Genomic DNA, 72089 nt, shown 5'->3' on the forward strand with positions numbered 1-72089 from the left:
GTGGTCCTTATGTGAATGTCTTTGTCTATAATATCATGAAATAAGAGAAGACTTATGAGAACAAATAAGGCCTGTCACTTACATAATTAGCCTGGAAGCTAAATGGAGTTAAGTTTGAATAGATACGTAAAATCTACTCTCCTTCATATTTTAACAAGAAAGGGAGATTTTGTATTGATGTAGAGTATATTGATTTTATATTGTGAGTGCGGGCACGCATTTGTGTGTAATTGTCCTTCATTTTTGAAGATGACACTAATACTGGTGAAATTGTATTCTTGTTTGCAAGTTGCGCTTGTGAGTGACCAGTTCACGGTACTGGGCTGTATCCTTGCATGGTCACTCACTGTGATATAACCACAGCGTGTCCTAAAACATAGTGATTTAAGGAAAGAAGTGCAGTTAACCATGGAATAATGTTGCTTTGGTTAGCCCCAAGTGGGATTAGTATTTTAGTTACTGCAGAATCAAGAAATACATGCTCACCCACCCAGCTATACTGGATATTTTCAAAAACCTAGATTTCAATGGCTTGGCACAGGTGCTCTATCCTTTATCTGTTGTATGTCACACACACATACAGCAAAATGAGTAGTAAAAGCCAAAAGCAAAAGTCCTCTTCTGAGAACATTGCCTGGTCATGAAATACACCATATTGGAAAAAATACCATAATATTTATTATTATTATTATTATTGCATTTATTAAGCGCTTACTATGTGCAAAGCACTGTTCTAAGCACTGGGGAGGTTACACCCATTTTACAGATGAGGGAACTGAGACACAGAGAAGTTAAGTGACTTGCCCAAAGCCACACAGCTGACAAGTTGTGAAGCCGGGATTTGAACCCATGACTTATGACTCCAGAGCCCTTGCTCTTCAGCAGAAAGTGATGTTGTTTGGGTGAAAGATATGGATAATTAAAGCCAGTGTGTGGTTTCAGTCCTGGATTTTTTGGATAAATTAATTGTGCAGATACCACCTACAGGGGGTCAGATTTGAATGACCTCATTGATTTACTACATTTAATGTGCTGCTGTAGATCACACTACAGATTCTTACATTAGGTGTGTTACAACATCACTGACCTGCTTCAGGATGGTAGGGGACAATCAGTCAATCAATGTATGTCTCGAGTGAGTGCTTCCTGTGTGCAGAGCCCTGAACGAAGAAAAACATTTATGTTTAGCTGTGAAAGGTGCAGTCCTTACACATGTCAGGTCCAGTAGCAAACCTTCCATCCTGCATCACCTTCTATCGCAGAAGTACAGAAAGAACCCAAATTTGATGAAAGAATAATAAATCTTTTACAAGGTCTATACTATGGCAAGAAATACAAAGCCAAACAAAGCTGTAAAGAAATGTGAAAGAAACCTTACTGGATACACTATTTATCAAAATGATGGTTTATAATTTTATTACATGCTCTCAAAGGTCAACAAGGCAGAGATACTGTATGCCCAAATATTTCCGTTATGGACTTTTCCCCAAGAACTCAAATAGAAGCCAGCCAACCCAAGTTCCATTGTCCCTGATTCATGTCTGATACTAATGATGGTAGAGACTGGTTACTAGATTTATTGTTATAGCCGTACCTAAACAATATTTTTCTGGATAAGCACAAGGTAGAAGGTGGAACTGGACATTCTTATGTGTAAATCTTTATCAGCTTCTAATTTTAGTTGACAGTGAAGGAAGCTCTTCATCATACTCTTGATCACAGGCACAGGAATATCTTGAGGAATAAATTTCCATTGTTTTTGCATGCTATCTTTCCTCTCTGGGGAGGGATGAACTATGATTTTTCATGCTTCTGGTAAGTAAGAGGCAAAATCACAGCAGCGATTGTACTTGAAGGAAGTATCTATAATCCAGCAAAGGCATTTGTGGTGTGCAGACTGTGTGCAGAGCATTTTACTAAGTCCTTGGGAGAGTACAATACAGCAAAGTTGGTAGGCACATTCCCTGCCCTCAAGGAGCTTACAGTTGGGGAGAGGAACTGACGGTTTTCCTATGTTCTCAGAATGGAAGCTGCTGTTACTCTCATTTTTACTGTAAGCTCCTCCTCTAGACTGTAACTTTGTCCTCTAGACTGTAAGCTCATTATGGACACAGAATGTGTCTGCCAGTGGTGTTATATTGTTATAGTGCATTCTCCCAAGCACTTAGTACAATGCTCTGTACACAGTAAGTGCTCAATAAATATTATTTACTGATTCGATGGATTATATTTTCCCTCATATACTATTACAAGGAGCAGGCAAGTTCCACTATATATTATAAACTCCTCTGGAATGAATTTATCCTCTGGTCCAATTTAATATATTTCACTAGAGTCATGGTATTCTCGCCACTTCCAAATGAATATTCATATGTATAAATAGCTACTAGCTACTTGCTTATCTTTTGGGGGTTTATTGGTGAGATCCGGTGTGTGCCTCCCAAAGCATGAAGGCAGAGCATTCCAAAAGACTCTTGGGATAATGAATATCTAAGGGCATCAAAGAGCACTAATCATATCATATGATCAGGGATATTCCAACCAAAAAGTTATTATGTCTGTGAGCAAAAGTATATATGAAACCTGATTTTTCTCCCAGAAGAATATCATGTACTCCTTCAGTGTACCTCAGGGTGTGGAAGACTTTTTTTTGTTGTTATAATTTTTAAAGCATCGTGGTATCCTTTGGAGAGCATTGATTACATTCCTTGATACAAGAACAATGGGGTGAAAATACTCGATAGAGGATTGAATAGGATAGACTTAAGCGATAGAGTTGGCAACAGCCTTAGGTGAAACACAAAGATTACTCCAGTGGATTTCAATAGATTTCCTTTACTTTCCTCCATATCTTTCTTCACTAACACCAGGGGAGGCAAGCTCCTGAATATAAGAGTGAATCTGAACTTTTGTTTGTTTCATGAATGTAATAACAAGGAAGACACCTCAGTGGCCCCAGTGATCTGTTGTGAAATAGTTTCTCAACAGCTTATCAGCCGAGGGTTCCTTTTTTCTTCCAGAGAACTGCCCAATTCAGATTCTGTATGAAACCTAGTCCAGTTTTTCTCTTTAGCTTCGGTCGATGAGATTTTAAAATACAACCGTGTAAAATAGACCACCTTTATTTGGGGATCGACATGGATTCTTACAATGGAACAGAAAACTGAACTCTCTTAAATGTGTCAGGGGAACAAAAGCTGTTCTAACCTGAAAGACCCTTCACTTGTCTTGAAAGGATTTTTCAGGCTGTTCTACTTAAGCTGCTTTCTACTTATTTGCAACTTCCCAATCCCATTCACAAACTGTTGCCATGGTAAATAATTATATCACAGAATGAATTGTGTATGCTTCCTCTTCATAGCTGGAAGAGAAATTGTAAAGGAAAGGGAAAAAAAATCAAAATCCTTTAAAATTACAGGGGAGATAGTTGAGGAATGATTGCCTCCTCGTTAACATAATTAGCTCCATGAATTATAAATTGGTATTAGAACTTGCTCTTCATGACAAAAGGAGTAATTATATTTACTCATGTAAAATTAAACAATACCAAAAAAATTAATGGGTCTCACCAGAAGCTCTCTTGACATTATCATAAAATTCAGAGAGCCAAATACCCCACATTCTGAAGTGATTTAAACAGTGTAAACTTTAATGCTGCTCAATCTTGCTGTGTGGATGAATATCTCCAGGTAGTTAATAAAATAACTATGTTAAAAAAAAAAAAAGCCTTGTTCCCTGGGCAGCTAAAAAGAGGCCGAAGTTTCAATACCTGGTAACCTCCACACTAGGCAGTTTTATTTCTTGCTCTAAAGTTGAAGAGGACAGAACAAGGTCCAGTCAGGGGGAGAGTTTACTGTCCAGAGTATTTGGTGAGATAAAGTCCAGGAAGTTGGAATAATTGTGTTTTAATAAGTTGGCCTCTCAAATACCTCTCAGCATCTGCTCAAAAATTCCACTGACCGATTTGCCTCAGAGAAAAAAATCTATTTTGTGACCCAGTTTCCCCTTTCACAAACCAGGAATAATATCAGCTTTGTCCTCTTCTAGAACACAACCAGCTAGATGAGAATTGCATACAGATCAAGGTTATGTTTGGTTAAAGCTCTCAAAGTCACTGGTCTTACAGAATGGATGGTGTATCCAGAGGATGTCTATCCCTGTCCCATTCTTTCATTCCCTGTAGAGATGAGAGGTAAAATATGGAGGGTTTAGAGCTATGCTCAGGGAAGAGGGAGTGGGAATTGAAGGTAATAGCAAGAGCAGAGACACTGTGGCAACAGCAAGGTAACCTCCTGAATACTTGGCACTCTACAAGACACCCAAATTGTGACTTTCAGGATGCGACTAATGGTTGTGGACATAGAAGCATCTCCTTCCAAACTCCTCAAATGAGTTGTCTACACCTGTTGCCTCCACTCCCTTTTCTCCAATTCTCTCTCTGACCTCCTCCAAACTGGTTTCCGCCCACTTCAAGCCCCTGAAACTGCCCTCTCAAAGGTCACAATGATCATATTCTTGCCAAGTCCAATTGCCTCTCCTCCAGTCTTACCCTTATTGACCGCTCAGCTCCCTTCAACAATGTGGACCAACCCCTTCTCCTGGAAACATTATCCCACCTTGGCGTCCTGTCACTGACACTGTCCTCTCCTGGTTCTCCTCCTATCCCTTTGGCCTCTCTTTCTCAGTCTCTTTTACAGGCTCCTCCTCTGCCTCCTATCTCCTTGTTTGGGGAGTCCCTTAAGACTCAGTTCTGGGTCCCTTTCCATTCTGTCTACACCCACTCCCTTAGAGGACTCGTTTACTCCCATAACTTTGTCTCCCATCTATATGCAGATGATTCCCAAATCTGCATCTCCTTTCTCCTTCTCTGCAGTTTTGCATCTCCTCCTGCCTTCAAGATATCTCTACTTCCATGTCCCATTAAAAGCTCTAACGACACACCCAAAACAGGTCTCCTCATCTTCCCACCCAAAAGTCTGACCTCCCACTGACATTACCATCTATGTAGACAGCACCACTATCCACCCTACCTCACAAGACCATAACCTTGGCATTTTTATCAACTCATCTTTCTCTTCAATGCACATATTCAATTTGTCACTAATTCCCGTCAATTCTACCTTCACAGTATCAGTAAAATCCATCCTTTCCTCTCCAAACTGCTACCTCTTGAAAACAATCACTTATCCTACTCTGCCTTGATTACTGCATCAGCCTCCTTCCTGACTTCCTTGCCTCCTGCCTCTACCCAATTAATTCCATACTTCACTCTGCTCCATGAATCACTGTCCTAAAGAAATGTTCAGTCCATGTTTCCCCACTTCTCAAGAACCTCCAGTGGTTGTCCATTCACTTCCACATCACACAGAAACTCCACTAGTTTAAAGGACTGAATTATCTTTCCCTGTCCTACCTTTGTTCTGATTTCCTCTGCAACATAGGCTGCACACTTAATTCCTCTAATGCCAACTTATTCACTGTACCTCAACATCATCTATCTTGCTGACAATCCCTCCCCAACATCCTGTCTCTGACCTGGACCTTCCTCCCTCTTATTTCAAACAGGTGATAACTCTCCTTACCTTCAAAGCCTTATTTAAAGCACACCTCTTCCAAGAGGTCTTCCCTCTCTGAGCCCTGATTTCTTCTTCTCCCACTCCCTTCAGCATCACCTTTAGTACAGTGCTCTGCACACAGTAAGTGCTCAATAAATTCAATTGAATGAATGAATACCCTTTATTCACCCCACCCTCAACTCCAGAGCACTTATGAACGTATTCATAATTTATTTATATTAATGTCCTTTTCCCCCTCTAGACTGTAAGCTCATTGTGTGCAGAGTACTGTTCTGTGCATACAGTAAGCATTCAATCAATCAATCACATTTATTGAGCACTTACTGTATGCAGAGCACTATACCAGGCACTTGGGAGAGTACAATATTACAGAGCTGATCCCTGCTCACAACAAATAGCACGGAAAAGCAGCATGGCCTAGTGGAAAGAGGATGGGCTTGGGATTCAGAGGACATAAGTTCTAATCCTGTGCTTTACCAATTGCCTGCTGTGTGATCTTGGGCAAGTCACTTCACTTCTCAGTTTCTTCAACTATAAGTGGGGATTAAATACCTTTTTCCCCTCCTACTAAGATGCCTCATGTGGGACAGGGACTGTAACCAACCTATTTAACTTGTAACCTAGAACAGGGCTCGACACATAATAAGCACTTGACATGCCATTATAATAACAAGCTTACAGTCTAGAGGATGAACTTACAGTCAAAAGACAATCTTACAATGCAGAGGACTCAACAAATACAATTGATTGATTGATTATTCTGCCCCTGCAGTGGCAAAGAAGGGTGGTGTTAACTTTTGAATACAAAGCTATGTGGACTCTATTCACAGTCAGAAGGGAAACCTGAATAGAAAGAAGCTAATGATTTTACCAGAAGGCTACTGGTGTGATTACTGTATCTATGAGTTTACTTCACCCATTATTCTGAAAGCTTGTGATGTTAGGCTCATAAGGTTGTGAAAAGCAAAATTTCCATTACCTGGCCTGTGGAGATGAACTGGGTGGAAATACCATAGTTTTGGCACATGAAATTACTTGGGTTTAACCCTATCAGTCCTTCAGAGGGAGAATCAATCATAAATCAATCAACTGTCTTTATTGAGTACTCACTGTGTGCAGAGCACTGTACTAAGTACTTGAGAGAGTACAACAGGGTTGGTAAACTTGTTTCCTGTCCACAATGAGCTTACAGTCTGGGGTATCCCCCCAGCGCTTAGAGCAGTGCTTGCCACATAGTAAATGCTTAACAAATACCAACATCATTATTATTATTATTATTATTATTATTATTATCATTATTATTTGTAGAATTAGCTCATGCCAAAGGATAAGCAGTGTAGCTTTTTGGAGAAAGCACAGGCCTGGAAATCAGAAGGACTACAGAGGGGTGGCAACTGAAGCTACCCTTCCACATAGTCTGGGGGAATTGCTCATGCACTGACTTGCATTCCGCCACTTGCCTGCTGTGTGACCTTGGGTAAGTCATTTAACTTCTTTAAGCCCCAGTTACCTCATCTGTAAAAAGGGGATTAAGACTATAAACCCCAGGTGGAACAGGGCCTGTGTCCAATCCAATCTGCTTGTATCCACACCGGCGTTTAGAACGAGTGCCTGGCACATGGTAAGTGCTTAACAAATACCGTTGCTATTATTACTGTTTTTTTATTATTAAATGAAGAGCCAGCAATAAGCAAACCATGATAATAGCATTTATTAATCAATCGTATTTATTGAGTGCTTACTGTGTGCAGAGCACTGTACTGTATTAAGAAATTACTATTTGTCAAGCACTGTCCTAAGCACTGGGGAGAGAACGGGTATTTAATCCCCATTTAACAGATGAGAAAACTGAGGCAGAGGGAAGTTAAGTGACTTGCCTGAGGTCACATAGGAAGCAATTAGCAGGGTTGCAGTTAGAACTCAGTTCCTCTTACTCCCAGGCCCATACTCTTTCCACTAGGCCACACTGCCTCTCAGCGAGAAGATAGAAGGAAAATGTTAGCTGAGTGAAGTGGGGCCTCCACCCGTCGAGACTGCAGAAGTAGTAGATTAAGAAAGTTCAACTGGTGTTCCCCTATGTTCCTAGGGCTCCTTTTTTACAGAAGAGATAGCATATGGTTAATTATCCCTAAATACATCTGCTTGCGACGTTCATTCCTTGTGTCTGAGTCCCTATCCCACTCAGATCCTTGAACCAGCTCAAAATAGTGATGTCCTTGAAATTCTGTGGCAATTTCTCCATGTTCCATATGTTGAGGAAGAGCCTCCTTGCGTGTACCCCATCAGATCCAGGAAATTTGCCATGTCCATGGCTCTCACTGCAGTGATGCAGAGAAGCAGCGTGGCTCAGAGGAAAGAGCATGGGCTTGGGAGCCAGAGGTCATGAGTTCGGATCCCGGCTCAGCCACTTGTTAGCTGTGTGACTATGGGCAAATCACTTAACTTCTCTGTGCCTTTTACCTCATCTGTAAAATGGGGATTAAGACTGTGAGCCCCACGTGGGACAACCCGATCACCTTGTATCTCCCCCAATGCATAGAACAGTGCTTTGCACATACTAAGCACTTAACAAATGCCATTATTATTATTATTATCAAGTATCAGAATAAAATAGTAATAATAGTATTTGTGGCATTTGTTAAGCACATACCATATTCCAAGTACTGGAGTTTAGGCATTCTGTGTCCCACGTGAGTCCTCACCATCTAAGTGGGAGGGAGAACAGGTATCTTAACCCCATTTTACAGAAGTGGAAACTGAGGCACAGGGAAGTTAAGTGATTTGCTCCAGGTCATACATAGGGGCAGAGTGAGAATTAGAACCCAGATCTTCTGACTCCAAGAAACATGCACTTTCCATTTGACCACCCAGCTTCACTTGTAAAATCCTGGTCTTCACTTTTTGATAGAACAGCTATTCTCTGTAAAGTATAGCAGTTATTATTATGCCAACTTATGTGCTCTATTTCCTTTTTCTTTAGTCTTTTCATCCTCTAGTTACTCTAGTTATTAACTATATCATTGTTCTCCCTCCTTCTCCCACTATTACTAAATAATTTGTCTCTTCCTGCCTCCTTTATTAGATTATTAACACCTTTAGGGCAGAGATTGTGACCCTATTCTTAACATAATACTCTCTACAGATAAGGTGCTCAATATGTGACCTTGGAAAGGAGTGTCTTTGGGAGTCCTTTGCAGCTGTGGACACAGCTGTGCCTTGACCAGGGTGCTGGGTGAGAGTGCAGAGCATGGCTTAGTGGCAAAAAGCACGGGCTTGGGAGTCAAAGGTCATGGATTCTAATCCCGACTCAGCCACTTGTCAGCTGTGTGACTTTGAACAAGTCACTTCACTTCTCTGTGCTTCAGCTACCTCATTTGTAAAATGGGGATTAATAATAATGATGGCATTTATTAAGCACTTACTTTGTGCAAAGCACTGTTCTAAGCACTGAAGACTGTGAGCCCCAGGTGGGACAACCTGATTACCTTGTATCTACCCCAGTGCTTAGAACAGTGCTTGACATATAGTAAGCGCTCAACAAATGCCATCATTATTATTATTCCACAGGGATCATTACCACTACTGTAAATCAACTCCAACAAATATTCTGTCTGTGGTAGGATACCCCTGTCCCCTACCTTTAAAGAAAAATCTTATTGATCATCTGATTCCTGCTGAGGCAAATGAGTCGCTGAATGCAGTCTTACTAGTTAGGGGTGGACTGTTCACCCTGAATGGAGGAGGGCCTAAACAGGTGTGTTAAACATAGCCACCCTTTTTAAACTCCACTGGCTCCTCAGAGGACTCCAACTGGATAAATTTAATCTAGAATGAAAGCTCCTTGTGGGAAGGGGTGGTGTCTATCTATGCTATAGTATAGTAAACTCCCAAGCACTTCATTCAGTGCCCAATGCAAAATAAGTGCTCAATAAATACCATGGATTGTGGTGTGATGAAACCCAATTCATGAACAATATGGAAAGTTGTAACTTTCTCACATCAAACTTTTCAGCCACAACTGCATGGATCTCTAGACCCTCACCATCAGAGGAATCACATTTGGATACAAAGCATGGGTAAGTGCTCAATAGATGCTATCGAGTGCTAAGGGGTCATTGAAGTACAGTTGTTATTTCTTTAATCAATCAATCACGAGCATTTATTGAGAGTTTACTATGTGCAGAGCACTGTACTAAGTGCTTAGGAGAGTGTAATAGAGTGAGTAGACGTGAACAACACCCTCAAGGCATTCACAATCTAGCTTTAAAATTCCCTATTTGTTTTTGAAACGTCTGCACTTCAGTGGTGCTTGGGGTTGTATTTGGGCCCATAATCACCTTTCTAGCAGGTCTAGGAGTCATTGGTTGAGTTTTGATCAACATAGCCTTGTATCTCTTTGGTTTCCTAACATTTGTTACACATGCTTCTCTACTTGTTCTGTAATCTACAGTACGGGCTTGGATAAACATCTCTTTTGTTCAGGGTATTGCTTGCTTTTTGGCAAATTTCATTTTGTGATCTTGGAGTCATTCTCATCACCCTAGTCCTTGTGTTTTCTTCTCAAAACATCCACTGACCTGAAGGCTGGATGAAGGTGAGATTTCCATAGGAAAGCCAATTTTTGGAAACACTGGTAGCAGAAGATAGGGCATTTTTGTTCTAAAAGTTTTGCTTCAGTGCCAAAAATGTTCTTTGGATCAGTAGATGTGGACTTTTCCAACTACCAAAAACCATAAGCTGTCTGAAATTTAACAAAATCTTAATATTTCCCCACGATATGGCTGACTGTCAGATTTGGAAAAGTTTCCTCAGAACTTTTCTCCATTACCAATGAAGTACAGCTAGGTGATGTACTAAGGCCAATTATCTTTACTACTATTCATTCAGTTGCATTTATTGAGCACTTACTATGTGCAGAGCACCATACTACTACTACTATAAAGAATTTGTTTAAGTGCTTGTTATAAACCAATTAGATCAGACACAGACCTTGTTCCACATAGGACTCACAGTCTAAGGGGGAGAGAGAGCAAGGACTTAGTCCCCATTTTATGGATGAGCAAACTGAGATACAGAGAAGTTAAGGGACTTGTGCACAGGTGATACAGCAGGCAACTGGCAGAGCTAGGATTAGAACTCAGTTCTCCAGAATTCCTGACATGTCCTCTTATCCCAAGGCCATGCTGCTTCCAAGCAGCAATTCTTGTGCAATGTGCAGACATTGGCAATAGTGGCATGTAGAGTATAGAAAAAGGAGAATTAATTTTATCTGGTTTTCTAAGTAAAGCAGGTGAAATGTGAGTCAGTGTTTGAGCCACACGCTCAGACTGACGTGGACAGATAGCTTCAGTCACTGGCTAGCTCACGAAATTGTGAGTTATTTGAGGGGCAAAGACTATATCCTCTCAGGTGCTCAGGACAGTGTTCTGATTGCAGTAAGCACTCAGTAAGTACATAGATTGGCTGATAATTTCCAGTCTTTCTTGGTCAACACTCTGAGCTCTTAGAAGAGGAGATGTGTTATAACACCAAACAGTACATTGTTCCCACTAATTCTAAGAGTGTGAGAAAAGGGGTGTTACAAAATGAGGGCAGCAGAACAACTAATCAAACATATATGGAGAAAAGAGGGCAGCAGAACAACTACTCAAACGTATATGGAGTAAAGAGCTTAAAATGAGGACAGACCGAAAAAAAAAAACCTGCCCAAAGAATCACTGTATTCAATTCTCTTTTTCAAATTCAGGGGAAGACTTGGATAATGTAATAGGAAGGGAAGAGCAGAGAATAGAAAGAGCACTCAGAGTTAAAGAAACAGGCACTATGACATGTGACATGTCCTATTTCAAAAAGCTTTTTCCACTGTACAGTCACAGTCCATCTGTCATTTAGGAGGGAAAAAAAATACTCAAAGTATCAATTTTCCCTTCCGTAAATGTCAATGACATGTACGTTTAATGAGTTATTTACAAATGACAACACAGTGGTCGTAAATGAAATAACAGTCACACCATGTTATTATGGAGCATCTTTTTGCCCAGTTGTCCACACACAAATGTAACGTGAATATCATAATATGTTATTTCCAGAGAAAACAATACAGCTTTCATGTGACAAGATTTGTAGCTAGTGTAGGTGGTAATTTGAGGCTTGAAGACTAGTGAATGTATGATTCTAACAACCAGAGCAAATAAAAAAATGCCATTAACTCCTCTTTGTAGAAACTTTATTCAAAATATTGAGTTCAATTCTCTCCATCCTCAGCCCTAAATTAATTCTGTTTATATCCATAATTTATTTTAATACCTGTCTACCCCTCTAGACTGTAAGCTCATTGTGGACAGGAAACAAGTTTACCAACCCTGTTGTACTCTCTCAAGTACAACAGTACAGTGCTAATACTACTACTACTACTACTATAACTAGCCCTACTATTAATCTTTCCCAACACTTAGTCCAATGCTCTGCACACAGTAAGCACAAAATAATAATAATTATGGTATTTATTGAGCAATGACTATGTGCCAGGCACTGTACTAAGCTCTGGGGTAGATACAAGGAAATTAGGGTGGACACAGTCCCTGTCCCACGTAGGGCTCACACTCTCAATCCCCATTTTACAGATGAGGTTACTGAGGCACAGAGAAGTAAAATGACTGGCCCAAGGTCACAGAGCAGACAAGTGGCAGAGCCGGGACTAGAACCCATGATGTTCCGACTCCCAAGCCTGTGCTCTACTACGCCATGCTGCTTCTCATAATTCTATTATTACTACTACTACTAATAATAATAATGGCATTTATTAAGCACTTACTACATGCAAAGCACTGTTCTAAGCGCTGGGTAGGTTACAACGTGATCAGGTTGTCCCACGGGGACTCACAGTCTTAATCCCCATTTTACAGATGAGGTAACTGAGGCACAGAGAAGTTAAGTGACTGGCCCAAAGTCACACAGCTGACAGTTGGCGGAGCCAGGATTTGAACCCACGACCTCTGACTCCAAAGCCCGTGCTCTTTCCACTGAGCCATGCTGCTTCTACTACTACTACACACTTTTACTACTACTACTAGAGTTACTATTATATCACAATTATTACTACCATCTAAAGGAAAGGGGAGAATGCTGATTGTAGAAACCATCATTGGATTTCACAGCTGTCCATCAGTGACAAGATCTAAGCAAGAGTCCCCTCGGTCCAACCACTGAAGGATGTTAGTAACTGTAGACACCCACAAGGGCTTCAGAATATGATGAAACATGCAAGAGTGGGTCTACAGTAGGAGAAAGAAATAGGAGAAATTTGGGGAATGAGATCAAGATTTCTATCCGGTACCCATGGACCTTCTGGACCCTGTAGATAAAGGACGTATGGACAAACACTGAAAGATTCTATTAGCTCTTAGTATAGTGCTCTTCACAGAGCAATCTTTCAATAAATAGCATTGATTGATTGACTGATTGCATTAAGGACTGCGTAGATAACCTCAGTCGTTGGAGATTTTTAGGTCCATGTCTGGTTAATTCAGATATTACCGTGAAGTACGAGACACAGTGAAACTATTTTTTAAAATGTTTTAATGAGACCATGGGAAGGAGGTGTCTAAGAATTCCACTTAGAATTAGAGAAGCGGCGTGGCTCAGTGGAAAGAGTTCGGGCTTTGGAGTCGGAGGTCGTGGGTTCAGATCCTGACTCCGCCACTTGCCAGCTGTGTGACTTCGGGCAAGTCACTTAACTTCTCTGGCCCTCAGTTACCTTATCTGTAAAATGGAGATGAAGTCTGTGAGCCCCCCGTGGGACAACCTGATCACCTTGTAACCTCCCCAGAGCTTAGAACAGTGCTTTGCACATAGCAAACGCTTAATAAATGTCATCATTGTTATTATTATTATAAACTGTAGAGATCAGGGATGATCTAACATGGACCCATATTCTGGACAGCTCTGACTACAAATATGATTGTAAGACTAATTAAATGCAGTCTTTAATGCTTTATCCTGCTTTTATTTTATAAACTATCACCTTATTTACAGGTTATAGATCTGTGTAACCACACTTCAATAATAAGAGAAAAACTCACTTATCCAGAATACTCACCTAACCAGAGTTAATGGATATCCAGGAATTCTGTTTAATTTGGATTTTTCCACAATTCATTTCTTCGATGAGCAAATGTGTATTTATTCGATAATTAAATGACTAGATATAGTCTGCACAAACATGGGAGAGGTAGAGTAGTGAATGAAAAGGAAGGGAAGGGAAGCAGCATAGCATAATGGATAGAGCACAGGCCTGGGAGTGACAAGGTCATGAGTTCTAATGCAGACTCTGCCACTTGTGTGCTGTGTGACCTTGGGAAAGTCACTTCACTTCTCTGGGCCTCAATGACCTCATCTAGAAAATGAGGATTGAGACTGTGAGGCCCACGTGGGACAGGAACTGTGTCCAATTTGATTTCCTTGTATCCACCCCAGTGCTTAGTACAGTGCCTGGTGCATACTAAGTGCTTAACAAATACCATAATAAAAAAAATAATACATGTTGAGTGTTTTCTGTGTAAACAAAATGAGGTTGGCTGGTGGGGAAGAATTGATGATCCTATTTTTCCAGTTAATCATGGAAGTTTTTCTAGAAGAGGTAGAGTTTCAAGAGATGCTTGACTACCAGGGAGGGAAAGGACCTAGATCAATCCAGCTCTCTCCAAAAATGTCAAATTCACAACATTCTGACTGAAGAAAGATGATGAGCATCATTTGAAAAGAGAACTCAACAATTAACCAAACTTCTCACCTTGAAGTACACTGAATAAAAAGCACTCTGAGGTGAATGAAACAGCGAACAAAATTTTATTTGGAATGAATCCTCACATCCCAACTGAAATCCTCATCAAGACCAACCACAAAAATGAAGTTATTTTCCCCAAGACCTGTCTACATCTATTAGATCACCCTAGGCATTAATTTCAATTTTCATGTGGCTGCACATTTTTTTTTTTCATTTTGGATGTGGGGAGGATAGCTTCAGGAGGGGCCTTTATATGTTTCAGAGCTTAGCTGCCAACTGTTGAAAAAAAAAATTGATTTCTATTGAATACTGCACTTTGAAATGAAAGAAAACATTGTAGAAATGAAGCCAGGGCTCTCATTCACCTATGCCTATATTACTGTGAAATCAATTATGTGGGCTCTTTCAAAAGTTACTGATTGTAGCAAATTGAATGGCCTCCATTTCAGCATAATTTGGAGAGGTTGATGTAATCAGAGACCTTACACCATGGTGAGATACAAGATTTGTGATATTCAGATGGGGAAAAGGCTACAGTGCTTAAGCTTGGTCTGTGCCTTCCGCTTACCGGCTGTAATGCTTTCATAAGTACAAATGAAATTGTTTTGATGGAGGCGGAGATGGGTTCTGAAGGGATGTGCGGGGGGGTGGGGATGGAGGGGGGAGGATAGGGGAGTGGAAATAAGGTTGCCAGACATCAAAGCATTGTACTTGTATGCAAGAAAGCTACAGAATCTAATCCTGAGCATAATTGGTTGCAAATGAAACACTTTCATATCAAATCTTGAGTTATGCCCCAGAGCTGAGGTTCAGGTCGGTCCGCGCGATGTGAGAGCGGAGGTGAAATATTTCCTCCTACTTTGGGGAAGTACGCTGTCCTGCTTCAGTTCTTTCAAAAGCTGGAGGCCTGAATAATTGCTCTCCAAGGTTATAGGCGGAGCCTTCTATGCCCCAAGACAATCTGTGACTTTATTTAAAAAAAAAAATGTTGGTTTGGTACTTTTGGTTTCATTACATGAGCCTGAAACGTGTTCTGTACTACGCACAAATACTCACAGAATGAGAGTTTTAGTAAGTTTTGGTGTGTAATAGATGCTTAATTAAGGAAAAAGATGTGTAGCCACATCCCCTAGATTAGAAAGAAATGACACTGGTCCTGAAATAAACAAGCAAGAAACGAAAGACATTATGCCATTGAGAAGTAATAATTTTAATCAACTCTCCATCCTCCTAAGCACATCAGTCGAGACATTTCATTGGGTAACCTGCAAGGAGTGCCAGAACGCTGAAACATGAAAAGCTTAAGCTTGACACAAGAAGAAGGGCAAGACACGAAAGCTAACAGGGGATGGACTTTTTTTTGTCTATAAATCCTGTGCGAACAATAGAAACGCTATTAAGTAGTGGATGGCTTTACATGTGGGCCATGTTTTACCAGGTGATCTTTTTTCCATCAGTTTTCTCCTTTCCTTCCACCCACCACTCCCTGTCCTATCTTTCCTCCCATCCCTCAGTTGAAGATGGAAAGAGCAGTCGTCTGCCTAATGTGAAGAGGAAGGGAATTTCAGGCAGTAGGGAGGGCATTATCAAGGGGTCAATGGTGAGAGAGCCAAGATCAAGGCAAGTAAATAGAGTGGCTTGAGGGGAGCAAACAGTTCAGAGTGGGGTGTAATGGAAGAAGAACAAGGATAAATAGGAGGGAGAGAGCTGATTTTGAGTGCTTTGAAGTCAATGGACAGGAGTTTATGCTTGATGTGGAGAGAAACAGATCAGTTAGGAGTGGAGAAATAGGCACAAAATGATGTTTTAGAAAAATGAATGAGGTACCAGGATGGAGTATGGACTGGAGAAGGGAGAGAGACAGGGGGCTGGGAAGTTCGTGAGAAGGCTGACGCAGTGGTTCGGCTGGGTCATGACAAGTTAATGATGTGCATCTAACTTTATTTCTATTTATTTTGATGACTTGACACCTGTCCACATGTTTTGTTGTGATATCTGTCTCCCCCTTCTAGACTGTGAGCCCGTTGTTGGGTAGGGACCATCTCTATATGTTGCCAACTTGTACTTCCCAAGCACTTAGTACAGTGCTCTGCACACAGTAAGCGCTCAATAAATACAATTGAATGAATGAATGAATATAGTATTTGTTTAAGAGCTTACTGTGATTCAGGCACTGTACTAAGTTCTGGGGTAGATGCAAGGTATTTGGTTTGGACGCGGTACCTGTCCCACATAGGGCTCACAGTCTTAATCCATTTTACAGATGAGGTAACAGACACAGAGAAGTTAAGTGACTTGCCTAAGTTCATGCAGTAGACAAGTTGTGGAACCAGTATTACAACCCAGGTACTTCTGATTCCCAGTTCCAAGCTTTATCATCATCATCATCATCAATAGTATTTATTGAGTGCTTACCATGTGCAGAGCACTCTATTAAGTGCTTGGGCAGTACAAATTGGCAACATATAGAGACAGTCCCTACCCAACAGTGGGCTCACAGTCTAAAAGGGGGAGACAGAGAACAAAACCAAACATACTAACAAAATAAAATAAATAGAATAGATATGTACAAGTAAAATAAATAAATAAATAGAATGTACAAACATATATACATATATACAGGTGCTGTGGGGAAGGGAAGGAGGGCCACTGGGCCATGCTGTTCCTCTAAATTGTTTTATGTTGGTTTTTCCCATTAGAGGGTAAGTGCAATGTGGGTAGGAAACATGTCACTTCTCCATTCTTTATTTCCCAAGGACACCACATGGGTCTCGATAAATACTATTGCTACCCGGCATGGTGCAATGAATAGAGCACGGGTTAGGAGTCAGAAGCACCTGGGTTCTAAACTCAGCTCAGCCACTTCTCTGCTATGTGACCTTGGGCAAATCACTTCACTTCTCTGTATCTCATCAGTCAAATGAGGATTAAGACTGTGAGCCCCATGTTGGCAGGGACTGTATCAGCCTGTTGTTGGGTAGGGACCGTCTCTATATGTTGCCGATTTGCACTTCAAGTGCCTAGAACAGTGCTCTGCACACTCAGTAAGCACTCAATAAATACGATTGAATGAACCTGATTACCTTTTATAATAATAATAGTTGTGGTACTTGTTAAGTGCTTACTATGTGCCAGGCACTGTAATTAAGCGCTGGGATGTTTACAAGCTAATTGAGTCGGACACAAACCCTGTCCCAAGTGGGGCTCACAGTCCCAATTCCCATTTAATGGATGAGGTAACTGTGGCACAGAGAAATGAAGTGACTTTCCCACAGCAGACAAGTGGAAGAGTCAGGATTAGAACTCATGACCTTCTGACTCCCAAGTCCATGCTCTATCCACTACCCTATGCTGGTTCCTCCCCAGTTCTTAGAACGGCACACAATAAGTGCTTAACGATTACTGCAATTATTATTACCTCTGCTCCTGTTGTTGTCAGGGTCAAGAGAGAATGTGAGCTCATTTGGGGCAGGGATTGTATCTCTTTATTGCTGCATTGTACTTTCCCAAGCACTTAGTACAGTGCTCTGCACACAGTAAGAGCTCAATAAATATGATTTAATGAATGAGGGATGGACAGCAACTTGAACTGGGGTGGAGCTTCTACCACTGGAGATGGCAGCAGCAGACCCGGCAGCAGCACTGTTGGAGGTATATGGCCACTGCAAAGATCAGTGATCCTCTCATCTGGCAGGAAATTACTGAGCCCATACATACCTAAGACAGATCAAAGACCAGGGCTACCTACAAGTAGATTTTCTTCCAATACAGAGACTGGCAAGCGTCCCATTGAGGATAATCGGCTTATGGGTGATGGTTCTTCCGGACAACCTCCTTGTGTGTGGTGGTCCTTTAGCCTGGGCAGAAACATGGGCATATCTAAGGAAAAATATTCTCTCTTCTGAATGACTAATCCTTCAGTGTTTTCTGGGGTGCTGCCTTGGGATTTGATGAGTTCTTACTGGATGCCCTAGCAAACCCATGAATACACATAAAACTCCCTACATCAGTCAATAAATGAGGGGTATTTATTGAACTCTTACTGTGCGCCAAGAGCTTTCTAAGAATTTGGGAGGGTACAATAGGGCAAGTAGACACGATCCATATATCTCCATAATCCCTTGAGAATTTAGAGAATTGATCAGTGCCCCAGGGTTCTAGTTGGGATTTGAGATGACGATGACAATAATAATAATAATAATAATAATAATGGTATTTGTTAAGTGTTTACTATGTGCCAAGCACTGTTCTAAGCACTGGGGGAGATACAAGGTTATCAGGCTGTACCAAGTGGGGCTTACGGTCTCAATCCCCATTTTACACATGAAGCAACTGAGGCCCAGAGAAATTAAGTGACTTTTCCAAAGTCACACAGCTGACAAATGGCAGAGCTGGGATTAGAACTCATGACCTCTGACTCCCAAGCCCATGCTCTTTCCATTAAGCCACGCTGCTTTTCCGTATTTATATATCTGTATTTATAGGAAATCCCACAGCAAATAGAGCACGCTGGCATGCAGTAATCAGACATGGGGTTGCAATCCCTGAGAAGAGACTGAAAAAACGACAACCCAGAAGGCCGAGACAGAATAAAAAACAGCAAGAGACACAGTGAGGCAAATACATCAGCATGGCAGAGGACAATCTCAATGTACACAGAGTGGGAAATGGATGTCAGTCGTGCACAGATTTTTCCAGGACAGCCTCCACCCCCAACAAAGATTGGATTTCACCATCAGTGGTGTCATCTCCAAATATGAAAGATGCATCAGTATTCTTGAAATTTGAACCTGCCCAAATTCTTCTTCCCAGAATGATGATGATACAAAGATTGCTTCTCTTTTGGTTACTGGAAATTACCTAAACAATTATTTTATTCCACTTAGAAAAAAAAATCCTAGAGGAAGAGAGAGGTCATCAAGAGGAAGGAAGCGGAAGTCTGCTTTGGTGAGTTGATTCATTTTTTGGAAAAGAATTCCAAGGATAAAGAGTGAAATATTGACAAATTGCAGAGGATGCTGATCAGAGGAATGAAAAAGACAAAGGTGCTGGAGCTAATGATGGTTATGGATAGCCTCCTGGGTATTTGGCCTTTCTCCTCATAGCTGATGATAAACTAGTGGCAGGATTTTCGGAGCACTGGATGGGCATTAATCCCAACTTGGTCCCTTCGACTTTAATAGGAGCTGTATGGATAAATTCCTGAGGACCACTTATCCCAAGGTGTGAATTAAACACAATGCAGTTCCTGCCCTGCTGTGTCTTATTGCTTAATTAATGTGATCATAATGACAGCCTGGAATTGTAAATTTTCTATGTCACTTCATATCCTATAAAATTCCACCGTGCTAATGAGCTCCATAACAGGGTAAGCAGTTTGCATGGGAGAGTTTAAGTGCATGGCTTAAAGGCAGAGTCCATCATAAAACAAAGGTTATGTAAAGATGTCACCTCAAGAAGAAATATGACATGAACCAAAATCTGAACTGGTGAACAATGATCTCTAGGGTTACAACTGGTTCTCCTATGATAAGTTGAGGGTGGGGGGAGTGCTTTTGCAGAACATGAACTCACATGGCAATTCTCACCCTCTCTGATAAAGCAAGTAATCAATCAAATGTGTTTATTGATGATAATCATAATAATGATTGTGTTATCTGTTAAGCACTTACTAGGCATTGAAATCAGTTCTGAGTGCTAGAGTAGATCAAACAATCAATCAGTTGTATTTATTGAATGCTTGCTGTGTGTGGAGCATTGTGCAAGTGTTCGGGAGAGTACAATATAACAGACATTCCCGACCCACAACGAGTTTACAGTCTAGAGGGGGAGACAACATTAATATTATTAATAATAATAATAATGGCATTTATTAAGTGTTTGCAATGTGCAAAGCACTGTTCTACGCACTGGGGAGGTTACAAGGTGATCAGATTGTCCCACGGGGGGTTCACAGTCGTAATCCCTATTTTACAGATGAGGCAACTGAGGCACAGAGAAGTTAAGTGACTTGCCCAAAGTCACAGCTGACAATTGACGGAGCCAGGATTTGAACCCATGCTTCCATACACAAATAATGGATAAGTATATAAGTGCTGTGGGGCTGCAAGGATAGGTAAGTAAAGCAAGGAAGTAAAGCAAGCAAATCAGAGATATGCAGAAGGGAGTGGGAGAAAAGAAAATGAGGGCTTAGTCAGGGAAGGCCTCTTGGAGGAGATGTGCCATTGATAAGGCTTTGAAAGTGGGGAGAGTAATTGTCTGTCGATATGAAGAGGGAGGGCGTTCCAGGCCAGAAACAATATGCAGATGAAAAATCAGCAGTGAAATAGCTGAGATTGAGGTTCAGTGAGTAGATTGGCATTAGAGGAGTGAGGTTTGTTGGCTGAGTTGTAGAAGGAGAGCAGTTAGGTGAGGTAGGAAGGGGCAAGGTAATTGAATACAAGAAAGAAAGAAAAGAAAGGTGTTTGTTAAGCACTTACTATGTGCCAAGCACTGTTCTAAGCACTGGGGTAGATACAACTTCATCAGATTGTCCCACTTGGGGCTCACAGTCTTAATCCCCATTTTGCAGATGAGGTAACTGAGGCACAGAGAAGTGAAGCAGCTTGCCCAAGGTCACACAGCAGCCAAATGGCGGAGCAGGGATTAGAACCCACACCCTCTGACTCACAAAACCGTGCTCTTTCCACTAAGCCATACTGCTTCCTGTTTGATGTGGAGGTGGATGGGCAGCCACTGGAGATTCTGGACAGGTGGGGAAACATATTCTGAAAGTTTTTGCAGAAAAGTGATCCAGTCAGCAGAGTGAAGTATAGACTGGAGTGGAGAGAGACTGGCTGGGAGGTCAGCAAGGAGGCTGATACAGTAATCAAAGCAGAACAGGAAAAGTGATTGGATTAATGTGATAGCACTTTAGATGAAGAGGAAAGGGCAGATTTTAGTGATGCAGTTAAGGATGAACCAACAGCATTTAGTGATAGATTGAATATGTTTGTTGAATGAGAGAGAGGACACAGGCATGTGAGACACAAAGGACAGTAGGTCTGTCTACAGTGATGGGAAAGTCAAGGGGAAGGACAGGGTTTGGGTGGAAAGATGATAATAATTATGATATTCATTAAGTGTTTACTATATGCCAAGCACTGTTCTAAGTGCTGGGGTAGATACAAGGCAATCAGGTCGGACACAGTCCCTGTCCCACATGGGGCTCGCAGTCTCAATCCCCATTTTACAGGTGAGGTAACTGAGGCAAGGAGAAGTTAAGTGACTTGCCCAAGATCACACAACAGACAAGAGGGGGAGCTGGGATTAGAACCCATGACCTCTAACTCCCAAGCCCATGCTCTTGCTGCTTGGCTAGATACAGAGTTCTGTTTTGGACACGTTAATTTTGAAGTGATGGTAGGACATCCAAGTAGAGATGTACAGACCATGCTATTTCCCCTTAATACCTTCACTCTCTCAGGTACCTAATACATTTCTATCATTTCTAGGCAGATAATTTCCAAATTTTTATCTCTCCATTAACCTCTCATCTGTTTCCCCATGCTAATGTATTCCCTGCCTCTGGGCTAACTCCAACTCAATGTTCCACTGCCACCTCAAAGTCAATATGGCTAGCACTGAATTCTTCATCTTTTCTTTAAAACCTTTCCCTCTATCTTACTTTCCTAACACTACACCAAAACCATGATCTTCTCTGTTCTTTGCATTAAAATCCTTCCCTCATTCACCTTTTTCCTACAGTCTGTTATCAAGACCAGTTGACTGTCTTGACTGTTCTTCTGCAATATGGGATTAACACTTTTTCATTCTGTCTCCAAAAATATATGTCACAATTTGATCAAGTTATATTCCTGGAAAATGTGGTTGTGGTGGTATTGTGAATGGTTATATTTTGGAGTATGTTTTCCCATAGACTCATGTTATAACTTGGGATTTGGTTTACAATTCTAGAAAAGTAATATGAATTTATGTGCTGTGTATTGTAATTCTAAATATGACTAAGCAACCAATTCAAAGAATGACATCATAATATTAAATATATGATTATTTATAATCAACCACAATAAAGCAGTGACATTCACTGAGTGCGTAATATGTGCAAAGCACTGTACTAAGCACTTAGGGGTGAACAATACAGCAATACAACCCTGCTAATGGGATTCTGTGCAGGAGGTTGCAGAATTGAAAGCTGATGACTGTGATAATATTTTTTTAACTCTGTAAAGAAATTTGTCCAATTTAGATTGAACATCTTCTTAGATTGAACATCTTCTTCTTGTTATTTTAAGTACCTTGTAGAAGGCATACACCTCTTGAACACCTTTGACCTTTTGTCTCCATTAGGATGTTCAATCATATCCATAAATTTACCCACTTCTTTGAAAATTGATATAATTAAATCCAAATACTTCAGCTAGTAGGGAAGCAACCATAACTTCTCTTTTTGTCATCTGACATTGGATTGTCAAAGTTCAATGATATTGGACAATAATTCCACTGAATGAGATACATTTAACTCATAAATAGCTCTTTAAGGGCAGGGATAGTGTCTGCCAACTTTGTTGTACTGTACATTCTCAAGCGTTTAGTACAGTGATCCGCAAACCTTAAGTGCTCAATAAATATGATTCAATGAATGAATGTTTATTGAGAGCTTACTGCGGGGGAGCACAGCTTAAAAAAGTACAATATAACAATAAACAGTGACATTCCCTGCCCACAACGAGCTCACAGTCTAGAGGGGGACAGACAGCCATCAGTACAAATAAAGTTACAGATATGTACATAAGTGATTAAGACTGTGAGCCCCACGTGGGACAATCTGATTACCTTGTATCCCCCCAGCGCTTAGAACAGTGCTTTGCACATAGTAAGCACTTAACAAATGCCATCATTATTATTGTGAAGCAGCGTGGCTCAATGGAAAGAGACCGGGCTTTGGAGTCAGAGGTCATGGGTTTGGGCCTCAGTTCCCTCATCTGTAAAATGGGAATTAAGACTGTGAGCCCCACGAGGGACAATCTGATCACCTTGTATCCCCCCCCCAGCACTTAGAACAGTGCATTGCACATAGTAAGCGCTTAATAAATGCCATCATTTTTATTATTTCTAGACTGTGAGCCCGTTATTGGGTAGGGACCATCTCTATATGCTGCCAGCTTGTACTTCCTAAGGGCTTAATACAGTGCTCTGCGCACGGTAAGCACTCAATAAATACGATTGAATGAATTGAATACTGTGGGGCAGGGAGTGGGGAAGAGCAAAGGGAGCAAGTCAGGGTGGTGCAGAAGGGAGTGGGAGATGAGGAAAAGCTGGGCTTAGTCTGGGAAGGCCTCTTGGAGGAAATGCACCTTCAATAAGGCTTGACTGGAGGGAGAGTCGGAGAGTCTGCCGGATTTGAGGAGGTGATTGATCATTTCAAAACTAAGTTACTTCCCCTATCCAACAACCTCTTGGGTTATCTGCTCAGAGGCCTTATCAACACCTTGAAGATCTTACAAAGACTGGATAAAACATCTTCCAAAATCTATATAATAAGGTCTTTTCACCAACCCCCACCTATCTCCTTCCTGACTCTGAACCTTCCCTCACATCTTACTTGTACTCTGCCTTACATGCCCTCTCCACTCTGTCTTTTTTTTGTTTGTTAAGTGCTTACTTTGTGCCATGCACTGTACTAGGTGCTGGGGTAGATACAAGCTAATTAGGTTGTACAGACTTCATGTCCCACAGAGGGCTCACAATATTAATCCCCATTTTACAGATAAGGTAACTGTGGGACAGAAGTGAAGTGACTTGCCCAAGGTCACACAGCAGACAAGCAGTGGAGTCGAGATTAGAACCCAGGTCCTCCTGACTCTCAGGCCTGTACTCTTGCCAAACCTTCACCCTTCCTCCTCTTCCAAACCCTAATCAAAATTCATATCTTTCTTAAAACTTCCCCAACAGAATTCCTAGCCTGAGCTCTTACTACGTACAGAGAACAATACTGATTACTAGTAAGAGTACAACACAACAATAAAACAGACACATTACCTGCCCAAAGCCAACACACAGCCTGGGAAAAGGTTGAATATGAGATTATTTTTCAAATAGACTCACACTCAAGCAGGAGGTTTCACTGTTGGCAGTCTAGTCCTTGAAATGGACAACTCTGCTGAAAGTTTGAAGGGCCCTCTAAAAGAAAAGACTGACCACCAGAAGGAACTAGGAAGACTGCAGAGTGATTTTTGCTATCACCCAAAAGTCCTTTTTGAGTGTTTAAAGGAATGGACCACAAGCCCATCCGACTACTTGTGTAGTTATTGTTCAAGACAACTATCAACTCCCAGCCTCCTAAATATGCTATGTGCCAGGTACCTCTTTCCAGATCTACTTATTATTGTGAATTTCTTTGTATTGCCCTGAGTTTGATGGTTAAAAACATTCCCCCCTTTTAATTTCCTCCTCTCCCCTTCCCACCCTCAAGTAATACTGAGTGGCACCTGCCTTTTTTTCCATTCAGGAATGGGAATTTCAGTTCATTCATTCAATCATTTGAGTGCTTACTGTGTGCAGAGCACTGTACTAAGTGCTTGGAAAGTACAATTTGGCAACAGAGACAATCCCTACCCACAGTCTAGAAGGGGGATTAGCTGAAGAAGTATGGGGGGGGGGCTAGTATTCCATGTTTTTGGATCATCCTGCCCCACTCCTTTTTTCCTTCATTTCATATTCCCAAGGTTCATGCACATCTTCACTATGGGGTGAATACTGGGGGGGTGGGGGTGGGAGAGAAAGTGGGTAAAATGCCAAGGCATCAATATCTTGTTTCTCATTTAGAGACATTGAAGGAACAGAAACATAAAATTTTGGGATAAAAAATGAGGTTTTTGGGTTATCTGCAGATCTCCTCTATGTACATTTCCCTGCTTCCATTATCATGAAAAGGCAAGAATTGGCCAAATTCCATTTCACAATGCTGGCCATGAAAAATCCGGGCTGGTGAGTAGTTTGAAAAACTCTTCTGAGTCCATGATGAACATTACTGTTTAGCTCTAGCTCCATGAGGGTGATTCACACCTATTAGAGGATTCAACCCTTGCAGCAAATAAGATGGACATAACTGAATCCTTCTTTTCCATTGGTTAGGCTTTGGAATTATTTTTATGTGCCTGAATTGCATTTTGATGTGAACATAGAGAGAAAGGTGAAAATAAAAACATGAAAACTGTTGATAAATAAAAAATTCTCACTGAAATCCCAGCCATAAAACCAGCTGAAATTCAAATGGAGAAAATCATGTCTCTTGAAAATAAATATCCCCCAAGCTCATAAACACTAAGGCTAGTGGTCAGGAATGAACAGATGTTTATTGCCTTCTGCACCCTCTGCTACTATAGGATAATCACTTAAATATCACAAATCCAGTTTGAATTTAAATTAGATTCATATTTTTCCTTCATGGTTATTCCATTAAAAATATCATATGATTAGCCAATTAAATGGAGAAAAAATCAGTAGGAGAGCAATCCCCTTTAATATTTTCAATTAAGATGTAGTGTAGCCAATAAAAAAGGCTTCTACACTCATTTTATGGGTACCTATGGAGAGCATTATGACACAAATGACTCTGAGCAAGGTAATCGTTTCAAAATATATTGTTGTGGAAGACTGTAAACAGTGCAGTGTGTTAGCTTAGACTGCATGTGATGAAATATCAAGTTTTTTCTTTTCAGAAGGGGATTCATTTGTATTTTATAGTATTTCAGGATGTGCAAGCCTGCCTCACTATAGACCGTAGTTTTAGGGTGCCCATGACTTCTTAATCTGGAGGGCTTTGAGTTAGGTCCTGTTAATAAAGCGATTCTTGCTAAGCTATCTATTTTAATGTCTGTCAGTTCCATGTGGGCAGAGATTGTGCCTACCAGTTCTGTCGCATTGTACTTTTTCAAGCACTGATTACAGTACTCTGTACATAGTAAGCCCTCAATAAACACCACTGGTTGATTGGTGGGGTAGGGTATTGAGTGACTTTTTTTTTTTTTTACAATTCTTCAGTAGGCTGAAGTTAATAATAATAATAATAATGGCATTTATTAAGCACTTACTATATGCAAAGCACTGTTCTAAACACTGGGGAGGTTACAAGGTGATCAGGTTGTCCCACAGGGAGCTCACAGTCTTAATCCCCATTTTGCAGATGAGGTAACTGAGGCACAGAGAAGTTAAGTGACTTGCCCAAAGTCACACAGCTGACAATTGGCAGAGCCTGGATTCAAACCCATGAACTCTGACTCCAAAGCCCATTCTCTTTTCACTGAGCCGTGCTGCTTCCCCCAAATTGAAATATGATTTCACCCTTAAGGATTGGTTCAGCACTGTTCTCACATAAACAAAATAGAAAGGGTGGGCAAAAGAGCAGAGCTATAGCTTCCTAATCTAAAACTAGACATTATTGATTTGAGCCCCCTGTAGACTGTCAACTCTCCTCTAGTCTGTAAGCTCAATGTAGGTAGGGAATTGTTATACTGATATATTGAACTGTCCCAAGCACTTAGTACAGTGCTCTGCACACAAGTGCTCCATAAATACAATTAAGCGAGTGATAGAGCCTGTCTTCACAACCAACCCAGATTTTTCTGATGAAATAGAATGTTTTTGCTTGAAGTGTTTGGATGATGCTCCACTCAGGTCTTCACATGACAACTGTCCAGATCATAACGGCCTAAAAGTACATTCTGGCCTCAATCATCCATATGCTTTGAGGAAAACAGATTTGGTTTCAACATCATCTGGGTATTTGCAACTAAAATGGGTTAGGTTTGAATTATCAGGTTTGTGTTTCTCAGAGTATGACCTTGCTGCTCCACAAAGAAGGATCTAATAAAGCTGGGGAAGATTCAGAAAAGGACAAATGCACTAGTTAAGTGACTGGAGAAGCATCCTTCTGAAGACAGTCTCAAAGGACTGGAATTCTTTAGTTTGGAAAAGCACAATCTGATAAGGGATATTATTGAAGTTTACAAAATGATGAAAATAATATCAGTAATAATACTACTTAAGAACTTATTATGTGCCAAGCACTGTTCTAAGTTCTGGGGTAGATACAAGTTAATCAGGTAGGACAAGGACCCTGTCCCATATGAGGCTAATAGTCTAAGTAGGAGGGAGTAGGATTGAATCCCCATTTTACAGATGAGGCAACTGAGGTACAGAGAAGTTGTGACTTCCCAAGTTCGCACAGCAGACACACAGTGGAGCCAGGATTAGAACACTAATAATAATAATAATAACAGTATTTAAGTGCTTATTATGTGTGAAGCACTGTACTTTGTATTCCCTGGGGATAGATACAAAATAATTAGGTCAGACAGTCTCTGCCCCATTGGGGGCTCATAAAATCATGAAAGTAGAAGGCATATTCACTCAATCCCGCTGTCCTAGAGTGATGGGAGCACCCAGTGAAGCTTAGAGATTGTCAATTTAAAACAAAGAAAAGGAACTACTGCTCCACATTGGGTGTTAAGACTTTGACTATCATTACCAGAGGAAGTTTTACAGGCAAGAGATATCAATGGGTTCAAAGTACACATGGATACGTTTGTGGAAATGTAGTCCATAATGGATGACTGGAGGGAAAGTGATTAATATAGGTGGGAAAAATAGGCATCTTTGATTGTTCATCCCTCATTATGAGTACGGAGGTTCAGGAAGGCCAACCAACAGGTACTTTCTCCAAGCATCCTGTTGCCATTTTTGGAGATAGAAAATTGGACTGAACAGACCATGGGTCTGATCAAGTAATGACATAGAACCTCACCTTATGTTCCAATGTTTTTCTCATTTAGTATGTTTTCCTAAGGTGAACGCAAGTGTTCTAATGCCTTCACACATCCAAGAATGTGCCCTGAACACAAAGTGCATTTTGTTTCTGTACTATCTTAGAAACACAAACAGTAAAAGAGGGAATGATATGATTGATAGAGGTGGATTAAATGCAACTGAACCTTGAAGAGCATTATGTGGTAATTGTGGTAATGCACTGTATGGATTAAGTGCAACACTCCACTCATGCATTTAAAAGTTTGAATTTTAAGAACTTAGCTTCACTTAATAATAATAATAATGATGATGATGATGGCATTTATTAAGCGCTTACACTGTTCTAAGTGCTGGGGAGGTTACAAGGTGATCAGGTTGTCCCTGGGGTGGGGAGGGCTCGCAGTCAATCCCCATTTTACAGATGAGGGAACTGAGACACAGAGAAGTCAAGTGATTTGTCCGAAGTCACACAGGTGACAATAGGCAGAGCTGGGATTTGAACCCACAACCTCTGACTCCAAACCCCGTGCTCTTTCCACTGAGCCATGCTGCTTCACTTAATTTCTCATCCACAGTTAAGTGGATAATGCTCCTAAAACAGGATTTGTTTCCAGTGGTAAACAATCAATAGTGTTTAGTAAGCACTTAACATGTGCAGAGTATTGTATTAAGCACTTGGGAGACAACCAGAGAATAAGTAGGTTCAATCCATTCCCTTAAGGGGCTTACTACTTAGCAGACTTGGAAGAAGGGTACAATTAGAAGATATGGCAGTTGGTAGAAACCAGGAGATAGGACTTTGGTCTTTGGCCTGGAGCCACTTATAAATCTGAACACTCCCACTGATGGCCTGAATTTTTTCTTTTTGAAAAATGGGCACGTTTAGGTAGTGCTCATAAAGGTGCTACCTGATGAAATCGGTCCCTCTAATGAATACCAGATATGTGTCTTGGGGCTGCACCCTGCACACTTTTGGTGTCTGACCTGTGGCAAAGACCGTGCATGCTGTGCCATTTGGGAGTCTCATGTCACAGATTCTGATCCTGGGTCTGTCCTGTTCCCTGAAATGGAGTTGCCGTTGGAGAACCTAACTCTGGCTCCTATCCAACAGGTGTTCTAGATGAAAGATGCAAACTTTTTTATGTTCATTAAAAAGTGGAACAGCTCCGTGTTACAGAGAGATTATTTCTGGCCAAAAGCAGAGAAGAGTCACCTGGATTAAGCATTTGAACTGAGTTAACAGCAGAATAAAGCACTGGGTATGGTAAGCATCTGGTCAGTTACCAAACTAGATTCCAGTTTGGCAGCAGTCAGCACAACTGGTGGTCGCTACTGAAGTGGCAACAAAGGCTGAAATGGAGTAGACTGCAGCTGGTGTAAACTGAAACATATTGGCGGGAAGGTAGACTTTCAAAGGCATCAAGGCCAACTCACATTTATAGAGGTATTAGGCCAACTCGCATCACTTGCTACTAGCCCTTCTCTTTCATGACCTATTTTATTCACACCTTGGAAAAAAAAATGGCAAAGAGACAGGATACATGAATATATTGCATTTCATGGATAAAGCTAATGAGCTACATTAAACGTTGTGACTTCTCTTTTAGCAAACTATTTTAAATATTGTCTCCTCGTTATTCTCCTGGAAGCTCTAAAATAATGTCATGAGCTAAAAGAAAACAATTCCGGGAAGAAGACAAGCATGGGAAAAGATATACAAGTGGCTCTTTAAAAAAAGTTCCAAAACAGTACCACAAGGAAAATCAACATTAAATGCTATTGCACAGAATTAAGCTGCCAATATGCCCAGAGAACATTGTATGGGATGCTTCCGTGTTCATCTGTGAGTTTCATTCAAGCCTACTGCAAGAAATAAATCTCTGCAGTTGCAAATTTGCATGCTGAATTAATGATTAATAATAATAACAATGGCATTTATTAAGCGCTTACTATGTGCAAAGCACTGTTCTAAGCACTGGGAGGTTACAAGGTGATCAGGTTGTCCCACGGGAGGCTCACAGTCTTAATCCCCATTTTACAGGTGAGGTAACTGAGGCACAGAGAAGTTAAGTGACTTGCCCAAAGTCACACAGCTGACAATTGGCAGATCAGGATTTGAACCCAAGACCTCTGACTCAAAAGCCCGTGCTCTTTTCCACTGAGCCACGATTAATGTATTGTGTTCATATTATTTCCTTCATTCCTGTGCATGAGTCCCAGAGCGTGACTGGTAGAAGTCTAGATGTCAGGCTGATCTCAACCATGTCAAGTTCATCCTCATGTGCTTTAACTCTGCCCTTTCCTCTGCCTGGCATTCAATCAATAAATATGATTGAACGAATGAATGAATGAATGAACACCAATGGGGGAAGTTAAGGCCTGACCAGGGTACTAGGAAAAGAAAGGAGAAACCTTAAGAATTGAAATTGCTCATCCATTTTGCCAGGCAGAATTGACCCTCATTTACATCCATGCAAATTACCCTCACCAGTTCCAGATGTTTAACTTCTTCCTCAAAGCCCGTCTCCCCACCTCCACGACCTCTCGTGCCTAATGACCTAGACACCAGCTTTATTATAATTTTTTTTAATATTATTTGTCAAGCGCTTACTTTGTACGAGGTATTGCACGAAGTGCTGGGGTGGATACATTCTAATCAGGTTGGACACAGTCCCTGTCCCACATAGAGCTCAAAATCTTAATCCCCATTTTACAGATGACATTACTGAGGCACTGAGAAGTGAAGAGACTTGCCCAAGGTCATTCAGCAGACAAGTGGAAAAGCTTGGCATTAGAACCCAAGGCCTCTGACTCCAGGCCCATGCACTGGTTCTTGTGGCCTAGTGGATAAAGCTCAGAACTAGGAGTCAGAGGGATTTGAACCAGGCACCGCTTCATGTGAAGTCAAATGCCATACAACTGAGATGTATCCACTCCACAAAAATGGAAACTATCAGGCATGCTCTCCCTATAATCATGCCTCCTTCTGTCCAGCCCCTCCCTCCTCCTGGCCCCTCTAGACTCTTAGCTCGTTATGGGCAGAGAATGTTTCTGCTAATTCTGTTATATTGTCCTCTCCCAAGTGCTTAGTACAGTGCTCTGATTCAACTTTCCCATCCTTCCCAGTAGTATACCAAAAGGACATCTTCTGCCTCTCAAAATCCACCCCCTTCACCTGTACATCTGAACCCCATTGCTTCAAACCATATCAAAGCACTTTCCCCCTCCCTTCTTCCCTCCAAACTGTAAGCATGTCCTCTAGAATGTAGGCTTGTTGTGGGCAGGGAATTGTCCGTGTATTGTTGCATTGCACTCTCCTAAGTGATTAGTACAGAGCACACAGTAAGCACAGAATAAATATGATTGAATGAATTAATGAACAAACAACAACGAGAGAAGTTAAAACTAATCAGGGAACTAGGAAAAGAAAGGAGAACGCTTAAGAAAGGAAATCGCTCACCCAACCATCATTTAATACCTAGTTTATGAGGTATCATTGAGTGCCCAATTATTGTATTGATGACATTTATTAAGCATCTTCTGAATGCAGAGCACTGTTTTAAACTCGAGAGAATAATAGAATACATACAATCCCTGCTCTAAATATTGCAGGATGAATTGTTTTAAGTAATTAAAATAGAAATATATACATACATATTCATATAGATGTATATATTTCAAAGCATGTAGATGAACATACACATTTTAAGAGAGGCTGCTAGATTGATATAATTTGAGGTATTGGAATTGATCTGTGAAGAAGTTTGCATTTTTGGAGTACCTGTAAGATGGAGAAAACTGGGGTCTGGCCAATTTTCCAGGGGAAACGTTTCCAGAGAGGGACCATGGAGAAAAAGCCAGAGGCAGGAGAGTCAAAAGTGGGGTGCAGTTAGAAGGTGAGCTCTGAAGAGGGAGGAATGCAAGCTGGGCAATTGTTAAAGAGAATGGATATCATCATCATCATCATCGTATTTATTGAGCGCTTACTGTGTGCAGAGCACTGTACTAAGCGCTTGGGAAGTACAAATTGGCAACATATAGAGACAGTCCCTGCCCAACAGTGGGCTCATAAAGTGGAGAAAGCTGATGAAGGGTCTTGAAGTAAATGGTGAGAGGTGTAAGAGAAGTAGAAAGGCATTCGCTAAGCAATGTTTATGGAAGATGAGTTGCGTAGCAAGGCATAATATGGGGGAAGGGGGTGGAGGCTGGAGGCTGAAAGAGCAATGAAGAGGCGGATAAAGTAGTCTAGTACTACTATTATTAGTACTAAGTGAATGCCCATTTGGTGCAGTGTTTGAGGAGTATGGAATTGGGAAGTGGTACATTCTTTGCCATCCAGAAACTTACACAATAATGATATAATGAAGCATAACTATTTTTCAACTAGTTTAGTCAAAGGAAGCAATTAAGTAAACCTATTTTCTTCAGCTACACACATTTCCTTGGAAATCTTATCACTTCCATTGTTTCATCTTATTCACTTCTTATTCACTTCTTATTCTTATAAGCCATCTTATTCACTTCCATTGTTTCAACTACCATCTCTAGGCAGATGATTCCCAAATCTACCTCTCCAGTCCTGATCTTGCTCCCTCTCTGCAGTCTTGAAGTTCCTCTTGCCTCCAGGACATCCCTATTTGGATGTCATGCCAACACCTCAAACTTGACATGTCCAAAACAGAATTCCTTATCCTCTCACCCAACCCCTGTTCTTCCCCTGACTTTCTCATCACTGTAGACAACACTAACATGCTCCCTATCTTGCAAGCCCATAATTTTGGCATTATCCTTCATTCTTCTTTCTCATTTAACCCACACATTCCATCTGTCACGAAATCCTGTCAGTTTTACTTTTTCAACATTGCTACAATCCACTCTTTCCTCTCCATCCTAACTGGTGCTATGCTGATCCAAGCATTCACCGTATCTCCCCTTGACTACTTCATCAGCCATCTCACCGACCTCCCTATACTCTATCTTGCCGCTCTCCAGTCCAAATGAGAAGCACCGTGGCTCAGTGGAAAGAGCACGGGCTTTAGAGTCAGAGGTCATGGGTTTGAATCCCGGTTCTGCCAACTGTCAGCTGTGTGACTTTGGCCCTCAGTTACCTCATCTGTAAAATGGGGATTAAGACTGTGAGCCCCCTGGGGTTCAAGCTGATCACCTTGTAACCTCTCCAGCACTTAGAACAGTGCTTTGCACATAGCAAGCACTTAATGCCATTATTATTATTATTATATTTCACTCTGCTGCCTGGATCCTTTTTTCTGAAAAATGACAGTTAATATCTCTCCACTCCTCAAAAACCTCCAGTGGTTGTCCATCTACCTATTAAACAGAACCTTCTCACCATTATCTTTAAGGCACTCAATCAACTCTCTCCCTCTTACCTAAATTTGGTGATTCCCCACTACAACCTAACCAACACACTATCCTCTTCTACCAACTTACTCTTCCATTCCTTAGTCTTGTCTGTTCTGCCACTGACTGTTGCCCACACTTCCCCTCTGTCCTATAACTCCTACCTCCTTCATAGGTGAGAGCCCACCACTCTCCCTACCTTCAAAATTCTCCTAAAATCACATTTCTTCCAAAAGGTCTTCCCTAAGCCTCTCATTTCACACCTGCCCTCCCCTCTATGTTTACTACAAACTTGATTATGTACACTTTAAGCATCTAGATACCCCAGTCCCACAGTGTTATGTAAATATTCCTATATTCTACTATTTCCCCTATTTCTTATTCATCAACTTGAATGCTTGTCTCCCCCTGTAGATCATAAACTCTTTGTGGGTAGAGATCATGTCTACCAAATCTGTAGGAATATTGCACTTTTCCGAGCACTTAATACAATGCTCTGCACACAGTAAGTGCTCAATGAATATCATTGATTAATTGATATATGCACATTAGTGCTGAAGATGGGTAGAAAGAAGTTTGAAAGTGTTGAGTTGGCTGATAGGTAGAATCTAATTGTAATAAGAACAGGGCCAGAAACAGAGTAATGGCTATTTTGGTGGAGAGGTTGAGGCGAACCTGAGAAATGTTGAGGGGTAAGAATAAGTAGGATTAAATATTGATTGAATGTGAGAGCTGAAAGAAAATAGAGAGTTGAGATTGATGCTAAATTTCTAGGATTGTGGAACAGGGAGGCTTGTGTTATTCATTCATTCAATCATATTTACTGTGCACTTACTGTGCGCAGAGCACTGTAAATCAGAAGAGATGGGGAAATTTGGAGTGAGTTGAGGAGGGAATTTGAAAATTTTAGTGTTAGATCTTTAGAGCTTGAGGTACCAATAATAGCAAATTGCTGATGTCATGAAGGCCAGAAGAAATATGGGATTATAGGCTAGGAAAAAATTTGGATGTTGGTAGAAGGCTCATACTAGGAATCATTCATTGACCATTGTTATTTTCATCAGCTGTATTCTCCATCTGCTGTGTGTAGAAAATTATTTGAAGAGTTTGGGGAAGACAAAAAAAAAAGGGAAAATGCAATCCCTACCCTTGAGGAGTAGCTGTGCTATTAGATTTAAACATGGATGTCATAAAACTGATTGATCAAGGTCTACCAACAGGCAGAAATGTCATTTTGAATGGCAATCTTGTTATTTAACTTCAGACAAGGTTTTAGGAGGTTTGCAGTGGTTTAAAGGAGAAAAAAAATAATTCAAAGTTATTGAGTCTTCCTCCCCTCCATCTCTTCCCTGGGTATATTTTCCAGTGGTTAGATTCATGTCCATCCTATTAAAACAAAAAGTATCCAGTATGGAATCATACTCTCCTCAATCCACAAGAGCCATAGAGCCAACATCTACATCAATATCTCATCCTAGAAGAGTGCACTGTTTATTCACATAAAGAGAGGTTGAGATAAAGTATTGCTTTGAATGAAATGAAGAACTAGAGTTCAAGCTCTATGCTAGACTGAAAACCCGCTGAGGAAAACGATAATTGTGTATTTACTCTATTGCCCTCTTCCAAATGCTTAGTGTAGTCTGCAGCACAGAAAAAAAAAACCTTCAAAAATATTATTGATTTTGACTAACTGGGCTCAAAATGTTTTTTCCCCTATATTGGGAAAGCACATTGGGTAGGAATTTCATTCTCTAAAACAGACATGATTTGCTAGCCGATCATTTTCCCTAAGGACAGCCTGGCTCTAAATTAGAGCTTCCCAAGAGGAAAAATATTGGCAGTTAATTAATACTACAATATGGCAAACCAACACTCGCATGATCTCCATTTCAGATGCACTCCGGCACACTGTCAGGAACAGAGAGTGCTCCACAATTTCATGCTACTTGTAATTCCCCTTTAAGGAAGCTGCAGGCAGCAGGCACATCGGCGTGGAGTTTAACATGGCTTTATTTACAGGGACACTTGCCAGAGCTTGTAAAATGCAGGCTTATTTTTATTCAAATATGAAAATCATTACAATGTGTTACGGACGTGGGCACCTCTGGGAGAATGCAACTTTTCTCCTTCAGAAAAGATGATTTCAGGAGCAGAAACTGAAAAGGCTATTGTGACACAGTCAGTGCCAGAATGTCTTCTGCAAACAAAGCAGCTGGTGTCTAGTAAGCTGAGTCTGAGCTACGAACTGAGGAGAAGGTTGGGTGAATTTTCACAGTCAGTCCATTTGCTTGGGCTTTAGATTGTCCTAATTCCATCCTATAAAAACACCATCACTTCTGACCCCCTTCCAATCATTCCCCCATCGTTTTCAGATTTCAGTTTACAAAGTTCCAAGATGATTTGAATAAGGAGTTGAAGTTTTTTCCCATGGAAAAAGACATCATATAAATATTACCATGTAATCAGTCAACTAATGGTATTTACCAGTGCTTATTTTGTGCAAAGCACTGCACTGAGTGCTTGGGAGAGTACAGGAGGGACTCTATCAATCAGTGGTATATATTGATTGCTTACTGTGTGCACAGCACTGTACTAAGTGATACAACAGAGTTGGTAGACAAAGTCCCTGTCCTCAAGGAGCTTGCATTCTAGTGGGGGAGAAAGACATTAAAAGAAGTTACAAGTTGGGGAAGAAACTGAGTAGAAGGGTATATAGTAGCAATAATATTTAAGCACTTTATGCAGAGCAGTGTAATAAGCACTGGGAGAGAATACATAGGTAGGAATTAAACCCAGTCCTTGTCCTTTGTAGGAGCTCAAAATCTAAGAACAGGAGAGAATCACAAATCTCCAAGTTCTGGATCAGTCTCTTTGCATTGGCACTCTGCTGGTGCAAAACAATGTCCTGGCTAGAATATGTGAGAAGGGTGGGCAATGGCAGGCTACCGAAATACAGCAGGATGAGCTACAGTTGGGACACCAAAAGTAAGGAGGACAAAGGACTTGGTTTTAGGAAAATTAGCATGGTCTATTGGATATACCATGGGCCTGGGAGACAGATGGACCTGGGTTCTAGTCCCTGCTCTGCCACTTGCCTGCTTTGCAACCTTGGGTAAGATACTAAACATCTCTGTGCCTCAGTTACAACATATGTAAAATGGGGATTAAGGCTGTGAGCCCAATGTGGGAAATAGATTGTGTCCAACTTGATCATCTTATATCTAACCTAGGGCACTAAACAGTGCCTGGCACTTAATAAGCACTTAACCAACACCATTAAAAAAAGTACATGGCAAAAAAAAGTGCATATTTAAAGAAATGTCTTGGGGAGCTGATGATTTTCACTGATGTTTTCTAAGCTGAATGGAGGGAATCTGAGTTTTGGAAACCCTAAAAGCTTAAGGGGATAACATTTTCCAGTGATCATTCCGGAAATTTTTAAATTGCCGGTTGCTGGGTAAGTCAAAGGAGGAGATGGTGCTACTTGATGGCAAAGAAGTGTGCAGTAAACAATCCGGGAATGAAACTTTCAAACTTTCAATGGACTCTCAGTGACTCTCATGGACCTGGAAGTTAGAGGACCTGGATTCTATCCTGGTTCTGCCACTTGTGTGCTGTGTGGCCTTGGGCAAATCATTTGACTTCTCTGTGTCTCAGTTATTTCATCTGAAATGGTAATTAATTCTTCCTCTCTCTGACAAACCGTAAACCCTATGTGGGACAGGACTATGTCTGAACTGATTGTTTTGTATCTATCTCAGTGCTTAGAGCAGTGTAAAGTGCTTAACAAATACCATTTAAAAACATCAACAGCTGATAGAAGGAGCCGTGCCATAAGACTTGTGGTATCTACTCAGAATACATGATAATAATTATTATGGCATTTGTTAGGTGCTTACTAGGTGACAAGCACTGTTTTAAGTCCTAGGGTAGATACAGTGTAATCAGGTTGTCCCATGTGGGGCTCACATTTTTAATCCCCACTTTACAGATGAGGTAACTGAGGCACAGAGAAGTTAAGTGACTTCCTCAAGGTCACACAGCAGACAAATGGCGAAGTCAGGATTAGAACCCATGTCCTTCGACTCCCAAATCCTGCTCTTTCCACTAAGCCAAGCTGCTTCTCTATATGTCAGAGTCTAATTAAATATTCTGGGACACTTGAAAGATTTAGCTAAATATTCAAAGACCACAATTCATCAGCAACCTAAATCAACATCAACAGTTTTAAAACAAAACCCTATGCAGAGATATGGGGCATCGTAGGAGCCATTGATCAGATTTTCCCTGCCACTCGGGTAAGCTTGCAAAAAGCATATGGCCAATACAGAGCACGTTTACTTTCCCAAGCACTTAGTACAGTGCTCTGCAATTAATCAGTGGTATTTATGGAGTGCTTATTATGTGCAGAGCACTATATTAAGTGCTTGGGAGAGTACAACACCACAGAGTTGGTAGACATTCCCTGCCCACGACAAGGTTTCAGTTTAGAAAGGGAGACAGACACTGACATAAATAAACTACAGATATTTATATAAGTGCTCTTGGGTTTAGGGTAAGATGAATATCAAGTGCCCAAAGGGTAGGAGAAGCAGCGTGGCTCAGTGGAAAGAGCACAGGCTTGGGAGTCAGAGGTCATGGGTTCTAATCCCGGCTCCGCCACTTATCAGTTCCGTGACTTCGGTCAAGTCGCTTAACTTCTCTGTGCCTCAGTTAACTCAACTGGAAAATGGGGATGAAGACTGTAAACCCCATGTGGAACAACCTGATCACCTTGTAACCTCCCCAGCGCCTACAACAATGCTTTGCACATAGTAAGTGCTTAATAAATGCCATTATTATAGAGAAGCAGCATGGCTCAGTGGAAAGAGCACAGGCTTGGGAGTCAGAGGCCATGAGTTCAAATCCCTGATCCACCATTTCTCAGCTGTGTGACTTGGGGCAAGTCACTTAACTTCCCTGTGCTTCAGTTACCTCATCTTTAAAATGGGGATTAAGATTGTGAGCCCCACATGGGACAACCTAATCATCTTGTATCCTCCCCAGCGCTTACAACAGTGCTTTGCACATAGTAAGTGCTTAACAAATACCATCATTATTATTGGCACATAGTAAGCACTTAACGAATACCAAAATCATTATTATTATTATAGATCCAAGTGCATAGACAGTACAGAGAGGAGAGGGGAGTTGGGAAAGAGGACTTAATCAGGGAAGACCTCTTGTAGAAGATGTGACCAATAAATACTGCTGATTGATTGATCAATGGATTGATTGTTGAGATAGGATTTGGATCTTGTGGGCAGGGAGCATGCTTATTAACTCTACTGTTATCTCCCAAGCCCTTTGTACAATGCTCTACACAGAGTTAGTGCTTAATAAATACCATTGACTGAAGGATCAGGCCTGTCTCATTGGCTTTTTGATCACTTTATCATATTTCACAAAAGGCTTTAAACTTTTCCCTATTGTTTTTTTTTACCAGCTTCAGTACTTTCTACACCTTTTGTCCTGTTAGTCTATTTCTATACAGCCAAGGGAAAAGATTGGTAACCAGCAGCTGCCTTTTTTTCACCTTGTTTCAGGGTTTTCTTTGACAACATTGGGTGATGTCCTTTCTAGGAATTCCAGCAATATCAAAAGTTTGCATATCAGGATATACCCTTGGAATATCTACAATAGCTCCTCTCCCTTACACCATGCCCCCATCCAAATACACACAAAACCAGCCTGCAAGATGTACTACGTCGTTATCCTTAGCTTTGTAACAGTTTTTAAGAGCTGGCCTGGAGTTTAGAGAAAGGGACACTCAGATTGCAACAGACACATTGTGAGAAGCAGCATGGCCTGGTTGAAAGATCATGAGCCTGGGAGTGAGAGGACCTGGGCTCTAATCCTAGGTCTGCCACTTCCTTGCTGTGTGACCTTGGACTAGTCATCTAGTCCAAGCAGCGTGGCTCAGTGGAAAGAGCCCGGGCTTTGGAGTCAGAGGTCATGGGTTCGAATCCCGACTCCGCCACATGCCTGCTGTGTGATCTTGGGCAAGTCACTTAACTTCTCTGGGCCTCAGTTACCTCATCTGTAAAATGGGGATTAAGACTGTGAGCCCCACGTGGGACAACCTGATCACCCGGTATCCTCCCCAGCGCTTAGAACAGTGCTTTGCACATAGTAAGCGCTTTATAAATGCCAATTATTATTATTATTATTATCTAATTTTTCTATGCCTCAGTATCCTTATTACTCTATTTATTTATTTTACTTGTACATATCTATTCTATTTATTTTATTTTGTGAGTATGTTTGGTTTTGTTCTCTGTCTCCCCCTTTTAGACTGTGAGCCCGCTGTTGGGTAGGGACTGTCTCTATATGTTGCCAACTTGTACTTCCCAAGCGCTTAGTACAGTGCTCTGCACACAGTAAGCGCTCAATAAATACAATTGATTGATTGATTGATTGTTTCTCCTCCCAATTCCTTTGACTGTAATCCCCTGTGGGACAGAGATTGTGTCTGACCTGATTGTCTTGTATCTACCCCAAAACATAGGATAGTGTTTGGCATATAGTAAATGCTTAACAAATACTACAAGTATTTATTGTTATTAGCATGCCATAGCTGAAAACTCAGCATGTGCCACATCTAACTAAAGGATACATATCCTGATGGCAGCAACCTATTTTTTTTAATGGTATTCATTAACCAGTCAGTTAATGAATGACTGTACTAAGCACCAGGATAGTTGCAAGATATTTGGGTTGGGCACGGTCCACGTACAACCTGGGGCTCACAGTCTCAGTACCAATTTCACATATGAGGAAACCGAGTCAAAGAGAAGTGAATTATTTGCCCAAGGTCACACAGCCGACATGTGGTGGAGCCGGAATTAGAACCCAAATCCTCTGACTCCCAGGCTCTGCTATTTCCCTCCTCTGAGCACCTGTGCCTCTTTCTTCCTCGCATGTCTTCCCTGCCTTTGATGTCATCATGTTTCCGTATTTCAGGCAAATTCTCAGGATCATATTTTATGTCCCCTGTTGATCATCCAGTGAAATATTACCAGACTGAGATGCTGCAGAAATAGAGCTCAGTTTACTTCTTCCACCTCCCAGCATCATTCTGACAACTTTGGAATTTCCCCATTACTCTCAGTTTTGGAAGCTCATTTTGGCTTTTGGCTCAGTCAGCATGGAAAATGAAGAAGAGTCGAGAGGTCAATCTTTCTCTTCAGTGAAACATCACCAGATCACTAATGTTTGATTGAATTCCCAAGTAAAGATACAAGGAGGAAGACTGACCTAGTAAAGGTATTCAAGTCAAGGGCATAATTCAAAAGCAAGTTCTGAGTAAAATTATTCAATGACACAGACAGTGTATCAGTATAGGGAATGCAAATAAAGGAGGGACATTAATCAGAATGATAATCAGTCAATGATGCAATAACTGTGATCTAGCCTTATTTAGTTAGAACAACTCACGTTGAGGAAAACATCCAGGTAGTCAGAATTTTCATACTGATTATATCAGGAAAAATGAGGGTAATGATTCAGGTTTGGCAGCTGCGGTGTTCTCTCATTCTGAGAAACTAATAAAGGGACACTAAATCTTGATATACTTATCGCACTTGGACTGTCAACAGTGTATAATCTTCTCCACCAAAGTTTCCTTGATGTTTTACTGCAATATTCTTTAGCCTGTCAACTCGGGTCTGTCCAATGGCAAACATTTTGAGGAGAAATAAACTGGTGCATTAATTTGTGTGGGGTGGAGGGGGGTGGCAGGTGGGTGTAAGTCACAGCTAGATCAAATCTACCCAATTTCATGGAAACAAATACAATTAACAAAGAAAGTTTTCCAAACAAAATATTTGTAGGCTTTTGTGGGACCAGCACAAGTTATGTGTTAGCCAGAACATGTGACACTCCTGGCAGTAATCTGACTCTCTGAAGTTATCAGTGATTGCCTTACAGTAGGCTAAGGTAGTAGATTAAGGCAAAACCCATGTTAAAGGCATAATCAAACAGATAAACTTCAAAAACAATCATAACATATAACCATTTGACCATGTTATAACGATATATCAATTCCACCCACCTTTCAGAATACTATAACTCCATATCTGAGCCACCCCAACAAGAGATTTTCTCTGTAATTCAAAAGCCCCCCTTTTCATGTTTTAAACTCTTGTAGGACATCAAGGTTCACAGAAGTGTTATTCTTGTTAAAAGTGGATTCAGTGCAATTTTGTAACATTAACCAATTTCAAAGCAATTCCTTATCACATGGGACCCAAACTGATTATGAAAAACCTATTGAAAATTTAAAGTTCATGAGTTTACTAGTCAGTGATGTCTATCCTGCAAAAAAGAGAAAAACTCCCCTTAACTCCATTGCACCCTTCATTCACTGGTCATCTCCACCTCCTTTCCAAACTCCTCAAGCAAGTTGTTTTTTTTAAAAAAAATACTTTAACAAAAAAACACACTTCCCCACTTCCTCTCCTCTGTGTCTCTGCTGGACCCTCTGCAATACGGCTTCTGAATCAGCCTTCTCACTAATCACCCTGCTTCCTGTCTCCTTCCTCTCTAATTCATAATTAATTCTGCCCAAATTGTTTTTCTAAAAAAAGTTTGATCCATGTCTCCCTGTTTCTTGAAAACCATCACTGGTCACCCACCTATCTCTGTATCAGACAGAAACTCCTTACACTTGCCTTTAAGGTATTTAATCAGTGGTCTCTCTCCCACATAACCGTTCTCTCTCCTATTTGCGTCAGCAAAGTAACAGTTTAGGTGGAGAGTAAGGCATGGATTCTAGAAGGTAGAATTGCCAGGATTTGGTGGCTGACTGAATATGTGGTGTGAATGAGACATATGAGTCCAGGCCAATACTAAGGTTGAAGTCTTGTGAGACAGGGAGGCTAGTGTTGTTGTCTACAGTGATGGAAAAGATAGGGTGAGGACAGTGGTTGGGTGGGAAGATGAGCAGTTCTGTTTAAGGGAATGTGGAGCTTGAGGTGTTGGTGGTGCGTCTACCCAGAGATGTCCTGAAACTAAGAGAAAATGCGAGGTTGTAGAGAAGGAGAGAGGTTCAGGTTGGCAACCTTTCATCATTTATTGCTCATCTCCACCTCCTTTCCAAACTCCTTAAGCAAGTTTTGGGGTTTTTTTGTTGTTTTTTGTTTTGTTTTGTTTTTTTACACACACTGTCACACTTCCTCTCCTCTGACCTTCCCCTGGACCCCCTGCAATCTGGCTTATTTCTCCTCCACTACCCTGTTACCATAGGCCCCCTCCTTCTCCTGAAAACACTATCTAACCTTGGTTTCACTGACATTGTCCTCTCCTGGTTCTCCTCATCTCTCTGGCTGCTCTGTCTCAGTCTCTTTCACTGACTCCTCTCCTAAGTGTGGGGACCTCTCAAAGCTCAGTTCTGTGGCCCCATCTGTTCTTAATTAACACAGATACCCTTAGAAAATGAATTCGCTCCCATGGCTTCGGCCGCCATTTCTATGTACATAATTCCCAAATCTACCTTTCCAGCCTAGACTGAATCTCACATTTCCTCCTACTTTCAGGACATCTCTATATGGTTGTGCTGCCAACACCTCAAGCTCCAAATACCCAAAACAGAACTCCTCGTCTTCCCACCCAAACCCTGTCCTCACTCTGCCTTTCCCATCACCGTAGACAACAACGCTACCCTCCTTGTATCACAAGACTACAACCTTAGCATTAACCTGAACCCATATCTGTCATTCACACCGCATATTCAGCCACCAAATCCTGGCAGTTCTAGAATCCATACCTTACTCTCCACCCAAGTGTTGATGCAAGCACTTATTTTCCATTTTGACTACTGCATCAGCCCAGCCTTCTCACTAATCACTTTGCTTCCTGTCTCTTTCTTCTTCAATTTACACTTAACTCTGCCTGGATCATTTTTCTATGAAAAGTTAATTCCTCAAAAACCATCAATAGGTTGCCTACCCATCTCTGTATTAAACAGAAACTCCTTACTCTTGCCATTAAGGTATTCACTCAGCTGTCTCTCTCCTACATAATCTCAGTCCTCTCAAACTACTATCCAACTTGCCTATGTCATGTGTCTAACCCCAATTTACTATCCATCTCATCTCTCTCAGCATCAATCCCTTGCTCATGCCCTCCTTCCTCCCTGAAACTTCTTCCCCATTTATGTCCAATGGACCACCATTCTCCTCTTCTTCAGGGCCTATGGAAATCATATCTCTTCCAGAAATCCTGAATAATCTCATCTCCCCATCCTGTTATCCTCTCCTTCTGCATCACGTATGCACTTGGATCTGTACCCCCTAAAAACCTCGATACTCAATAGATTCTCACCCTTGGAGAACTCATTCTTTTACTCTTTTCCTTTCCCTATTGGTAATTTATTTTAGTATCTTTCTCCCTTATTAGACTCTAAGACTCCTGAGGTCATAGACTGTGTCTATCTATTGTACTCTCCCAAGTGTACAGTATTCTATACACAGACAGCACTCAATCAGTACCATTAATTGATTGATTAATTGATAAAAGTACCCAGTTTCCTAGAAAAAGAGAAAATGGAGTTCTATTTGGATATAGTTTCCACTTTGAAAAGCACAAAGTGAGTTGACTGATTCGGTGGTGAATTAATCTATTAATTTAATATTTTATCTATTAAAGTAACCTGGGCCACCTTTACCTTTAATAATGGGCTAGACAGCTTGCAACCTAAATCACATGGTTTTTACATGCTTTTTCATATGGAACAACCTGATTACATCAGAGCAAGTGACCAAAGTTCTGCAAAATAAGTGCCCTCATCCCTCCTGCAGCCTAGTTGATCCACGTGGGAAATATCCATTCCTGGAATCCATCCAGATTAAAGGGGGTTTTAGCTCAGAGAGGCAGTTTAAAGGTGTAGAAGTTCCTCTCAAGTAAAAAATCCATGTACGTATTAATCCCTTCTTGATGGCAAGTGTTGGTGTGGATACAATATAATCAGATCCGACACAATCCCTGGTCCACACAATTCTCACAATCCAAGGGGGAGATTGAGTAAGCATCTTAGCCACATTTTACAGGTGCAGCAACTCAGACTTCAAGTGGTTGCTTAAGGTCACACAGCAGGTGAGTGGAAGAGCAGAGATTGGAGGGCGGGGCTCCTGATTCCCAACTCCATGCTCCTTGAACTAGGTCATAGCTGCCTCTTTACAGACTGGCTCCTCCCCTTACCTCCAGACCAACAGCCTTACTCTAAGTAACTTGCCCTAAGATGTAGGGTGAACTCTAGAGTATGCTAACAGGCAGGCCTGGACAGCATCACAGCATGAGAACATCTATAGGAAAAAGACCCCTCCCCCCCCCCCCCCAAAAAAAAAGTGGTCCAGATTCCAACCTCTTCCAAAGGGCTCTTTGTCCTTTCTTCTCTTTCCCTTTCTCTTGCTTTCTCTAATTCCCTCTTCTTTTTGTTTTCCCTCACCTCCTTTCTTCCTCTCTAAGCCAAGGCAAACTGGGCTGCCTGTCACCTTCAGGTCAAAACACTATCTCATGACTGCCAGAGCTACCAGAGTGGAACTCTGAAGCACGGGAAGGGCACCCCCCTTCCCCAGTGACTGAAAGTGCTAGACACCCCTGGCTAGGTATGTGGAAGAAGGTGTCCCTTGACTCTGTGCCAACCAAATAAGGTACGGAGTAGTTTAGGGGGACGGCAGAGATTGGACAATCAGAATCCAGAAGCCCAACCAGCCTGGAAGAACAGGTAATAAATACAAGCCACCTCTACCCTTCTGGGCAGGGGATTGGGATTTGCAGCAGCCAGTGATGTGTCTCCCTTGCCCAGACCATGGGATGCCCACTCTGTCTGCACCAAGTGAGAGATCATAGGACAGGTGAATGTCCTGCTGTATGCTCATAAGCTTGGGAGTGTGGCTCAGTGGAAAGAGCACGGGTTTTGGAGTCAGAGGTCATGGGTTCAAATCCCAGCTCCACCAATTGTCAGCTGTGTGACTTTGGGCAAGTCACTTAACTTCTCTGTGCCTCAGTTACCTCATCTGGAAAATGGGGATTAAGACTGAGCCCCCTGTGGGGCAACCTGATCACCTTGTAAACTCCCCAGCACTTAGAACAGTGCTTTGCACATAGTAAGTGCTTAATAAATGCCATTATTATTATAAGTGTATTCCTCCCAAGTGGGAAGCATTAATGGGCGGGAGCTAGGTGCTACTCCAAGTATGTGTAACACAAGTGTATTCCTCTTAAATGGGGAGCATTTGTAGGGCAGAAGTTCGGCACTTTCCACATTAATTCAATCGTATTTATTGAGCACTTACTGTGTGCAGATCACCAAACTAAGCACTTGGGAGAGTACAATACAACAATAAACAGACACTTTCACATTCTCTGCTCACAATAAGCTCACACTCTAGTGGCAGGGAGACAGACATTAATATAAATTACAGATATGTATGTAAGTGCTGTGGGGCTGCAAGGCGGGGAAAGAACAAAGGGAGCCAGTCAGGGCGATGCAGAAGGGAGTGGGAGAAGAAGAAAGGGGAGCTTAATCAGGGCAAGTGCCTTGTTGAAAATGTGCCTTCAATAATGTTTTGGGGTTGGGGGAGTCATTGTCTGTCAGATTTGAGGAGGGATGGCATTCCAGGTCAAAGGCAGGATGTGGGCAAGGGGCAGCGGTGAGGTAGACAAGATCGAGTCACAGTGAGAAGGTTAGCATTAGCAGAGCGAAGTGTGCAGGCTGGGTTGTAGTAGGAGAGTAGTGAGGTGAGGTAGGAGGGGGCAAGGAGTGCTTTAAAGCCAAGGGTGAAGAGTTTTTGTTTGATATGGAGATGTATGGGCAACCACTGGAGTTTTTTGAGGAGTGATAAGGTGCTACGTGTGAATAACTAAATAAGTGTATTCCTCTCGAGTGGGAAGCCTTCAGTTTGGGTGGACTCAGGGTGTCATAGTGTGCAGGGCACCAAACTCAAATAAGTGTATTCTTCCTGAGAGGAAAGTTCAATTTGTCAGATGTGAATAACTAAAAACACTTAAGTGTATTCCTCCCAAAAGGAAAGTTCAATTCTCCACGTGGAATAAGTTTTGCATTACTTAGTCTTTTTGATTCCCACCTCTCACTCTCGCCCTACTGATCCTCAAACCCATCTCTGTGACAGGTGACAATGATGAGTGACACTCTCCCTCTATATCTCCCCTTTTGCAAAATACTTTGGGAGACAGCATCCAGACAATGTTCTTCTTAATGACCCTTTTGGCTTTTACCGTAGACTGAAAAACAGACTGTCCATTGTAAACTGGACGACTGCCATGCTATTTCTGGATACCAGATGTTCTTATGTCAGTTTATTTTATTTCCAGTCCTTCCTCCACAGCTCCCGGTGCCAAGTTCCATGACTCGGAGGTGGTGTCAGAGTTCACATGGACATGGGTGGTAAATGCTAAGGCTCTGGAGTGATTAAGGGGTCTAGAAGCTCTAGAGAAATGCTCTGTGAAAGTGCAAAGTCATGACATCACATCCCACTGTACTAGCTTAAAACATTGAACATGACATGCCTCTCCTTGTCTGCTATTCCCAAGAACTGTCAGCAGCCACCCTACCTACAAGCCCTACCCCTGGAAGCCCCTTCCTGTTATCTCCCAGACCACAGAAAAAAAAAGGGACTCTTCCTTGCAAGCTCTAGAAAACTTAAATTTGGTACTGGGGTATAAATCTACTTATAGTTAATAACTGACAAAGCCCACAGACTTCGGCAAACATTTCTGAGCCAGGAGTACAATTTTTAAGTCAAAATGATCTTCCACACTTGACTGTGGTTACTATTATTAACCCTGTTAACCACAGTACATCCTGTTGGTGTTAATGCCTCCATTTTGCCATTGTTAAGGTCTTGAGCATAGAGAGGCACTTTCTGCCTCAAATCTCTAAGGAGGAGGAATAATTATACCTTCTCCCCCTCTTGACAACTGCCAGTCCTTCCCCTTTGTGGGAGTTATGTTTTAATCAAGGTCATCCCCTGCTCCATCTCCTGATAAAGGAATACTTCTTCATGAGGACAGAGCACAAGAAATCCATGAGTCACATACCTGTTCTGAATATCTGGCTGACTCGGGGAATTAGCTTGAATCTATTGCAGGGGAAATGGGTGGAGAAGGCAGAACCGTCTGAAAAATAACAATTTTCTGTAAAATTTGAATATTCCTCCTGATTTTTATGTTCCTGAATTTTCACCCACTTCTCTACCATTCATCCCACTATGAAACCTTGACCCTTTATGATGTCTCTATCCCACACTGGCTCTTGTAGTTTGTTTTATTGGGATCAAACACTGTACATAGCTTGAAAACAAAAATGATGAAATGGTTGAACTATCTCACTATAAAGTGACCAGGCCACATCTAATTGCACAGTAACTGCTTGTCAGGTGATTTTCGCTCAGTACTGTTCATTTCTAAACCATTATAGAACCCTGTGTCAATTGTCCTAGTCTTCTATTAGAGGTTTTTATCTTTATCTCCCCTTCACATATTTTATTTGCAAAAAAGTCACTTGTATTAAACAAGGAGATTAAAATACGTTAGAAATATATTAGCACTCTAGAAATAGGGAGCACATATTTTGCCCACACATATAATGCAAAGTATGGTTTTCTACTCTAATCACTGTATTGGAAGGTTAAAAAACATCAATGAGCAAAGGATTCCAATAACATGAGTGCACTGGTCTTCTAGAATAAGCTGAGAAATTCATAGCACATGTACCAGGAGCAGTGACAGCAATTTGTGTTTGTATTTTCTTGTTTTAGACAATTGCTAGTGAGGATACTGCAAATCTACTTAAGTGTTATTGAACTTTAAGGAAGCCAATCTTTGGAGGCTCAGCTGGTTGCTTATTTTCTGGGAAATGATCAAGCTACTAGTTGCGATGAATATTTGGAAATATGATGAACCATGATAAATGAAGACGGTAGGCAGGTTCTACTTTCAAAGGAGTAATATCATTTAGTCTGTATGGAAGGGTTCTATCTCTGCACAATTTTCTTATTATTTTAGTTTGTGATTTTATGCTCTCTTTTCTATTTGTATGTCTCTATCACCTGTGCATTTTAATTGGATTTGGATCTATCATCTGTCTCCCATTAGCTTTTAAGATCTTTGAGGGCAGGGACCCTACCTCCTGCTTAAATCTTTACATCCCCTGGTTCATTACCTTGCACATGGTGTGTACCCAATGCTGGTCTATGACTCACTCAGAGGAGTCAGAAATGACCTCACTATGGTTCTCCTTCCTAAGCCACCTTAGCTATCTTTCCTGGGTGGTTTAGCTATTTCTGTGCCTGGAGGCAAGAAGCTGAGCTAGGTAACCTCTTAAAGCCCCTTATGGATCCCAGATTTCCATGTTTCAGTGATTCAATATTCCTCTGCTTTGTTTGTCAAAACATTTCTTCGGTGTCATTTAGGGCCTGCAGTCAAACCAGAGCTTTTTTTAATCTGGAATACTCCAGTATAAGAAGCCATCATGAAGAATCTGTTCTTTTTATACAATTTAATTTTGTTAGCTGCTTATGTGTTTAATCACTATTGCTGCTGGCTGTTGTTCCTTTTCATGTATTTTAATATTTTAATCAATGGGAATTTTATTGGTACTTACACCCTGGGGCTCTATGAAGTGGAGGGTACGATTTTATAAATTTAAAATAGAAGAAAAGATAAATAACAATGATGTGCTTCATGGCTGGGCAGGTAATAAAGTAGTGAGGGACACTCCAAGTTTACCTAAGAGCTAAAAGAGCCTCCAGCAAGAAGTCAAATTCGTGGGTGGGCTTATTCATTCACTCATCAGAAGTCCATCCAGGATGCCCACAAGGTCTTGAATAATAACACCACAGTTATTGCACAGTGCTTACTATGTGCCAAGGACTGCACTAAGCCCTGGGATAGATACAAGATGAGGTCAAACATAGTTCTTCTCCCACATGGGGCTCAAAATCTAAATAGAAGAGGGAACAGGTATTAGATACCCATTTTACAGATGAGGCAACTGCGGCATAGAGAAATTATGTAATTTTCCCAAGGCGACACAGCAAGCAAGTGTCAGAGGCAGGATTAGAACCCAGGTCCTCTGACTCTCAGTCCCATGCTCTTTCCACCAGATAGGCTGCTTTTCAATGGGCAAAAACATAATAGCCAATCCTCTTATGCTAATTATCAGCCCAGGTGGCACTGCTCAGCTTTTTCTCTTGGAAGCCCTAAAAAAGTGAACGATCTAGAATATGTAGAATTCCTTCATTTCTGACTACAGCAGGAGACATTTGGGTTAAGCCTAAGGAAGATTGCGAGACACTGGAAAGATTGACAGGGTGTGGTCCTGACTTCAGGCAAGAGAATGGACCAGATAACTCCTAGAAGTTCTCCACAGTCTTGGGATCGATTATTTCCTGAGCTACTCTAGCAATAAAAATCAATGGAATTCATTAATACTATCATTTTTAAATAGTATTAAGTGCTGTCTATGAGACTCAGTCTTTATTTCCATTTTACAGATGAGGTAACTGAGGCACAGAAAAGTTAAGTGAATTGCCCAAGGTCACCAGAGTAGCCAAGTGGTGGAGCCAGAATTAGAACTCTAATCCTCTGACTCTCGGGTCCGTGCTCTTTCCATTAGGCCATGCTGCTTCTCAAATCCTTATTGAGCCCTTACTGTGTGTAGTACAGTACACTAAGTGCTAGGGAGAGTATAATATGACATTGTAAAGCAAATCCCTGTCCATAAGGAGCTTCCAGTCTACATACCAACCCTAAAGCAAAGGGAAAAAAAATGCAATTCAAAAGCTCCAAGCTCTAGTGACCTCTGTTCCCCCATCTTTACTGGAAGTCGCACTCCTTTTAATTATTCCAGCTAGAGCAGCAGGAAACAAAATGATCATCTACAGCAGGTACTTAGGCAAGAGTGAGAGGTTGGATGTAGACCGCCCTATTACAATTCCCCCGTCTAAACAGGGTTTCCTGGAGCTTAAGTGCCCATTGCTGCAGAAGGCAGGGTACCGTATGCGGATGCACTGAAAAGCTAAAGCTCTGGATAATGAGAAGAACTGCATCCAAGAGACATCCTTAAATAGATGAAAGATCCATGGGATCTAATGGACAATTAGTTAACTTCATTCGACGGAGTTTTTAAGCATCTGATAAATGGGGAAAATCAAGAAAAATGCTCAGAGCGAGGCACTGAATGGAGGAAAGACAATTTACATTGCAATGACTTTCAGGTTACTCGAAGGCCCCAGTGTGTGCTGGAGAGAAAGGGAATGAGTTTGGGTAATATATTTTTTCCGGAAAGAAATTGTGATAAAGATCTCCAGCTTCATCATGTAGTGCATAGAAAAGATGCTTCGGCAGACTTGGAAACTCAGCTTTGAAGATTCCGTCTCTCACTGAATCTCAGCTATGTGCGGAATGACCCCCTCCTCCAGCCTGTAGCCCCTCCGGAAGCCTGACTTGTGAAATTCTCCAATTACAATCAGAATCAAAACTAACCAAAAGACAAGGTGCATTCCTAAAAAAGCTGTCAATAGATACTCCTCTGCCTGTCAGGCTATTTTTTGACAAATCAAATTTTTTGAGTTTTCAAAGTAGTTTAGTGTAAAAAGCCCATTTTGTTAAGGTGACAAGGATATAATTATATTAATTGTGGTATTTATTAAATGCTTACTATGTGCCAAGTACTGTACTAAGCTCTGAGGTAGATACAAAATATTTAGGCCCCACAGGGGGCTCAGTCTAAGTAGGAGGGTGAACAAGTATTGAACCCCATTTTGCAGATGCAGGAACTGAGGTGCGGAGAAATAAAGTGATTTGCCCAAGGTCACATAGCAAACAAGTAGTGGAGCTGGGATTAGAACCCAGATCCTCTGACTCGCGGGCCCATGCTCTTTCCACTAAGCCACCCTGTTTCTCTGTTGTACTGTTTCCAACTCATAATAGGGTAATTTTGCCAAGTGGCTCTTCTCAATGATACATGCCTTTAAATGGGAACAATTTTAAATGGGTCCCAATCTATGACTACCATCTACGCATCAAATGTGTATGAGTGCCTAATGCCTGCTGGCTGTTTACGGGGATGAAGTGGAGCAAAGCAAAATTTAGACAATGTCAGGAAAAAAAAATCCTGGATTAGGCAAAGTCTCTCGGGGAAGTGAAAAGGGTACTATTGCTTGTCACCTTTAAAGCAGGGCTTTCTGAAGTCCAAGGGAGATTGCTACTGAAAATAATCTTACACCCACACTAAGGTAAAAGGGACCATGTGACCTAAAAGGCCAGTCAATGTGACGTTTCTGGGATTGCTTTTAAGAGAAAGCTCTAAATGTTTTGCTTAACCCAGCTGTCCGATCTTTCGTAAGATTGAAGAGTGGCGTTTCTAAATCTCTACCCAGAGTAACTGAAAGCTCTCTTCTTCCAGGAAGCCTTCCAGAATTTATTACATGAATTACCACATCCTTCTGCATCTCCTGCCCCACTTCAGTCCACTCCCTCACCAACTTATTTTAACATTCACGTTTATCTTTGTAAATTATATGCATGGAATTCTGTGACTTGCACTCCTAAAGTTTACATCCCTAGCACTGGGACATATTTAATCTTATTTGTTTGCTCAACGGACTTTCTGTTAGATTCTTGAGGGGAGAGAGCCTATCTTGTTTTGCTTTAATGATTCAATCAATCATATTTATTGAGCGCTTACTGTGTGCAGAGCACTGTACTAAGCACTTGGGAAGTACAAGTTGGTAACATATAGAGACAGTCCCTACCCAACAGTGGGCTCACAGTCTAAAAGGGGGAGACAGAGAACAAAACCAAACATATTAACAAAATAAAATAAATAGAATAGCTATGTACAATAAATAAATGGAGTAATAAATATGTACAAACATATATACATATATACAGGTGCTGTGGGGAAGGGAAGGAGGTAAGACAGGGGCATGGAGAGAGTGGCGAGGGGGAGAGGAAGGAGGGGGCTCAGTCTGGGAAGGCCTCCATGATTCCATCTTGTTGGAATTGGAGAGGGGAAGGTCCATGGTGAGATTTTTAGACTGTGAGCCCAATGTTGGGTAGGGACTGTCTCTATATGTTGCCAATTTGTACTTCCCAAGCGCTTAGTACAGTGCTCTGCACATAGTAAGCGCTCAATAAATATGATTGATTGATTGATTGTTCAGCCAAGCACAGAAAGGAACCTACTGCATATATGACACAAGTAAGATAACAGTCACCAGTCATCAATCAATAGTATTCATTCAACAGTTACTGTATGAGATGACTGTACTAAACCCTTGGGGGATACATTCATTCAATCATATTTATTGAGCACTTACTGTGTGCAGAGCACTGTACTAAGCGCTTGAGAAGCGCCATGGCCTAGTGGATAGAGCATAAGCCTGGGAATCAGAAAAACCTGGGTTCTAATCCTGGCTCTGCTATTTGTCTATTGTGTGACCTTGGACAAGTCATTCAACTTCTCTGTGTCTCAGTTAACTCATATAAATAATAATGGCATTTATTAAGCACTTACTATGTGCAAAACACTGTTCTAAGCACTGGGGAGGTTACAAGGTGATCAGGTTGTCCCACGTGTGGCTCTCAGTCTTAATCCCCATTTTACAGATGAGGGAACCGAGGCACAGAGAAGTTAAGTGACTTACCCAAAGTCACACAGCTAAGTGGCAGAGCTGGGATTTGAACCCATGACCTCTGACTCCGAAGCCCGGGCTCTTTCCACTGAGCCACGCTGTTTCTGGGTTAAAATTGTGATCCTCATGTGCGATAGGGACAGTGTATAACCTGATTAGCTTGTATCTACTCCAGCACTTCGAACAGTGTCCTGCATATAGTAAGCATTTAACAAATACCATTATAAAAATAGAGTTACTAGCCATGAATCCTGGCCTCAAGTTGCTTACATTCAAGCCAGAGAGAGATAATAATAGTAATAAGCACTGGGAGATATCCTAAGGGAGTCTGTCAATCAATATATCTATAGTATTTACTGAGCAGTTAGGTATAAAGTCCTAAACTAAACGCTTGGGAAAATACAATAGATTTGGTAAATGCATTACCTGCCCACAAGGAACTTACAGCTTTGACGGAGAGATACAAATTACATTTAATTACTGTTATAAACAGAAGTACTGTGGGCTTGAGAGTGGGGTGAATATCAGTTATTTAAAGGGTACAGAGCCAAGTACATGGGTGACATAGAAGGGAGAGTGATTAGTGTAAATGGGGCCTAAGCAGGAGAAGACCTCTTGGAGGAGATACGAGGAGATGGAGGAGAGAAGCAGCATGGCTTAGTGGAAAAAGCATGGGATTGGGAGTCAGAGGAAGTGGGTTCTAATTCTGGCTCTGCCACTTGCCTGCTATGTGACCTTGGACAAGCCACTTAACTTCTCTGGGCCTCAGTTACCTCATCTGTAAAATGGGGATTAAGATTGTGAGCCCCACATGGGACAACTTCATTACCTGATATATACTCCAGTACTTAGAACAGTGCGTGGCACAAAGTAACCATTTAAAAAAATTATTATTATTATTATGTACCAAGTGCTTGGGAGAATTCAATGATATAGTTGGTAGACACAGTCCCTGCCCACAAGGAGCTTACAAGGTGGTAAGATTAGTGACCTGTTGGATATTAAGGGTGAGAGAGGGAGTTGGTAGTGGTGGAAGGGAAAAAGGTGGTGAACTCCAGGAGGAGAGAGCAACAGGTCAGCAGTAGCAGTGGCTCTTCTTCTTTCTTGATTCACATTTCTTCACCCGCTTCTCTCACCAGGGAAGATCCGGATAAGGGGCACCCCCTTTGGCATGTGAGAAGCAGCATGCATAGTGGCTAGAGCCCTGGTCTGGGGGTCAGAAGATCATAGTTTCTAATCTCTCTTCCACCATTTGTCAGCTGAGTGACCTTGGACAAGTCTCTTCACTTCTCTGGGACTCAGTGGCCTCATCTGTAAAATGGGGATTGAGACTGTGAGCCCGACATGGGACAGGGAATGTGTCCTACACTAGCGGCTTGTATCCACCTCAGCACTTAGTACAATGCCCGGCCCATAACTAAGCACTTAAATATCAGAATTATTATTATCATTAGCGCAATATCCCGTGACCTGAGCATAGTTGGATACTGGCAGGGGTAGGACTTGTCCCAGTTTAAAAGTAATTAAGGGTGACTTGTTTATTAGGGTAAACCCAGAGTTGGATCAGTAAAGGGATTAAGGGATAATGATGATAATAATAATAAAGACGATAATTGTGGTATTTATTAAGTGCTTACTATGTGCCAGGCACTATAGTAAGCACCAGAGTGGATAAAAGCAAATCAGGTTGGACAAAGTCCCTGTCTCATGTAGGGCTCACACTTTTAATCCCCATTTTACAGATGAGGTAACTAAGGCACAGAGAACTTAAATGAATAGCCCAGGGTCACACTGCAAACAAATGACAGAGCTGGGAATAGAAGCCAGATCCTTCTGACGCCAGGTTAGTGCTTTATCCACTAGGCATGCAGCTTATTATGCTTATTTCTAATTATTTCTTATTATCTCTTCCCCCAATTAATTGAATGAAAAGATAATCTGTATGGTATCCAAAATTCTCTCTAAGGGCACAAGCTTGACCCTTGTACATCAGTGTAAATAATAAACCTTGCTATTCCATATTTTTGTGAGTTATAGCGGTGGCCCTGCATACGAGTGGTACAGTGAGGGATATATTATATTCTTCTGGTTCTGCCTAGATATGGTGTAGGGTAGCAAGCAATATAAGTTATAGTATAATGTACTAAGAGAAGCAGCGTGGATCAGTGAAAAAGAGCAGGGGCTTTGGAGTCAGAGGTCATGGGTTCAAATCCTGACTCTGCCAATTGTCAGCTGTGTGACTTTGGGCAAGTCACTTAACTTATCTGTGCCTCAGTTCCCTCATCTGTAAAATAGGGATTAAGACTGTGAGCCCCCCGTGGGACAACCTGATCACCTTGCAACCTTCCCAGAGCTTAGAACAGTGCATTGTACATAGTAAGCACTTAATAAATGCCATGATTATTAATTATTATTATTTGTTCAGTGCTCTGCATACAGTAAACAATACCACTGATTGATTGAATATTACTTCTGCATACGTGGTGACTGGTCATTCATAATAATGTTTACAGCATGGAGGATAGTTCACTGTCCCATGCAAGAACTCAGCAAGTAATAGGACAATGATAATAAAATTGATAATGGATGCTGCTGATGATGATAATGATGATAGTGATGATGATGATGACAGTGATAACTGATGAAGATATATTGTTAGTGAAAAGAGAAAGTAAATTTATCCTATTGCTTATCTTCAAAAATAGACAAACAGCAATAGACATGATAGGGAAAAGGGAGTTTCTTCTTTATTTCCCCTCAGTCCTCATTTCCTCTTCCCAACTCCCTCCTGTATCACCCTTGCACTTGGATTTGCACCCTTTATTCACACCACCTTTGGCCCCATAGCACTTATGTATATCCATAATTTATTTATTTTTTATATTAATGTCTGTCACCCTCTGAACTGAAAGCTCTTTGTGGGCAGGGAATGTGTCTACAAACTATGCTACATTATACTCTTCCAAGTTCTTAGTACAGTGCTCTGCACACAGTAAGTGTTCAGTGCTTGCACTTGATTTATTGGTTCCCTGGAATAGAGACAGTTATGGTGGTAGAGTGGAGAAAGGACCAAATTTGTGGAAATATAAGATATTGCTAAAAACACAGAGTGCTGTTTGAGCATTATCTTAATATTTTACAGTAATTAAATGGAAAACATTGCTTTAAGACACCTGGTGGTACTTGACATGGAGGTCTCTTGTGGGGTTGGACTTCTTCAATCCCATAAAATCAGAAATCTAAAAATACGGAAATATCAATTATCCATACCCCAATTTTTTTTTAATCCTTTAGAAAATTCAACACTTCATCCAATCGTAACTATAAAATGGAGCCTGATCTCCCACATAGAATGAGGCAGGATTGCCCTTAGTCTGAATGCCCAGATCTCAAGACCGGTCAGCTTGCATACAACAGACAAGTTCAGTTTGCTGTCTACGCAATATTTGCTCTATTAATATCTCACTCCATGTCATCCTCTGAGGGAATAAGAGCTGTGCACGAATAAATTGTTGAGTGCAGTGGCTGTCATTAAAATGTTGTTATTCGTCTTTTTTATCTCTGTCTTACTGCAGTAAGTCACAACACTTCCCTCTCCTTTCAATGACACCTCATGGTAAGGTAAACTCACCATGATAAGATGAATGGCAATTTTTTGATGAAAACCACTATGTATGAGTTGCTTGTTTAGGCTACATCTCTTCAAGGTGCTTTCCCAACTTAATTCCGTATTATCACAACCGCTGACCTATAGTTACAGGTATTTCTTGTTCCATTCTGTGACCTACTTCATTGGCACACTTGAGTTGTGTTTCATCTGTCATCTGCTCAGATGGAGAACTTGCTTGATTCCAGAACTTTTCTTTCCTGGGCCAAATGTTCCAAAGAGCAATTTAGGAGGGAAGGAAATCTAGTAGAAAGAGCATGAGATTTGGAGTGCTTCTGCTAGTAATTTACTGCATGCCAAAGGACTGAAAATGAAACTTTCCAAACCCGAGTTGACCCAGCTATAAAATGAATATAATTAGGACTTTTTTTTTCCTTCTGTCTTCAAGCACCTAAATGTAGTTCTAAGATCTCTGATAATGGGGAAGATGAAAAGCACACAATTGGTGCTCAATTTATATCAACAGACAACAGCAGGCTAAGCAAACAGCTAAGTCATAAAAAACTTAGAGGCAAGTATTAAATCTGAGTACTGGCTCAACTCTGGTCACTCTGGCTGGGACCAGACAGTCAAAGCCCCTTCTTACTACAAGAATTTGGGTAAAAGATGATGTCTAGAGTGTGCTTATCTCACCTTTTGTCAGTCTTTTATCCTTGACCCTATGGTTAAGGAGTTAAGAGTCTTTGGGAAAATACATAGTTTCAGGCTCAAAGGAAGGGGAGTTGGCTATTTGTCTTCCTTTCTATCAAAATAAAAAAAAAAAAAATCACTAAGAAAAGGAAGTGCTAAAGGACCTTGATTTTCTCAGGGACTTGGGTGGTGCTGTTGGGAAGAGCACTTTTAAATCACCAGGACATGATTATAACTGTGGTATTTGTCACACACTTACTACATGTTAAGCATATTTACTGGGGTAGATACAGTTTATGCAGAGAAGAAATACTTTAAGGAAGAGGAAGGACAACTGTATATATTTAATCCCCACTTTACACAGAGGCCCAGAGAAGCTAAGTGACTTGACCGAGGTTAAGCAACAGGTGACAGAGCCAAGATTAGAACCCAGATACTCTGATCCGCAATTTTCATGCTTTTTCCACTATGCTGTTCTTTTTCCCCTAAGGGTCATGTATTGTATTGCTGAGATTATAGAGACTACGTTAAAGTAATGCACTAAACAGTCCCCCAGTGGTGTCAAAAGAGTTAAATGTTCCTCCCCAAATGCCTAATTTACAGTAAGGGTACTAGAAGTATCAGGCTCATTGAATAATCCAAAGTAATCAGCCTTAATGAGAAAGGGGTCAGTGGTTCTTAAAAACTGCCACAAATTCCCTCTTAAAAGAATGAAATGATTTAGCTCAAACCCTGGTTTGAAACAAGTAGTTATGGGCCTTCTGAGAAAACCAGAGTTCTGATTACAAAACTCTTGAAATTTCTTGTGGAGAAACGTTTTCCAGAGAGGCGGGACAAAATTAGGTGAGTAAAGTTACTTAATCTCTGAAAAATTAAAGATTATAAAAACCTTAAAGTTAGTGATCTTCCTTGTTTCAGTAAATTTGTTAAGCACCTAATAGAGTAAGTACTGATAAGTGCTTAATTAGCACTGATTGCTGATGTTGGTGTTAATGGTGAAGGCATGACTGATGGGGAGGGGGATGAGTAGAAGAAAAGGCAGGAGGAGAAAGAAGGAAGAAAAGGAGGAGAGAAACAGGAGTAGGAGGAAAATGGGGATGAGGAGGAAGAGGAAGAAGAGGTGGAGGAGGAAATGAGGAGACAAGAAGGAAGAGGAGATGAAGAATGTGAAGGAGAAAAATGAGGAGGAGATGGTGAATATGAAGGAGAAAGGAGGAGGTGGGGGAGGAGGAGAAAGAAAGACCAACTCTTTTTATTGAGACTCTGCCTGACAAAGTATACAGTAAGAGGAACTGTCAGATTTCAAATCTTGCTTACCACTAGCCCTGGTGGACTATTATCTCTTTGGATAGCCCAGAAACAAAGAGATTGTGTCAAATATAGGCAGGAAAAGAGCAGTTCTCACCCTCCTGTTGTTAATAGCAATTTTCTCTCTAGGCTGACAAGTTAGGGCAAAAAGATGGCTTCCACAAGGCCACATTAACTCTGCTAAAAAGATTGTGCTCACGTCCTGGAAGAGCGAGAACACGACTGGCATTGATTTATGGATCTCTTTGCGTCTTTGCCTGGTCAAGTGTGAACAACTTCTTTTTCCCACAATAATAAAGCATATGACTCTGACTGCATTGAGAAGTTGCTCCAGTAGCTTGGTAGGAATTAAGCTCAATTATGGGATATACTGTTCTCCCTTCCCCACTGCCACAGCTTGCATGGATTTCTCAAGGACTGATTGCGGTAAGAAATAAAACTGAAATTCCCTCTCCGATCCTCCAGTTCTCTTCTCTGCTCCCTAGCCTGCTCTATTCTCTGCTTTCTTATTTCTCATTTTTCTTCTCTTCTCCTATCCCTTCCTGCACTCCTTTCTTCTCCCTCTATCCCTATCATTTTCTCCTTCAATAATTATCCCCTTCAGACCCCTTATCTCTTTCTCCCTTCCCTTTTTTCTTTTGTCTGTCTTCCTCCCCCCTTATCACTTCTTTTTATTTATGTATTTATTTATAAGTGGAACTTGTTAACTGCTTATTATGTCCCAGGCACAGTACTAAGCCCTGGGGTAGACACAAGCTAGTCGGATGGGGCACAGGCCTTGTTCCACATGAGGCTCATAGTCTTAATCCCCATTTTATAGATGAGGTAACTGAGGCATAGAGAAGTTAATCACTTGTCCAAGGTCATACAGTAGACAGGTGGTGGAGCCAGAATTAGAATTCAAGCCCTCTGACCCCCAGGTCTTAGCCCTTCCAACTAGGTCATGCTTCTTCCCTATTCCTCCCATCCCTCCTTTCCTTTTCTTCCTATTTTCCCTACTTACTTCCCCTCCTCTCTTTTCTCCTTCCCTTATCATGTCCCTTCCATCTCTCTCCTTTTTGCCATCCCTACCTGTATCCATTCATCTCAAATTCTCCTTCCTTTTTAAACCTTCTCCTTGTCCCCCACTTGTCCCACCCTCCATTATGCCCCTTTTTCCTATCATCTCATTCTGGTTCACATAAAATTAATTTGAAAGTTTCATAAACGTTCATGTAGCATAAATGAATGAATTTAAATGACAATCCCTGAAGTGATGGTGACATTTGAAATGTTCACTTGGAACATAAGAGATATTATGAGTACCCAGAGTAATCCACTCATCTTTGCTTCTCTTTCTATGGGGCTAAGGAGAATTTAGGGATAATTAACAAATTACTCATTTATTTTTCTCTGAAGCTCCTATCATAGTTGGTTCTGCCCTGTTATCATTTAGAGGTACCCCAGGTTAACATTCATTCAATCATATTTATTGAGTGCTTACCGTGTGCAGAGCACTGTACTAAGCGCTTGGGAAGTACAAGTTGGCAACATATAGAGAAGGTCCCTACCCAACAGCGGGCTCACAGTCTAGAAACATTCACATTCACTGCAGCCATTTCCCTGAACCAACTTCAAAATTTAATGTAAGGACTCTCTTAAGTAAATTGCTTCTTTCTAATGCAAATATTCTATTTCTGCATTTTAGCTGTCTACTCGAAGCAAATACTCTATTTTAATCAAGCAAAATGTTTATGGATGTTTTATGGATGCTAGGGTCTTGATGGAGTTGACCTAGGAAGAATTTTGTCTAAGATATGGAGCTTGAATAGCCAAATTAGGTAATAACTGTGTCATTTTAGGGGCATTTACAATGTGGCCACCACTAGAGTAAATATGGGATAATCAGATTGGACATAGTCAATTTCCCAATGAGGGCTCTAAGGGGAAGGGAGAATTGGTCTTTTATCCCCATGTGGAAACAGGCACAAAACATTTAAGTGGCTTGTCCAAGGTCATACAGCAGGTAAGAGGAAAAATTGGGATTAAAACTCAGGACTCCCTACTCCCAGTCCTATATGCTATCCACTGGGCCCTGCTGGTTCTCTAAGTCTCTTTGAGTCTTATTTCTAAGGCATGTGTTCATTATGTTGGGAGGGAATCATTACCTGGGAACCAAAACTCGGACTGGCTTAACTCTTAGTAATATTAATATTAGTAGTTGTAGAAGTAGGAAGAGAAGGAGGAGGATGAAGAGGGGGAGGAAGAGGCAGATGAGGATGACTAGTAATAGTAATATTAGTAGTACCAGTTTTGGTTAGGCACTTAGTATATGCAAAGATGGGAAAGAAATACCTGAATAGATTATAGACATGTTCACTGGTTCCGAAGGGGGATCAGATTCTAAAACAGTCCTATTAAAAACAAAAAACAAAATCTATACTTCCTCCTCCTCCTCGGCTAAGGAACAGTGTCCAATCTGATATCCTGTTTCTTCTCCAGCACGTAGTACAGTGGCTGGTACAAAATAAGCACTCAATTATTGTTGTTACAATTAATTACTACTAATCATTATTAACCACAATAATAAAATCCTATAGGATTTTAAATCTATTTCAGTTTTTAGATTTTAAATTTAATCAGACTTTAAAATTGTATATCCAATCTATTAAAGGTCCTAGGGAAGTTTTCATCTTTGGCATGGGAAAGAGGAGGAAGGAGATGGGGTGATAGGGAGCAGCAGTTCCGTGATATGGGGTGAGAAAAGGAAACAATGGAATCCTGAAGAAAGATTCACCTGTAAAAATTAACTATTGGTCTGAACCAGATACTCATCACATCAATCCCCTGCTGCTTTCTTTCTTCTCCTTAGATGTCTTCTAGATCCCCAGGAATACATCTCTTGGGAATTGTCCTGGATCAACATACCTATGTCCCAAAGTGCCTTGCTGAAACAATCATACCGATGAACCCAGTGACTAATCAACACACACACACCAACCCTCTCATAGCAAGTATCTTTCAGAAGCCTTTGTTCTGTTTTTTTCCCCATCAGGAATCCGAGGAAAAGCAGTCAGAGGCATCCTTGCATGTCACCCTCTCTTCCTTCAGACCAGATCAGGAGTGTGGTAATGAACTTTTCCTTCAAAGAATCTGTTCCAGCAGAGTGTTTCCAATGCACAAGTAGGTGACCTTAACTGTCGCCCTCGGCAGTTATCTATCAGCCACCACCCCAGTTCACACAATGAACTTCACTTTCCAGCCAGATATGACGGTATTTAGAGAGGAACTGATGTTAATAAAATTAGATGGCCACAGATTGGACCATTTACCAAGATCATCTGGTCTTACATTTTCAGATGACTGTAGAGAAAGAAAACAACCTGTAGACCAATATAAAAGTGCATCAAAACCTGCAAAGGCAGCATATTTTTTTCTAATATCATCCCTTCTGGGAAACATTACCCTACTGTGCTCTTCCAGACCATTGATTCTATTCTGAACCCATAAAAAAAGAGATTATAAATCAAGAGAAGGAGGTATTGGTAGAATACTATGAATGGTTTATAAGTTATTTTGTGAACAAAATTGAGACCATTAGACCTGCCAAGCTGCCTTCTACCTCTAATCATTTTTTCCATTAACTAAGTTTCATCCCTACTCTACGGAGTGTGGCATGATTTTTATAGTGGTGACCTATGGCAGAAGTTAAAAAAAAAAAAACCACTAAACAAGCTGATTCAGTCAATGTTTAACCACTTCCAACCCAGGACACACTATTTGGGAAGAAAATTTCCAGCAACGTTGATCCTTTCATTCTGATCTCAGGTCTCGATTCAGAGCATTTTCCCTAGGGCCACTCCCAGAGTTTTGTTATTGTTGTTTTTCTTAATTTTTGTCCCTTTCATTATGTGGTAAAATTATCTAGTTTAGTTTTAGTGGTTTAAAGGGATGATTATGTGAGATATGGATGTGTGCAGACCGTCCATTTCACATCTCTAGATAGTAAGCTTGTTGTGAGCAGGGGATGTGTTTATTTTGTTATATTTGTACTCTCCCAGTGCTCTGCGCACAGTAAATATGATTGACTGACTTAGCAAAGTGCTTGAGACATAGTGTTTAGTAAAAGTGTCACTATCCATCAATTGATTATAAGATGGCCCTACCTAATTCCTACTGGAAAAGCTATTTGTTACTATGCTAAATGTTTCATTTCAAAATGCATTTCCAATCAACTTCTGATTCTCCTTGGTAATGGGGAAGAGGGACAGCAGAGTTCATTGAAATTCACAATTTTTGTGGTATTAGTTAAGTGTTTCTCATGTGCCGGCACTGAACTATGCAGAGGGCTGGATAAAAGACAGTCAGTTAGGACACAGTCCAAGTCCAACATGGGGCTCACAGTCTTCATCCCCATTTTACAGATGAGGTAATTGCAAAGTGAAGTGACTTGCCCAAGTTCACACAGCAGAGAAGTGGCAGAGCTGGGATTAGAACCCAAGTACTTTTGACTCCCAGGACCATACTCTATTTCTTCCCTAAAACTCACTTTAGCCCATACATTTCATCCCTCTGCAAATCAACATTTTCTTTAATGTTGATTTGCTTAGTTGTAAGAGCACATGTCTGGGAGTTAGAGGACATGGGTTCTATTCCCTGCTCTGCCACTTGTCAAGTCTGTGACTTTGGGCAAGTCACTTCACGTCTCTGTACCTCAGTTCCTCATCTGTAAAATGGGGATTAAGTCGATGAGCCCCACCTGGAACAACCTGATAACCTTGTATCTCCCTCCAGCATTTAGAACAGGACTTGGCATACAGTAAGTACTTAAATACCATTATTATTATTATTTAAGCTGCTAACAACTGAGAGATATAATCCCTCTTTCCTTTGTCTATGCTCACTCGAGACACAAGTTTCCCAGGCTAGGAACATGTTATGGGATGTAATCATTGGAGAGCATCATTTTGAGGTGAGATGAGTTGGTGGCCCTGCCCTTCTGATAATTCTGTTTAAAGTACAGCTGAAGTCATCCTGCTTCTATAACTCAAACTTTCCTGCAGATCTACGGTGCTCAGAGAAACTACATTCCCAAAAACAACAACTCTGGGGCATGATTCTCTCCTAAAATCTGGGATGCAAGAGTAATAATAATTGGGAGAGAAATGAGAATGGCAAAGGGAGAGCATTCTCCTCTCTACTTTGCTTCCAATCCTAAACAGTTGAAAGACCTGAGCTCAATAAAGTACAATAGTAGCAGTAACAATCTACGGTCTTCAATAAAGCCAGTTGTGAGATTCTGTTGAAATGTTTGGGAGTTTACCATGGTGTCCAGTTTCTGGGTAGTTTTCGGGCTCATTTCATGCAGGGCACATGGCGTGTAATCATCACTAAGATCTTCCAATCTTGTTTCAATGTGCAACATAGTCCGATAGGGTTCAATCCTTGGGTCTCCGGTGGTTACATATCATCACTCAAAGGAATCACTTAAGATAACATTGATGTATGAATTATTTTTTTCCCTGACCACAAGGAAGCTATTTGCAGTCAATTGACACTCAGTCTTGGATGTCTGAAAATGTCTGAAAGTTAAATTATTAGAAAACAACACTGAAAATGGTGTGTCCTTTTTTCATCTCTCCCCCAAACCCTATGAAGCCTTAGTTTATAGATAATTTCATTTTTTCTGCTCTTTTGATTTAGTATTACTATACAATGACATACTAATATTTAGAACTAAAGATGTTCGGTGTTTCAAATGACATATATACTTCTGCCATCATGATTCTCTTTGGAAAACTACAACCACAGTGCTCACACATTTCTGGAGCATAAAACACTGTTGTCTCAAGAGACCAATGAAGTACTAACCCATGCCCCCATTCCATCATCCCTGGATTTTTGAATTCATTTTGGGGCTCCTCAGATATTTACTTAAGCGATAAATCTGTCAGGTTCAAGACAACAACCTTATTGCTATTACTGCTATTATTAAGGCCTTATTGACATTATGAACCTTTCATTTGAAAATACATATTTAAAGAAGGATAAATAATGTAATTTGAAGTTTGAAGTCCATGTAGTCAGATGGAATTCTGTCCACGAATGGGAAGATTTATAAGAACTACTCTTGGTAAATGAGGTGGATAGATAGTGAGAGTTGGGGGTCCCAGTGAATAGAAGTCAGTTGGAAACAAAATGGAATACAAGAAGGTTCCAACCACCTCTGTCTTCCACTAAAGGGATATCTAATGTGTGGTTAAGTACACTGCAGCAAAGCATTAATGAATGTTGATTCAGGATTGAACTGTATTACTGAGGCCTTGTTTTTCATATAGGAACTAATATATCAATCAAGCCAGGAATTCTAACAATAGATATTTTAATATTCACAAAGCCTGGTGCATTTTCAATTATGTCCCGAATCTACCTCGAAAGGGTCAACCAGACCAAAAAGAGTAGAAATATCTACCAGGATTATAGACTACAACCTTGTATTTTTCTGAACGAGCTGATTAATTTCTGCCCACTCTGTCCATTTATTTCTATATTGACAGAGCCTCATCATAATATCCAAACTCTCCCTTAAATCTCAGAGTGCACAACATTCAAATCCAACTTTCACTCTGAATTGAAAGCATTCAGGGTGGTTTTCTAGGTTAAAATGTTCCCACATCATTTTTGTACTACTAGTTTCACACATCAATTCCAGCTAAATTATGGCTCAGAAGTCCCATTGTTCAATATTTTTTGTGTGACAACACAGAGATGCTATCTGTGGAAAGTTCTTTTTTAGCAAGATTTCTAGCCTCCATTTCTAGCTGGGGCCATTTCACTGGGCAAAGATGTTTTTGGTAAGAACTGAACAGTGCTTGACATAGTAAGAACTAAATGAATATCAGAATAATGATAATAGAGATTAAAAACTTGAGAACTCTGAGGTTTAGTAGTTGGGACTCAAAGCAATAGCACTTAGAAGCAAGAGTTAATGAGATATGAAGTCAGCATTAGTATGGAAGACTTTGTGGCATTAATTCTCTGGGGTTGGGGTAGCAGACATCCTTTCTGAAAAATCAAAGTTGGTACCTAAATCTGGGAATGTGTCTGTTTACTGTGATGCTAAATTCTTCCAAGCACTTCGTGCTCTGCACCCAGTAAGTACTCAATAAAACCACTGAATGAATGAATTGGAGAGGACATTTGTGGGATATTATAATAATTATGGGATTTAAGTACTTACTATGTGCCAAGCACTATATTAAGTGTTAGGTACACATAAAACTAATCAGATCAATCTGATAAGTATTTGCTCAGAATTAATTAATTCATTCAATTGTACGTTTGTATGTGTGTTTACTTTTTGATGTGGCTTTGGATTGGCAACCAATGGAATTTTTTTAAGAGTGGGGTGGCATGTCCTGAACATTTTTATAGAAAAATGATTGGGGCAGCAGAGTGAAGTATGGACTGGAATGGAGTGAGACAGGAGGCTGGGAGGTCAGAAAGGAGGCTGATGCAGTAATCTAGGTGGGATAAGGTGATATGGCTTAGTGGAAGGAGCACAGGTTTGTGAGTCAGAAGTCAGGGTTCTAATCCTGGCTCCGCCACGTATCTGCTGTGTGACTTTGGGAAAAAAAAAAATCACAACTTCTCTGTGCCTCAGTTACCTCATCTGTAAAATGGGGATTAAGACTGTGAGCCTCATGTGGGACAACCTGATTACCTTGTATCTCTCCCAGTGCTAAGAACAGTGCTTGGCACATAGTTAGCACTTAAAAAAATACCATCATTATTATTTCCCTTCCTTCTAAGCCCATTTCATCCACCTCTATCACCAACTTCAGACTCTAGTAATAGTTATCTACCACCCAACAGGCCCCACCGCCAACTTTTTGAGCACTTTTGGTCCCTTTTTCCATATTCCTTTTCTCTTTCTCCATCCTTAAATTGATCCTTGGGGACTTCAATATCCAAACAGATGTTCCTGACAACCCTTCCGCTATCCAATTTCTATCACTCCTCAACTCCACAAAACTATTGCTCCAGATCTCCCACTCACCAACTTGGACAATCACTCAATCTCATCAACGCTAGTCATTGTACAATGTCTACCTTTCCAACTCTGAAATCCCTCTATTTTATCACAATCTTCTCATTTGCCTTCTCTCCCACACACCCCCTTCCCACAAATTTGTGCTGTTCCCCCAGGGAGTCCTCTGATCTTTGTGACCTCATCCAATTTTCTCAGTCATTATGCCCCATTTATCCTCAACATCCATGCCCCTGTATTTTCTCTTAATTGAAACAGAATGCTCTACTGTACATGTTGCAAAATATTAAAAGATCAAAATGTTTGTATATTTGATTCAATTCTTTCTAACCATTTCTATTCTTGCACATTCCTCTTGGAAGTTCCAAGCTTTTTATTGTTAAATTTTTGCTTGGGGCAAAAAGGACTTGGTTAAAATAAATAGAAATTTTAAGTCATTAATTCACCATAACCAAAGCATCCACAATGCAATAATATGAAGCAATAGTCAGCATTTAATGAAAACTTAGGGCTATTTAATGCCAATTCCCTGATTGTTTTAAATTACTGTATTTTACGATATAGCAATAGTCATATTGCACGTTAAATGAACTGAAACAATTTTTACTAATCATAGAATCTGTAAGGCACCTTGAGACTTATTCTAGTACAACTCTCTATCTTAAAGCAGGTGAAAGTCTAAGCTGTCCAATATAGATGGATGTCTATTTTTGAGTTGTTTTAGGAGCATGTCACCAAACTTCATTATTCGCTTTTAAAAACTTTTGAACATTTTGGGGATAATAAGCACACCAACTGTTAATGAACAGAGAGTATTCTTAGTGGGAATTATAATTTTGGGCTTTGTGTTATTTTCTAGGACAGTACTTCAAAAAAAATAAAGAATCTCCTGTTTTATATTCAACTTTATGTATACAGAGTGGTAGCTAGAGTTAAGAAAATGCTCTTCATACTTGAGAAAAATGACAGCAAACAATTCAATGATGACAAGTGCTGCCATTTAAAACACTTACCAGAGCACCACTGAAAGTGCCTGTTCAGGGAATGTGCAATTGATAATTTGATATTTTAGGAATGAAAAACAGATTCAGAAACATCCCCATTTCTCTTATGCTCTGTTTTCCTCTTTCTCATATTTCTCCCTTGAAATGGGTTTAACCTGTTATTGAGACAAATCTCCCCATGTTGATTCTTAAAAGAGACAATGTGTGGATATTTTTGACTGCTTCATTAATTACTGTTTCCAAATTTGTCTCACTATCATCGGTTACAAGAGAAATTTGAAAAGCAGCCAGTGCAGGTGGGGAGAGGGTGCTTTTTTCTTTCCTTGGGGTTTATAGAATTTTCTGAATAAATGTTGAGAGTGAGATCTAGAAATGGTTCAGTTTTGATGAAGCCCTTGATCTCTTTGAAGGCCAACATGACTACAACCACTGGCGGGGCTTGGGGGGGAATAAAATTGCACTCAAGATTCTGCTAAAAAACTGAACAAATATTTCTAAGTGTTCAGTCTCTTTCTCTCTATGCCACCATTGTAACCAGTCCAAAGAAGAAAGGGACCACTTGCTCATTCATTTCCTGCCTCCTCTCATTCTGCATATACTGCATCTACCTTAGCATTTCAGACAGTGCTTGGCTCACTGTAAGCATTAACAGATATTATTATTATTACTATTGATTTACAGTGCATTATTTTAAGTGCTAGGGAAAGTACATCCAATGTAAAAGTGGGCATCATTGTCCATTGAATGGGTAAATGAGGGCTTGACAACAAAATGACAGGATAGTCTCCTCCTAGAGTATCTTCTAGGGCTTCTAACAACTCAATATGGGCCACAGGATGCTCCCATTTAGGTCACTGAGTCCCACCACTTCCAAAGTTTGGCAAAGTTCTAAATTTTTTCACGACCCCATTTTGCCACTGCTTAAATCCCTCACAGTCAAACGTGCCCTGGACACATCAAGAGCAGGTACCCTGGGGGTCATGATGGAAAGGTGGTAGGAGTTTTGTAGACTTTGCTTGGTGGTCTAAAGTGAAGGTAATGATTAAGTGAATGCAGCTACTTGCTGGTACACATAGCAATGTCAAGGAAATCTTGCTAAATTTGGAGTATTGAACTCAAGCAGCAGTCCAGTACTCAAGAATATCCTGATGAGGTGAGGTCTCTCTATTAGATGACGAAAAGCTCTCTTGTTCGTTCACACACACACACACACACACACACACACACACACACACACACACTTCAGATAAGCAAAAACTGACTGCACTTGACAGTGATGCAGAAAAATTCCAGCTCTTTTTAGATAGAGGAGAAGGAAAATGCCTGGGGAAAAAAGGGTAGAAAAAAAGAATCCTTATGATACATTTTCAAAAGCCAATACTCCCTGACAATAATTCATTATACAAATGTTCTAAATCAACTTATGTTGACTAAGACAGAATTAAGATGGATTTGTACAGCAAAAAGCCATTTTGGCAATGAAACTGTTAAGACATTTAACAGAATGTCTTCAATGCTTTTTAAATTTCTTTAAATTAAAACTTTGTTGATGTCTATAAATGTATACAAAGCACATCAAAAATTTGAATGTCCATAACAGTACACGTATAGCCAATCCAAAATCCCTACCACAGTGTGAACCCGTAAAGATCATCCTCTGCTGTGTTTATCTGGATGACTGCAACAGCGGTGCTGTTTTCACTTTTACCTATTTGCCACATGATCATCTTAACCCTTCAACTCTAAAGGGCTGTTTTTTTCTTGATTTCTCTACACCATGCAGGTCTGCCACAGTTAAATCCCAGCTCTCAGCTATGATGCCTAATTCCAAAATTTTTGTTGGATAGAATCATGTTAAATGGGGTAAACCTCAAAAATTTCGTTCTTGGAAATACCAGCATAATCAAGAGTTCACATTAGATTTAAACCCTACTGTGGATGCTCAATAAATATGCGCTGACTGATTTCCTGGGTATTGTGGTAATAATAAAGTAATACTCTTGTGGTGGCATGTTTCCTAGCTGAGTTTCCAGACAAAGGAGAACAGTTTGAGGTAGAGAGAGTAGCATATCCACTCCCATCTTCTGCCCCAGCCCCCGGCACCCTGTTCTCCATTGTAACTTCAGTCAAAATCACCGTCTGGCAGAGTATTGTTTATATATGATGGAGTTTGGAATGGCATTAATGTATCTGCCAAAGAAGAGACTGAAATCTCTCTACCTAGAGCCTGAGACAAACAAAATACTCATTTCTGACTATTTTTGTCATTTTAAGGATTTGGGAAAGAATGATATTACAGTCCTATTTTTCCTTTCTCTCTCTACCATTCTCTGGTTGATTGGGAGATAGTGAACAATAAATTCCACTACTTAGAGATGTAGGCTAAGCCTTTTTTTTGTCAGCTGTGCCAATAAGATACACCTATACCATCAGTTTTCTATTACCTACATCGTTGAGAGTCATATCCTACTCTGTATAATGGGAAAAAGAGTGGTGGAAGTTTAAAATGGAAAGAAAAATTGAAGTAGAGCCAGCAAGCTACAGCTGAGCCCAGCACATCTGTGAGAGTGAAACATTTAGTCTGCCCCGTGGAGATCAGGCAACCTCCGAACAAGTTAGATCACAAGAGGGTTGGAGGTCATATATTTTCTTCATTTTTTGAGGGCAAGGTGAAAAACAGATTCAGAAACAGAAATGCTCTCCCCTCATCTCAAGCCATGTCCTCACTCCCTTCAATGAATCCACTGATAGCAAATTATTAGATACCGAGGAAATAACTGGATAGGTGAATATATCATTAAATGGTCTGCGTGCTCTGGGGGATCCCTCTCAGGGTCTTACCTGGAGATTTTCAGTACTTTACCATTCTCGACTACAGGAGGGAGAGTCAAGCAGAGGCATATCCATTCCATTCCTTGCTCAGGCGCAGTGGCTAGCAAGGGGTAAGCAATCTGCTACAAGTCAAAACTCACCTGTGCTGGGCACCAGCAGCATGGGAGTGTCAAGGGTGGAGACTCAAGTTGTTAGCACTAAAGAAGGCAATGGTAAACCACTTCTGCATTTTTACCAAGAAAACTTTATAGACACATTACCAGATGGATTGCCGATGGAGGCTGGACATTCTGGGAGGGATGTGTCCATGCCATCACTATGGGTCGGAGATGATTCGACAGCATGAGAAAAGATGCTCTGGGGAAACAGCAAAAGCAACATCAAAATTAATCAATAAATGCTATTTGTTGAGCATTTATTTTGTGCCGAGTACTTTACTTTGGAAAATACAATAAGGTTGCTAGAAGCAATCCCTGCTTACAAGGACCTTATGGTCTATAGGGGGAGACAGGCATTAAAATACATTTTGGATGGGGGAATATTGTAGAGTATAAGGTTTAGCATATGAGTGCTGTGGGAATGGGGTATCAAAGTGCTTAAGGGGCACACAACCAAATGCATAGACGATACAAAGGACAAGTCAGATAGGGGCTTAGTCTAGGAAGACCTCTTGGAGGAGATGTGATTTTAGGAGGGTCTTGAAGTTAGGGAGAGTGGTGGACTGTCAGATATAAGGGGGAGGGGGTTCCAAGCCTGGGCAAAGGATTGGTGGTGGGATAGATTAAATGAAAGCATCTAGATAGGTTGGCATTGGAAGTAGAATGTGTGGGTTGGGTTGTAATATGAAATTGAATGATTTCATTCAAATAATTTAGAAATAGAAGGGGAGGTGAAGTTAAAGGAAATGAGGAAAGAAGAAACAGAAGAATGAGGAGGAGGTGGAAAAGTGAGAAGTGGAGGAACAGGAAGAAAAATTAAGATGTGACAAATTGATCACATTATTAAGAGAGGAATATACAAATTGCTATGCTTTGTAAGTTTGTGGAGATTTTACAATTATGATAGAGTACTGAAATTGATAAATCTCACTGTGAGCTTCCCTGCAACCCCCTTTTGTCTTGTAATCAACCAGGAAATTATTGAGGGCGAATGTATTACAGCTGGACTACTACTCCAATGCCACTTTCATGGAAAGTAGATGATTCTGTATATTTTTCCACTTAAAATCTCAAAGTTCCACTGAGTCAAGGAGAAAAGGATTTGACCATGATATAGTTTGGCTTGAATGCCTCACCCCCTGAAGTCATGGTCCATGAATAAATCGTGGCTTTAACAGAAGTGTTTAACTCTTATTATTGAACAATCACCACCAAGAAAGAGATGGACAT

Source organism: Tachyglossus aculeatus, chromosome 3 (assembly GCF_015852505.1).
Source record: "Tachyglossus aculeatus isolate mTacAcu1 chromosome 3, mTacAcu1.pri, whole genome shotgun sequence".
In the NCBI taxonomy this organism is placed as follows: domain Eukaryota; kingdom Metazoa; phylum Chordata; class Mammalia; order Monotremata; family Tachyglossidae; genus Tachyglossus; species Tachyglossus aculeatus.